Source organism: Mytilus edulis, chromosome 10 (assembly GCF_963676685.1).
Source record: "Mytilus edulis chromosome 10, xbMytEdul2.2, whole genome shotgun sequence".
NCBI lineage: Eukaryota > Metazoa > Mollusca > Bivalvia > Mytilida > Mytilidae > Mytilus > Mytilus edulis.
In genome coordinates this window covers 67797211-67869299 of record NC_092353.1, presented here as the reverse complement: position 1 = coordinate 67869299, position 72089 = coordinate 67797211, and the positions used below count along the sequence as shown (strand labels likewise).

General features: G+C 31.1%; 3 protein-coding genes and 3 long non-coding RNA genes across 9 annotated transcripts in view; 4 read left to right on the top strand and 2 right to left on the bottom strand.

Annotated features, from left to right (window-relative positions):
* The window catches only part of LOC139492528 (uncharacterized), a 3454-nt gene extending 297 nt beyond the window's left edge, over positions 1-3157 (top strand). The window contains exons 2-3 of the long non-coding RNA XR_011656880.1: positions 2261-2367; positions 3011-3157. This is a non-coding gene — a long non-coding RNA (uncharacterized lncRNA). The remainder of the gene's footprint in view (positions 1-2260; positions 2368-3010) is intronic.
* Positions 3158-10868: 7711 nt separating this feature from the next.
* Positions 10869-12457, top strand: LOC139492527 (uncharacterized). Its single transcript, XR_011656879.1, has 3 exons — positions 10869-11129; positions 11251-11310; positions 12305-12457. It is a non-coding gene; the product is annotated as an uncharacterized lncRNA (long non-coding RNA).
* Positions 12458-12830: 373 nt separating this feature from the next.
* On the top strand, positions 12831-15961 carry LOC139492526 (uncharacterized). The gene is made up of 3 exons (XR_011656878.1): positions 12831-12939; positions 13162-13247; positions 14981-15961. It is a non-coding gene; the product is annotated as an uncharacterized lncRNA (long non-coding RNA).
* An 8935-nt stretch (positions 15962-24896) lies between these two features.
* On the top strand, positions 24897-41408 carry LOC139491737 (uncharacterized). Of its 4 annotated transcripts, none has more exons than XM_071279566.1 (4): positions 24897-25135; positions 31706-31802; positions 34408-34535; positions 35637-41408. In XM_071279566.1, the coding sequence occupies exons 2-4, from the start codon at positions 31760-31762 to the stop codon at positions 36030-36032; spliced, it is 567 nt and encodes a 188-aa protein (XP_071135667.1). In that variant the 5' UTR covers positions 24897-25135; positions 31706-31759; the 3' UTR covers positions 36033-41408. The 4 variants fall into 4 exon arrangements, with proteins under 4 accessions (XP_071135667.1, XP_071135668.1, XP_071135670.1 ...); XM_071279567.1 differs by lacking the exon at positions 34408-34535 and adding an exon at positions 34256-34383; XM_071279569.1 differs by having other exon boundaries at positions 24903-24995.
* A 4028-nt stretch (positions 41409-45436) lies between these two features.
* Positions 45437-53274, bottom strand: LOC139492927 (uncharacterized). Its single transcript, XM_071281076.1, has 6 exons — positions 53220-53274; positions 51770-51784; positions 49500-49751; positions 48814-49050; positions 47125-47172; positions 45437-46480 (listed from the first exon to the last, which is right to left on the bottom strand). The coding sequence occupies exons 1-6, from the start codon at positions 53272-53274 to the stop codon at positions 45753-45755; spliced, it is 1335 nt and encodes a 444-aa protein (XP_071137177.1). The 3' UTR covers positions 45437-45752.
* Positions 53275-62490: 9216 nt separating this feature from the next.
* On the bottom strand, positions 62491-71632 carry LOC139491735 (uncharacterized). The gene is made up of 7 exons (XM_071279564.1): positions 71507-71632; positions 69509-69606; positions 68477-68497; positions 66901-67152; positions 65688-65927; positions 64128-64175; positions 62491-63579 (listed from the first exon to the last, which is right to left on the bottom strand). Exons 1-7 carry the CDS (start codon positions 71587-71589, stop codon positions 63026-63028), a joined length of 1296 nt encoding a protein of 431 aa, XP_071135665.1. The 5' UTR covers positions 71590-71632; the 3' UTR covers positions 62491-63025.
* Between the last annotated feature and the right edge of the window lie 457 nt (positions 71633-72089).

Here is a 72089-nt window from a genome sequence, read left to right as displayed (position 1 = left end):
AGGTTGGGATTAGTTTTGAGGGTAATTATCGTTGTTCTTTTGTAATAAGGAGTCGACAAGGAACCAAAACAAGCATCTCCATCCAAGTTACAATTTTAAAAATTAAACCATTATAAGTCAATGTGTCTTCAACACGGAGCCTAGGCTCACACCGAAAAGTTATCGTCGTAGCTGTTTATGGGCCAAGAAAGGGAAAAAACAAGCAAACGTATTGATCTTATGAATATTTACCACGTTGTTCTGTTCTTCATAAGGAAGGTTGGTGGTCATTTTAATTGTCATAGTACAAATCGGGTAGAAGTTAGGGCTAACAAGGGGGCTGAAAATTAAAACGTTATAGGTCAATGTACAGTCTTCAACACGGAGCCTAGGCTCACACCGAAAAGTTATCGTCGTAGCTGTTTAGTGGCCAAGAAAGGGAAAAACAAGCAAACGTATTGATCTTATGAATATTTACCACGTTGTTCTGTTCTTCATAAGGAAGGTTGGTGGTCATTTTAATGGTCATAGTACAAATCGGGTAGAAATTAGGGCTAAAAAGGGGGCTGAAAAACTAGGATTGTTTGGTTTCTGAAAAAAAATGAGAATAAGTTGATGAATGGATATTTAGGTGTTCTACCATACAGGGAAGGTTAGGATTTACTTTAGGGGTTATGACCTTAACGGGTTAGGAAAAAAGGGACCATAAACAATATTGTTATAATGCTTTGTATAAACAGCTAAGTTTCAATGGGGTTTAATTCAAGGTCTAAAATTGGTCAGGTTATTTAATATGCTAAATCTCATCGTGTATTTAAAATTTGGATTTTGGGCCCTGTTTTGAAATAATCCATAATAAGATCTTATTGTTGTACTTATGTAAAAACAGACATTACAATATCACTTAAAAACTCCTTTTTACGGATAAAACATTGCTATTTTTGCCATTATGTTTTGTTATAAAAATGTATCCTAGAAAAGTTCATTTGCACGAGAACTCTTTTCAAAAGTTTCGGCATATTTTCAACATGTATATACCCAGAACGTTTTAGAGTGAACTTATACTAAAATTCTTTACTTTACCTTCCTTCACATAGGCTCTTCCTTAGAATTTAATTTGGCCGCTATGCATGTGTATTTATACTGTTAATATTCATAAGTTATGTCTCTATGAGATGCAACATAGAGATCATATTTGAGAACCACTAGGTAAACAAAACAAATTATCTATGAATATTATATTTCTCCCCAAGAGAGGCGTGGTTTGTGAAAAGGCTATCTTTACAAAATGCAAACTTAAGGTTTCAAAATTAAGCTTTGTTTGATTAAATAAAAAATAAATTATTGATGTTCTTTGATATGCTGAATCTTTAAGTTTTGATTTTTTGCCCTGTTATCAAATTGGTCCACAATGAGGTTAAAAAGGGTTTATAATAAAATTTTGCCTGATTTCATCAAAATTGAAATTTGTGTGGTTCTGTTATATGCCTAATCTTACCGTTTATTTAAATTCTGGAAATTGGAATATTTGATCTGAATATGTCCAATTTGCAAAAAATCAGTTATTTGTCCAAATTCTATCAAACCTAAGATATGTCAATTATTTTATCACAATCCAAATTTAGAGCTGTATCAAGCTTGAATTTAGTGTTCATACTTGTCCAAACTGTTTCCATCTCTGCCGTATCAGTAAGTTGCGTACCGTGGAGCATTTTATTTTCAGATGTACAACGACGTGTGACACATGTAGAGCAGGATATGAATACCCGTCCGGGGCATCTAGGATCACATCCAGTTTTACGGTGGGCTTTGTGTTGCTCAGTCTTTAATGTTTTGAGTATTCGTTTGTCTTTTTGGATTTTGTGAATTATGTTCTCGGTTGTAGTGGTGTAATAAGTATTGAATGACCGACCCCTTGGTATCATTCGTATCGTATTCAAAACATTGAAAACATAGTCATGTTTTCTATAATGTGTCTCCAGACAGTCTAGAACTAGGAAAAAGAGAGAAATCTATAGCTTTTACTACACTATCGAAAAATATATCTTTCTTATTAGAAAAAGGGATTAAGAAGGCTAAATTTGCAGAAGACATATACATGTATACATATAGGATATGAATTATAATGAATCAACAAAAAATACAGTTAACTTCATTCTTAGAGTTATGGCGTTTCATGTTCTATCCACTAGGATATTCAATAAATAATTTTCAAATGTAAAAATCAATTATTTTATATTTACCGGTGTTACATGAAGTCAAGAATTTAAGTTCATTTCAGATAACAAATGGCCTATATCAGAAAGCTGCTATACAGTAGCATACAAGGTTCAGATAAAGTCTAGTCATTTTAGAATGTGTTCTAATACGAGTGAATCCACGATGGAGGTAATTGATGTTATACCATTTAAATATGTAAAAATATGACTGTGCATCATTTGATTGCAAATTCAAGCTGCCTTTTCGTTTCGTTATATTTGTCGGCAGATTAAAGTCGTCTTTGAAATAAATGTTGCATATCCAACTGGTATTATCTTCTTGAAAATTTGTCTAATTTAATCTAATGATAATTCGCCGTTTCAGAATCTAATGCATTCTGGGTAATATTTTCAAAAGCGTACACCAAAACGTTGTGATTAGTTTAAAACGTTATAAACAATGAAAATTGAGCCAATGACGTAACGTTATTTTTATTTTGGTGAACGATGAGATTACCCATAGTCCTTTAGATCTGAAAAGGCAAATTGCTTGATCTAAACGATTACTTTATAATAAATAGAATGTCGGAAGCAATTTAATTATAAATGCATACTAGTATTTAACATGTTCAAGACTCGCGTTATAAACGATTCACAATTTGAGGAAGGTTTGCTTTCACTTAAACCAAAGTTTTTGTTATTTTGTTTTTTTAATTCTTAGTTAAGACATTTATATCAACTTGTGTGAAACACTAAAATAGGTATTGATAGGAAACAGAAAATACAGATAAAAATAAAGACAATTAGTATCATAAAGCAATTTCTCCTTTCAGTTCGTCCATTCTCTGAAAGATGTCATTTCCCTATATGATGGTTTGGCAACATCGTTTACGACACAATTGATCCGTCATGTGTTGAAACCAGGCAAAAATGATATTTTCAGAAGTATTTCTGTGGAACACGAATTGAATATGCTTGTAAATAAGGTATGTTTGTCAATAATAATTCTTCACATTACAACATTAGGGTAATTGTAACCCATGGTTATTGGTTAGTATCAAACTGAAGTCATAATTGAATTGAGAGTTGATTTCTCATCAAGGCGAAATAAGCAAATTTGAAAGCCAAATACAAAAGTGTTTGGCTACATCAAGAAAGACTTTTAGCTTAGTGTACTTTCTATATAAAATCGGGGGTTTACGGGCCTTTCTTTTTCGTTACATTACACTGAAATATACGAAGTCTTCGATATTCCGTGCATGTACTTTCCCCAAATTAGACTTATCACCGGGTTTTTACTTGCATCATTGACACGACGGATACCACACGAGCAGAATGATATTTTTACCCTTCCGGATCACCTGATATTACTTCAGTTTGTGGTTGGGATCGTTTTGCTCAGTCTTTAGTTTTCCTTATTGAGTTTTGTATACTGATGTCTTATGATTCTTTTCTTTTTAGCTATGGAGTTATCAGTTTATTTTCAGCTATGAGTTTGAACATCTCTTCGGAATCCCTCGCCTCTCTTTACGTAAAAAAGGCAATCAAGAAAACGTTTTGAACTAACCAAATTGAAAACAAATACTTTTATTAATTTTTTGTGTAGAATGCTAGAAGTTCGCATAAATCATAGAGATACTTTCTAAATTGCTCACTGTTAAAAGTAAAATGACTAACATTACTGTGCAAATGTCCATTAACCAACAGGACTAATTCATTCAATAAGCTCCAGTAACGTTTTGTAAATAAACTCATCATAGGTACCAGGAGTGAAATTTTGTATTTGCACCAGCCGCTCGATTCGTCTACAAAAGACTCATAAGTGACGCCCGAATAAAAAAAAAGTCAAAAGTCAAAAATACGAACGAAGTTAGAGAGCATTGAGGACCAAACAATTCCTAAAAGATTTGCATAAACATTTTTTTAACAGAAGATAGAACTTAGAACCCATAAAACTTCACTATTGTTTTGCATTGAAATTTTATGGAGATATGCTCACAGGTGGTCACCTGTCCTTATTGCCTGAATATTTGTATATTAAAGGGTGATACATGTACACACAGTACATATATATATGGTTATAAGTTCATCGTATGGTAAAATATTGATTGTGAATTGGTTGCATGCCAACATAACCAAATGGAGTAAATTTTGGTCATCATTAATGCAAAAGTAGTATACCAGTGTTCAAATGTCATAAATCGATTGAGAGAAAACAAATCCGGGTTACAAACTTAAACTCAATGCTCTTTCAATTCGTACTAATTCGACCTTTTCAGGTTTTTTTTATTCGAGCATCAATAATTAATCCAATGTAGACGAAATGCGCTTCTTTGCAGCAGTTTTTTGGGGGGCAATTTTCATATTAAAGATGATTGGCTTTATTTTTCTAGTCATTAAAAAAGCGTATGTAAATCACATCGCAAACAGGCTTGAATTATTTTCTTTTCCGAAAAATTCAGACTTAAAAAAAACCGTAAAACTTTCACAAAAGTATGAGTAAAATTATTCTCATTTCTGCAATACATGTCTTAAAGGGGGAAAAGGATACAAATTGAACAATCTCAATCCAAGAAAGAAAGAAAAATCAGATAACATAATGAACATGACAAACAAAACAAAAAGATCAAAGAGACATACCGCAATCTACAGATAAAAAAAAATCAATTTCGACAAAAGCATATTTTTGCTGTATTTAGCTCGTATATGACGTTTCGAACGTGAAATTCATCCTATGTATTATGGAAATTCTTTGTTTTCCGGATCATGACAAAATTCAATGTGCTTTCTAAACAAAGAAAAGCAAAATAATCGTTTTTCGCTAATGACGGTATTTTAGGAACATGCAAACAAACCCTTCATCTTAAACTATGGAAAACAAATATAGAAAAATTGTAGTGTTGTCAAGGGTTAATCGGTTAACTGGTTAACCCTTGACAAAACTACAGTAACCGTCGGAAGGATCGAATACCGAATACCAAAAACGCTAACCGGTTAACCGGACGATTTTTTTTCAATTTTAGTAGATCCGAAATAAATGTGTATTGAAATCATTAACAGTTTTGCTCTTTTTAGAAATTATCGTCGTGGTAATTAGTTTCAATTTGACAGATCAATTATCCAGTATATTGATTGCTATATGTAATTAGAAAAACATAAAATAATTAGAATTTTACAACTTGTCTATTAGCTCGGGGCAAGATCTAAAGTAAACATAATTAGTATACATTTTTTTTTAAAAGTAACTTGCAATCAGTATTTCAATATAGATTATAATACAATAGGAAATTTAATTTTAAGTCGGGTACATGAAAATTGCAAACATAAGCTCTATAGAGCATTTGCCGACATATTTCCAATTTTTCACGATTTCCTTCATTATTGTATTTTTCATCTTAAATATTGCGTACACCTACATCTGAATGTGCAGCCTCCACTACGTACAAGGCTTTTTCATACTTTAAACGAAATGCCAACTTAAAAATTGTGAAATGCAAATCAACGTGAATATAGCAAATGTATAATACTTGATGTTTCGAGTTTTCAGACATTTTCAATTCAACGAGATAAAGAAGGTTTTTTTTTTATTTTTCAATCTGAAGTTATTACAAACGCCATAGTAGTTACGGAGTATTGGATTATTAAAAGTCAACCTTCGCCAGGACTCCTCACAGACAAGCCTTATAATACCAAAGGACAAACTTAAATTATCGTATTGTAAACACGTACATTTAGAGGGTGCAACAGAAAAGGCCGTCAAACATTAACTTAAACTACCGGTTAACCGGTTAATCGGTCGAACGATTTTTGGATAACCGGTTAGGCGAAACTGTACAAATTGACAACACTAAAAAAGGGTGTTGTGTGAGACAACTCTCCAACCAAGTCATAACGTGTACAAAATAAGCAATTATAAATCATAGTACGGCTTTTAACACGAAGCCCTGGATCACATCGACCAGTAAGCTATAAAGGGTTCCAAAATGATAAGTGTAAAACAATTCAAACAGGAAAAAACAACAGTCTAATCTATATAAAAAACAAGAAACGAGAAACACTTATGAACCATCTTAACATACATTTATTTTTTAAGGGGAACATACAAATTGAATGTAGATACATTTTGCTTTAAAAGATTTTTTTTAATTTGGAAGGATAGTTAAAAGTATTGCAATTTTCTTTAAATATTGCACAAGTTATAACGTCTTGATTTTTGCAATCTTTGATCTTAGTTTCACGGATATTGCACCAAGTTGCTTCATTGTTCTAGAAAACCAAACCATAGCAGCAGATTTTATGCATTCGAATGATATTTCATAGAAGCGTGTTTAAGTATATTCATTAACTAAAAGTTCCTTAACTAAAAGTCTTTTTGAAAAATTTGATCTTTTCATTTTTCATTTAGCAAAAATAACAAATACTACAGTTTAGATTTATTATATGCATTAAATTGTACACTAATTAGTCTAATATATTAATTTTTTTAAATAACCTCATATGATGACCTTTTCATTACATTTTAGAACGACTTTAATGCTACGAAGAGTACAGCCATAATAAAAGCAGTTGATATGGTTTTGGAAAAAAAATCATTCAGTCGTATCTTTCTTATTCGAGAACCTTCAGGCACCAGAAAAACGGAAATCCCCATTGCTATCATTAAGGAAATATTCAAGGTCTGTGAAAAAGCTATAAGTTAAAAAAAAAATATTTACACACATATATATACTGTCTTGTCAAACAGGCAAGAGTAAAGGCATCGCGTAGAAAACTGTTTATACATGTATTAAACAACAATGTTCTCAAATTTACAGATGTTACTTTAGGTACTATCGTAGATGCTATCAAGTGGAAATATTGTTTATGGATAACCTTTGAAGAATTCGTTGTGTAAACAATGGTTTTCGAATGAAATTGTTTCCCTAAGATAAAAGAAAATGTGTCATTAGATCTTTTTTTTATCAAGATTTCATTTGTGGTAGATCTGCATATTATAAGAACAATACAGAACAAAGGTATAACGTAAGAGCTATAGCGAAGTGACATTGACGACGAACCACAAAAAAGATCAGCTTTGTCATTTTCAGATATATCTCTTTAAATGTCGGTGTAAATGCATAGGAACTCCTCTTCCAGGATATAATTATTTTTTTTAGTAAAAGTGACAAAGTTTTGGCCGTAAAAGGAGTTCCTATGAGAAATGACATTGTCTACATTTAGAAAATTGAAACCTTAAAACACATCAACGTTAATACTAGAATGTAATTGTTTTTCAAAAGGAACCTCGGACAAAATTTTTACATTTCAGTTTTAAGCATATTATAATTTTCAAAATTTCATATTTTTGAATTTCTTTAGATAAGTTGAGTAAATAACTAGTTGTCTAACTAATTAACAACAAATAGTTATTAAACTCAGTCTATAATTATTCTATTTCCACTTTCTTTTATATTTAAGCGAAGCGTTGGCAATTGCCGCATTGCTCTGAGTGCTCCAACACACGTAGCCATTGAAAGTTTAATGAAAAGGTTAATTATGGAAAGACAGAAAATGGAATTGAAAAGTAAGTACGGTAAAACATAAGACTTTGTATTTTCGATTAGATACAATGTTTCAGTACATTTTAAATGATTCACAAGAACGAAGTTCTCAATGTTGTGTATTGTTTAAATGAAGTTCTTTATAAAGTCTGATGAATATCAATTATGTGGTCATTTTTATAAATTTCCTGTATACAAAACTTTGAATTTTTCGAAAAACTAAGGATTTTCTTATAATATAGGCAACAGTAGTATACCGCTGTTCAAAACTCATAAATCCATGGACAAAATACTAAATCGGGGTAAAAAACTAAAACTGAGGCATAGATTACCTTAGCCGTATTTGGCACAACTTTTTGGAAGTTTGGTTCCTCAATGCTCGTCAACTTTGTACTTGTTTTGCTTTATAAATATTTTGATATGTGCGTCAATGATGAGTCTTATGTAGACAAAATGCAAGTCTGGCGTACTAAATTATAATCCTGGTACTTTTGATAACTATTCATTAACAATGTTTACGAATTATAACTCTGGTACCTTTGATAACTATTTACACCACTGGGTCGATGCCATTACTGGTGGACGTTTCGTCCTTGAGGTTATCACCAGACCAGTAGCAGTCAGCACTTCGATGTTGATAAGAATATCAATATTTTGGTCATTTTTATCAATTTTTTGTTTACAAAACTTTGAATTTTTCGAATAAAAAAAGCCGTATTTCGCACAACTTTTTTGAAATTCGGATCCTCAATGCTCTTCAATTTTGTACTTGTTTAGCTTTATAACTGTTTTGAGATGAGCGTACTGATGAGTCTCATGATAACTATTTATGAGTTAGAATTGTTATCTTCTAATAAAATTCTCTAAGTCACTTATCAAAAGTCGATGTTGCTTCTATTGTGCCATTCTTGTGATTACGAGAATGGGGGGGAGGGTCATATCTGCCAAAAAAACATGGAACCCATATTTTTATTTTATATCGGCACTGTCTTTCAAAAACAGTTCAGGTTGCTTTATCGCATACTTTATTGTTATTCACCAATATTTCTATAAAACAAACGATAGAAAAAATAAAGAACTGCGTCCTATTATTATACTGCTAACTCTTGTAATGACTGCGGTAATAACACATTTGATGTTTATAGTGAATAATGAATTTGAAAAAACACATAAATTTGAACATTAAAATCGCTAAAAATGTAATAAAGATAATTAGATGTAACTTAATAAAGTACCTGGATTGAGTTCAATACCGTAGCAGCTACGTAACGGATTCGTAGCTGCTATTAATATCTATGTAACAACTAGTCTATAGCTACACGTTCAATAGTCAAAATCTACGTAGCATTACGTAGCTGCTACGATATTGAACTCAACCTGACCATCTGTTGGTTTTCTCTATTTATTTACTATGTATTTAACGCATTACCATTGCAGATTTTTACAACACGAGAATATAACATAAACAAGCAATATTAGTTTTTGCATTTTTTCTTATTTACTTAAAATAATGATTATGTGATTCATGTTGATATGATATCTGACTTAAGAATCCGGTTTAGTACTCATTGGAGTGGATGAAAACTACCATCAGGATGTTTGGAAATACTCCCACACGACTCATGTTCGAAACGGTTAGTTTATTAATGATAGATAACTTTTTTCCATTCGACAGCTACACTTAATTCACAAGGACAATTAAAATGTCATATTGCAATAGTTTAGTTAAAACATATTTATTTATTGTTGATTGGTAAACAAGTTATAACAATTTATAGTTATCCCTTTCCACTTTGCTGGTGCGAGTGCTGCCTTGTAGCGACATTAGCCTGCTCATCTTCGAAATCTACAAGGTCTTCCTTTACATGCAAAATATATTGATTATATCGGACTATCATCGTTTCTCCTTTGTAGTCCGATGCGCTTACTACTACACCACGACTCTTCTATATTGTAATGATACAAGTGCACACCAAAGGAAATAATAGATAAGAGATGTATTGAAATTTCCGGAAATCATCTACAACGGAATTAGAAAACACTGGCATGTAGGGTCTTATTGAAATACAATTGACATATATCTGATCCGGTGTTGGAACTTTTTTCAGGAAATCAATGCAGAAAATCCCGTTTTATGACACTCAAATTATTCAATTTATTGCAATAGTTTCTAGTCGTACATAAATCAACGGGAAAATATAAAATCATATATCAATTTAAAGACTCATAATAGCGAACAAATAATGACCTTTTATAGCCGACGATGCAAATTTAGATTTGCTCATTGTTCACGGGCGTACGGTGACCTACCGTTGTGAATTTCTGTGTCATTCGGTCTCTTGTTGAGAGCTGTCTTATTGGCAATCACCTCGCATCTTCTTTTTATATAAATAGTACAACAGTATGCAACAGAAATATACCTTTGCTCGAAACTGGTTTTCAATATATCATTTGAGAGAAAAATTTGAGGGCATACAAACGAAACGACATCGTATACGCTGGCAAGGCTTGTCATATGGAACCAAAAGGAAACAATTATTCTTGTTTCCTTAGTTCTAGCATTGTCAAAATTTAACATCAAACTACAAGGTTAATTGAGAAACAACACACATGCATGTTTTAATGACACTGGTTTGATAGTTCATGATTTTGTAGAGATTTTTAATAGATTCTATAGAGTGGATGGCTCATATTCGCCATGGACACATTTTCGCCGTTTTGCTATTTTTTATCTAAAATTTGTGTGCCTTTACCCAGTACCTGCCTAAATAGATGGTAAAGGCTGTTTGTAATGTTCAAACGGTTGATATTCCTCTTTATCTCATTTCCAAGGTTATTCGCACATATAAAGAAATACGCAGGTGTTTTTAAACAATTTTTGGCTATTATGTAAGATTTATATGGCAATCATGCGCAGTCTTAAAGTAAATATTTGTGAGAAAAATCGTATAGAAATGATCTCTCAAGCTTATTCGTGAAATTACAAACATTAGTTTTTATAATATACCAGGATAATGAGGATGGTCATATCATACATTGCGGCGAAAATGTGTCCCCCATGGTACACGAACAACTTGATTTCCTCTTGAGTTTGAGTTCATTTTTAGAACAATTAACCAATGTTTTGAAGATTACTTTATCAAACATTTTTTTCATATAGTAAAATTTCTGAAACCTACATAAAAAGTTCCAAATATGCGAATGTAGGTCGGATGTAATTGGAAATGAACGAATTATGCGGCGAATATTGGTCACTCACTCTACTATCATTCTAGTAAAATCAATGCTTCACATTTTAGAAAGAGAAATGCATAAGAGAACAACTGCTACTTCTAGTGTTTTGGTTGAAATTAAGCGTTTGAATGAAATGATTTCGAGTATGGAAGAAAGAGATCATAGTACAGAATCCAATGTAAGTATGAATGGTTATGAAGAGACGTTTAAAGACTATTGTACAATTTTATTTCATTTTTGGTGTTTTGTATCTATTTGAAGGGAATTTAAACTAAAATGATATAATTCTTACATTTCAGGAGAAGGTTGCAAATAAAATTGATGCACTTATAAAGACACGAAATGACTTGACTAGTCAGGTGAATAATTTTTTTTTTAAATCAATAATAACAAATATTAGTACGATTTCATTTGACTACAATCGTAACAAAATCATCGTTTTCATCAAAAACTATAATAATAGTGGAATTGTGTAAGTGTTTTCGCTCGGAGTGTAAAAGAACGTGGTCTAGTTTCTCTGCTTCGGCACAACAAAAGCTTAAAACTTATTTACGCTAATTTTGTGCCAGCACGTGACATTTAGGTTTTGAATCAAAGAAGGCCGTTCGGAGTACGAATAATTGGTCTAGGTCAGGGTTGAATAATTATGTGATTGCTTTACCTTATGTGCTTGCCATTGATAAATTTACTTTCTTTTAAATTTATATCGATCTTTTCAAAAGCAGATAAATCAATAACAATGTATCATGTTCCGTATCGTATACAGATATAATGCATATAATCGTTAGCAAAGACTGAATCTAAATAGATGTATGGTGAAATATTTCAGAACAATTAATAAATATAAAACAATATATAAATTTTGACTTTTATTACACTTACATTGTCATATGAACGCTCATTTGATAATAAGTTAAAAAAAAACTCAAGGAAGACATACATTGTATATGCAGCTCATTAAAACATTTTGCTATCAAATTTTGTATAAGAAGATGTATTATTTAGGTAATAGAACTGAATGAATGAACTGCAACACAACAATGCAAAATAGCAAAAGATGTCTAGTGTCTTCTATATTAAACGTATGGCAATAAATGTGCCACGAAAATTATCCATTTCTAAAAAAGAAACCAAAAAAATAACATAAACCATCAAGTATCAAATGTTCATATAATGTTTTAAAGAATAAAAAAACAAAACATGATCATATAAAGTATGAAAATAACCGACTCAGTTCCTGACTTTTAAAAGAGATTCATGTAAATGTTGCAAAATTCAAACTAAACTCAACTATTTGATTTCGCGATAGGTAAAATATTTCAACATTACACTTATTAGTTTTCTATATTTTAGATAAGCGAGGAAAGACTTGAAAAAGATGTATTGTTACGAGGAAATGTGATATGTGGAACTTTCAGTTCTTTTGGAGAAAGACAGTTGTATCTGAATGTGTTGTCGTCCGAAAAAAACAATCGTAGGAAATCGATTTTTACCTGTATGATCATGGATGAGGTAAATTTGGAAGATAATTTCACATCAAAATAACAACCACACTACACATCAGTTACACAAACTTCATTGTACCTAATTGTTACTGTTCTTTTAACTTTCTTGAGAATGATACGAATTATATAGCAATTTAGGAATGATCTTTATTTTTTGTCTCTGTGTTTAATTTGTCTTTGATTACAAAGTTTACAAGATCTCGACGTAACATACTAAATATATCTACATTAAACTTTTAAAACCCATAGAAACAATTCAAATATACCAGCTTTGACTTTTTTGCCTTCTCTAAAAAAAGTTCCAATTCTTTTGTTTAATTTCGACGTTTGGCGAAAAATACTTTAACTTTATTATGCAAATGTTTAACTTTTTAGGCCGAACAAGCAACAGAATTGGAAACACTTTCCATTTTACAATACGGACCAAGTAATCTTATTATGGCAGGCGATCCAGACCAACTTACATCAACTGTCAAATCCCAGGTATTTGAATCGGATATTTAACAAACAAGTGTAGTAAATTGATAAAAAAAATATTTTTTTTAGTTTTTAAGTGTACATTCACTTACAGTCAATGATCTAGTTATAGGGTCATAAGGTTTTAATCATAACTTTAAAAACAAAGATTTGCATGTTTCAGAATTTTTTTTTTAGTTAATATCAAATTACCAGTGACATGAGTTATTTCTTGTCTATCATTTGCAGATATCTAGAGACAAAGGTTTTTGCCAGTCCATGTACACGCGATTTTGTAAACAACTACCAAGATGTCAAGAAGAGGAAAACTCTATGTTAGTATTAAATTTCCAGTACAGGAATCACCAAGAAATTTAAAAGTTTCCAGATGTATTGTTCTGTGGTCGATAATAAGATACACACATGTATACAATGTAAATTCATTGTGTAGTATCCTGTTTGGTTAATATCAGTCTATAGAAAGTTTGAATCGAGAAAACGGTTTTGTGAATGGAGTAGCGATATGTTCTTTTATGAAATTGCAAATATACAGGCACCCCATGCCCTGAATATTTAAACGCGACAAACAGGAGACTAATATGTATTACTATATGTCAATAAAATCAGAAATCGATAATTGCCTGTGTTTCAAGTGTGTTTAAAGAAAACATTGACTTGCATCAGTTAAACAAAAAACAGGCACTGAGGTTAAGCTGATGACCGTAACTGCATTCACGGTCATCCCAAGATGTAAATATCCCGTAAAAGTAACACGCAACAAATTTTCTTTTGTTTAAAATGTGGTAAATTTTAGTTAAAAGAATAGTCTTAGTAAAATCATAAAATTCTTATACTAAAACTTTATAAATCTTTTCAGCTTTCGTTATATGGTAGATTTGATTTTAAAACTAAATGATAAGTATCATTTGGACAAATAACACACAAAGCAATAATTTTATTTTTCGTGTTGAAGATAGCCTGTATGATGAGGTATCTTAATTTGGGTAACCTAAGAAACCACAAAAATTAGAAAAACGTGACCACGGAAGCTTACAACGACAATTATGATTGGAAAGTATAATGAGTTTCCAATAGTTTGTATATAAATATATCCATGTGTTATCCGTTAACTTAAACTCGTTGATTAGACGTCTTTTTCTATACTGGGCACCCTACTAATTGTGCATCCTTCGCTGTCGAAAATTCAGGTCTAACTGATAATCCCGTGCTTATTTAAGAAAGTAGGCGTAGCTTTGTGTGTAAGGCCCGAAAAAGGGTTACTTAGCTGATTCTTCAAAATTATTATAAACTAAACATACAAAAATATTTGAAATTACAATTTTAATGATTACAGTTCTTCTATACAAGCATGCAAAACAAACATTGACCAACTTGCTTGCTATGTTTGCTTGGTTGTTTGCAAACAATAGGTAGGCGGAGTTTCTGTCTGTTTCTATATATAATGGGATTTGATTGGACAATAAGAATTGACATGAAATCAATTTTATGTTTATTGTTCAATCATATTCCAGTACATAGCGAAGAGACTGAAATGGACTACCTACCTTTTGTTTACAAACACCCAAACAAATACAGCACGCAAGTTAATCAATTGTTTGTTTTGCATTCTTTAATAGAAGAACTGTAAAAGGTGCTATAGGTTAAAACAGATATTTCATATTTTTGGATAGTTTGGCGGTGTTTCGAAAAGTGTACCATAGCTTTTGTTGAAACCCCCTTCGGTCTCGTGCGGTTAAAGCCGGGCTTTCAACAAAAAGCTATTGTATAATTTACGAAACACTACAAAACTATCCAAAAGATATGAAGTATCTATAACTTATCACCTTTCATATCATGTACAAGGATATATAACTTGCTGAATAGGCCTTTTGAAGTGCATAACAAGTGATGCGAGCAAAGTTTTTAAAAATAAATCTGGTGGATAAATAGCCATTGTGTAACTTTTTTTTTTAAAGTTGACATACCTATGACACTTATTTATGAAAGAATGCAGTGTTGTCTTTATATTGATCTATATGTGGTATACTAAGTATTTTTGCGGTTTCAGGAAAACGAAGAATGGCTGAAATTGGTAGCAGATGCCAAAAACAGAAACGTTTTCGCATAGTAAAAGAAAAATATGTTTCAAATGATATTTTTCGTGCATGCGTAATTGAAAAAGCCAGACTAGGACAATGACTTTGTTTCATTTCTTTATTATGATTCTTAAAGTGAACAAATATAATTTTGAAACTGCGAATGTATATTATAATAAGATTGACTGACTTTTTGAAATGGTCCTTGTGTGAACTAAAATCAGTGGAAATTGACACTTCAACTGATTTATCAAATTAATCTATAGTATAAATAAGCACGCACAAATTTACTAATGGAATGGTCACCGGTACTTAAACAAAGACATATTTTTATACAAGTATGTCATACAATAAATCGTCCTCAGTTTTACAATTTGATCGTTTTCTTTCTCAACCGACATTAAGATCCTCGAGCATAGACATAGATTTGTTTTATAAAATTAATCAATTAAAAGAGACAAAAAAGGCAGAAACAAAAAATCTTAAAACCAAGTTTTGAACCAGTTCAGGTTTGAATGAAGTAGCAAACCAAATCACATGTTACTATTTTGTTTACGATCGCTTTAAGCATGAACTTTATTCCAACTTGATAATGGTGCGTGGTCAATGGTAATAATATGCATTGTACATATAGTGCTATGTTTGCATAACTCACTGATTTGACAATTATACTTTATCAATTATAGCATTTGTGTGCACATAACGCATTTACAATTGGGATTTGGTTTCTTATCAAGTTTTTTTTTTTCAAGTCGGTTTCTGTGGGTTGAAGGAGGAGGGAATAAAGGCAAGATTGAAATCCTTTTGACATATCAAAAAAATATATAATATCTTCCACATTTTTCTATACCTTTTAATGTCCTCTTAGGCAAAGACAAGCAAAATGTTTTGATTGGCCAGTTACATTTGGTTATTACATAATTGTAGTTGATTATTGAAACAGAAAGAGGTTCGAATATTTGTTTTGATAAAAAAAAACATAGTTCTGCTTTTTCTATTTTCCTACCGTCGTTCCCCATCATCACCTAGTATTGCAACTTTAATAAACAGTTTATATTCTCATTTCTATATCTATATTTATACTCTTGATTGTATAATGATATTGTAGAACTAGTATATCTTTCTATATTAGCTTTAATATGACTTTATTTCATTGTTGTTTTTTAGCTAACAACCTTTATGTTGATTCCTATAATATGCTTCTCGTTATTGGCATGAATGGTTGACCATGGAAGTATATTGAAAATATAATACTGCCGTGATTTGACCGTATTATAGGCCGAGGGTTTACGTTTCAAAATTGGTGTGTTACCAATTTTATTGATTTGTTATTTACTAACGTTGATTAAGTACATCTTAAAGTTATCATTTAATCGTCGCTGTGTTTCCAAAATATAGTAGATTACTATTTTTTCAACAACAAAAATTTTCACTAACAGGATTGAAGATTTGTTTGAAATTTAACGTTTGCTCCCAAAGTATCGAATATTAAAATCCATAGAATATTTTAATAGTTTGTCAAAATGTAGTTTATATCATGCTTTTCTATAAAAATAGTAATAAAAAGAATGGGTCATGGGGCTTATTCTCACGCTTCATGTTGTGAAAAATTGACAGATTTTGTATAGATGATGCACGGAAAACTCAATTTTCTGCCATAAAACGAAAACTACACCATAGAACTTTGAGATAAATTACCTACTACTCTCTAAATTTGCATATTTTATTAAAGATCTAGACCGATTGTAATCTGTTATTATTTCAAAATTCAAGATGGAGTAAAATAATAAGACACCCTATCTACCTTAATTTCACAGAAATCAAGAAATGTACAAGTTTTTGATTCCCAAGGCTATTATACAATAAATTTCAACTTTACTTCACTTTGGAAGCAAACGTTACAAACAAATGGGATTGACAATTTTGTCACATATCTTATTTCAGCTGTTTTGATTTGTCTCAATGTATCATGGTATTTTGGAAAATTAGAGATTTACTCTCGCAGAGCTGGTTGTTGTGAAAAAGTAGTTATGTCAAAAACAAAAGTAACATACGACATTTTGGAAGCCCAGTGACGATATATTTAGTGTATATAGTGTACAGTTTTTAATATTTTCTTACTTTAATAAGTAACTGATTACATTATCATCTTGTGTGTTCATTATTTATATAAACGTATGATTTTTTGCCCTAAAATGACTTATTTTATTTCATTTTATTTTTTTATTTTTGCCTATAATCTTGAAAACTATAATGATTACTATTTTTTCAACAACAAAAAATCTCACTACCAGGATTGAAGATTTGATTGAAATTTAACGTGTGCTCCCAAAGTATCGAATATGAACTTGAACATTTTTGTAAAATATGAGTAAAATTAAACATTTCAGGATAACATAAAAACTGACCTTAAGGTAGATAGGGTGTCTTGATTAAAATCCATAGAATGTTTTAATAATTTGTCAAAATGTAGTTTATATCATGCTTTTCTATAAAAATAGTAATAAAAAGAATGGGTCATGGGGCTTATTCTCACGCTTCATGTTGTGAAAAATTGACAGATTTTGTATAGATGATGCACGGAAAACTCAATTTTCTGCCATAAAACGAAAACTACACCATAGAACTTTGAGATAAATTACCTACTACTCTCTAAATTTGCATATTTTATTAAAGATCTAGACCGATTGTCATCTGTTATTATTTCAAAATTCAAGATGGAGTAAAATAATAAGACACCCTATCTACCTTAATTTCAGAGAAATCAAGAAATGTACAAGTTTTTGATTCCCAAGGCTATTATACAATAAATTTTAACTTTACTTCACTTTGGAAGCAAACGTTACAAACAAATGGGATTGACAATTTTGTCACATATCTTATTTCAGCTGTTTTGATTTGTCTCAATGTATCATGGTATTTTGGAAAATTAGAGATTTACTCCCGCAGAGCTGGTTGTTGTGAAAAAGTAGTTATGTCAAAAAAAAAGTAACATACGACATTTTGGAAGCCCAGTGACGATATATTTAGTGTATATAGTGTACAGTTTTTTAATATTTTCTTACTTTAATAAATAACTGATTACATTATCATCTTGTGTGTTCATTATTTATATAAACGTATGATTTTTTGCCCTAAAATGACTTATTTTATTTCATTTTACTTTTTTATTTTTGCCTATTATCTTGAAAACTATAATGAATAGAGAACCTTTAAATTGCAAAAATGATCAGCACCATTTTTTATAAAGTTCGAATCCAGTTAGTTCATTGTCGTACCCGAGTATTATTATTGTAAAATAAAAGATGATGATTGTAAAAGTACATGTTGAAAATACAAAATAATTGATTTGAATGCATGTTTAAACGCAATTTCATTGAAATATAGCTTTTTAATACATAAAAACAAGATTAACGTCCAAAAACAGTGTAATCAAAGCAGCTGATTCCATAATGTTGATTACTGAATGCGATTCATTTTAACTACTTTAAGTTAGTGATAATGCAATTATTTCTGATATGGAATTTTTGGAAGCTCGATGAATTTTCATTGCTGTTTTATATGATAGATCAATATGAAACAACAACAAATGGTCATTTAATGACTTCAATATTAATGATTTTTACAATTTGAAATGCAAGCCAGTCGTAGATGCTAAATGGTTGCTAATTATTCATATTTATATAACCAATAATAAGATAAGTATTTCAATAAAAACAGCAAATTATGTTCTCGGTGTTTTACTAGCGAACGATACAGAATATGACGAACACACGCAACGAACGTACAGAAAAAAAAACGACGAACCGTACACAACGCAAAACGCCCGGAATCAACCATACACTGGTTATACCCGTGCATATTCAACTTATGCCTAGTTCACACGTACATTTTATTCGAATTGAATTCAAATAGAATGCGAATCGAATTCGCTAATCGCATTCGCAAACTCTTCTATTTTAATTCGAATTGATTCGAATAAGCTAAATTTCATTATCCAATTCGCATTAGAAATGCGTTTTTGTTCATACGAATTTTAAAAGTTAGCTAAATAAAGCAAACATATTACAAAGAGAACGAATGGTATACAATGCCGAAACTCTGAGGGAGGTTAATTTTTCAATTAAACGTCTGGAAATAAAATAAAACAACGGCTTTCTCATTCGCATTATGTAATTTAAACAACAACTAAATCATAAAATACACGTACGCATTGAGTGTTATAGCCAACCAAAAATTCTTTATTTGTAGTTTAATCAAGCTAAAGTTACTCTGATACTCAGAGTTTGCTTCGCGATGTTTACAAGTAATTCACAGACCTGTCTATTTAAAATAGTCACAGGGTATTCTTGTTATATAAGTCACAGGTAGTAAGGTCGTCTTATAGAGAAGTGTTTAGTTCAGTGATTTTGGCATTGTTTAGATAAGTTGGTCATGGATTAGTAAGGTTACTTTCCAGAACGATTGCCTCAGTTTTTTCTTCAAATTAGCAAATAAGAGGCAAATAACATGCTTGAATCTATATTGTAAGTCAAAAGATCTAAATTGAAGTTGTTGTTTTAAGAAATTAACGCAGGATAACCAAAATATTGAAATTGATATGGTAAGGTTAAGCGATTGCCATGGTTCAGTATGGTGTCTAAAAATTCGTCATGGTCTAGATCCAAAGTAATCAATATTTGTTTCACTTTAATAGTGATAGATATAGGAAGATGTGGTGTGAGTGCCAATGAGACAACTCTCCATACAAATAACAATTTAAAAAGTAAACCATTATAGGTTAAAGTACGGCCTTCAACACGGAGCCTTAGCTCACACCGAACAACAAGCTATAAAGGGCCCCAAAATTACTAGTGTAAAACCATTCAAACGGGAAAACCAACGGTCTAATCTATATAAACAAAACGAGAAACGAGAAACACGTATATATTACATAAACAAACGACAACTACTGTACATCAGATTCCTGACTTAGGACAGGTGCAAACATTTGCAGCGGGATTAAACGTTTTAATGGATCCAAACCTTCTCCCTTTTTCTGAAACAATAGCATAACATCACAACAAAGAAAAACATAGTTTGTTTGAAGGCGCATGTAAATTTACTACTTGACTAAGAAGAAGAAAAACCTCTTAAACTGAGTTTTACTGTGTGTGCGTTTGTTTTTCTACATTTGCTAGGGGTATAGGGGGAGGGTTGAGATAAAAAAAAAAAAAAAAAACATGTTTAACCCCGCCGCAATTTTGCACCTGTCCCAAGTCAGGAGCCTCTGGCCTTTGTAAATCTGGTATTGGATTTTGAATTTTAGTTTATTGTGTATAATTCGTTCATTAGCACTGAATTAGTATGCAATTTTATTTAGGGGCCAGCTGAAGGACGCCTCCGGTTGCGGGAGTTTCTCGCTTTATTGAAGAGCCATTGGTGGCCTTCGGCTGATGTCTGTTCTATGGTTGGGTTGTTGTCGCTTTGACACATTCCCCATTTCCTTTCTCAATTTTATTTTTAACCAAATTTGGTCGGCGTAATCGGCAAACTGTGCATTTATACATTTTATATTTTTGGTGTGTTTCTAAGATATAATTTATATAGCCACTGCTCTTTTTAACTGACATACGATATAATAAATTACATGAACAGAACTCCTTCCTGCATATGTTCATGGATCTGTCGGGGATAATTATCGTGAGAGGCGTCACTAGTCAAATGATTTAAAAAAAAAACTTCTACATAGAGTTGCAAAACGCAGTTCAGCAAGTAATAAAAAAAAGATCTTTGTTTTACACTTTTCTAGCAAACTATACATCTGTTGCTTTTATTTGATCCAGATCATGTCTATGATTAATAAAAGCCGATTTAGTTCACGTACATTTAAACTGTGTACGGTGTTTTTGACCCGGCTAGACGAGAAATCACAGAGAATTAGATGACTGAAGATGAATATTGGCAGAAGAATTCCAATCTAAATAAAAAAATAAGGAAAACAATTTTTGTCTTGGATTCATGATTTTTTTATTGGGTTGGAACTTCCAGTAAATGCAATTACTTACAGATCTTTTTTTTTTTTTGTGTCTTTGGTGTTCTTTATGTGACTTGTTTATTTAACGGGAGGTTTGGGAGCCCGCAAATATCTAAACCAAGCCATATGTTGTATGTGCCTGTCTAAAGTGCATTCGATTCAGTGTTGATTTCTATGGTGATTTTTTACGAAAATTTGCATACAAGCTATGATTGATAATTCACGTATGCAATTCAAATATGTAATAAAAAAATATATACCTTCATGTGCTACTTTAAGAGATGAATTAGGTAGAAATTTTACTTAAAATTTCTTTTTTTGAATAGCAAGCCTAACTTTTTTGTTTCAAAAGATAAACACAAACTAAGCGGATTTTTTTTTTTTAAATCAAAAAATTTTCTTTACATTAGTATGCTCTAATTTTGTAGAACAATTCTTTGGAAATAATAATTTTTATCAAGGTTTCAAGGTTTTAGGAAAAAGCAGCATTTTTGTTTTTAATATCTATCTTATTTTAAAAAAAAATCTTACAGAAGTTTACAAGAAGTATTACACAAATAGTAATTTCAACTTAACTGTCAAAATATGAGTCCGATCTTTATTTTTTCTTTATCCGGAAATCTTCTCGGGGATACAATTAGAATAATACGTCCAATAGGTCACAATCTAGTATGATGTTGTTTGGAAAATAAAAGTGTCAATCCAACTGCTGAAAATATTAATGGGGGTCGGTCATTAATGTCTATCGATGTATATGTCTATGTCTGAAAGTTTAACTTTAGTGTCTGTATAGATATAGTTGTCAAGGAAATATCTAGAACACTGTAGAAAAGAAAGTAATAAAAAGCTGTAGAACGGAAGTTTCTAGAACAATGATTATGTAAGAAGTTTAAATAGCGCATCTTTTATTATGATCATTCTGGAATCGTTATGTAAGTCAAATTGAAAGTTCCAATCATTTCATCCGCATCTATGATTGTTTCCAGTGATTTCTAAACTGCACAGTTATAAAATTATTTTTTAAACAACTATCAGGCAAAACGAAACAAATTAGGCCAACATAAATAAATATATTCATTACAATATCATAACAAAATACCATCTCCCATATTAAAATACATCATGCAGAAATGAACCTTATGTGTTCCTCTCCTAGCTATACAAAATCAAAGATGTGGAACATAATTTGTTATAATCACTTGGTAATCAATGCAATTAATGTCTCCTCCATGACAGTCTTCATAATTAAAGGTTAATATTAAATAACTAACACTGCTAATGTTTAGTGTTTGGATCAGGTTGACTGTCACTATGCAACACAGTTTAATATAGAATCATATAGGGAAAAACAGATATCTCCTTTTGTCAAAACACACTGTCAAACATCCAAACATACTATACACACTGATCTGTGTCCACACTTTTGTATATTTAAAAAAATATATATTATAATAAGGTTATGAATTTTTTTAAACCATTACATCGTAATTTTATATAGAATTAAACATGTAAACAATCTAGTTATAAATGAACAGATGTAATTGTAAATGGAAGTGACACCTTTGAACTTGAAATCATATTTCGGACTAACTTGTAAAACTTGTTCCACAATACTCTTATATATATAGTTATTCCTACTTATGATTGGTTCCATGCTACACTATTGCCTCCGCCCAAAAGAAAATGGTTTATTTGGTCATAATGATTTCATGCTTCCGATATCATGCAAGCTATCCAAAGATATTACCTTTACATACACACTCAGTCAAGTCCATGTGATGTAATAATGTTATTTCCATTGTTCTGGGATAAAAGTCCAAACTTTATTAGAACTACCTTTCTTAAGATTAACCTCGGTGAATATGTCAGCGTAATTTCCGTGTATTGATTCCAAATAACTGTTATTATCATATACTTAGACTAAATAACATATGATTTTTACCGTATGATAATAGCATTAAATTAAAGTATTTTCCATATTTTTCGAATTGGTGCTTAGCGGGCTGATATGAAAAGTTTATCACATGCTTCGATTGTTATCACATGCCTTTCCGTAACGTTATCACATGGCATTCCGGTGATAATCGGCAAATTCTGGAAAATACACCTCAATGCTACGTTTTCAGTAAAAAACATTACAAAGTAGTGTACAAAACAATTATTTGAATACTGGAAAGTATATTGTGTAAAATAATTAAATTTAATTTAAAAAAACAAATATAAAAAAATTATTAAATAAATGCATTTTAGTTTTTCTGAAACATAATTTAGAAAGTTACTTTCAAACAATGTTCATTATGTATATTGTTGAATTATTTTTTGTCGATTCGTCCTTATTAAAATGTGGTTTTTTTTTCTCTGTTGAGGCATATGATAGAAAGATTTCATATTGAATGTATCAAATTGTGGGTCCGACGTCCGTGAACTTTTTACTCTTTCAACTTCTTTTCGGGAACCAGGTAGAAGGATCAATATATGCATCTGTTATTTTTCTCTACTGTTGAAGCATATGATAAAAAGATCATAACATGTCATTTTTCATATCGCATGTATTATCAGCCCTCGGTCAATATCAGCCCTCGAGCCATGCGGCTCTTGGGCTGATATTGAACCTAGGGCTGATAATACATGCGATATAAAAAATGCCATGTAATAATCTGATAATATTGGATATAAGTACAGTATGAAAGCGTCGATCTTGATAGACCCGACCGTGCAAAAACTTTCATTTGTTGTTGATCTTGATATATGAAACGTGCCTGAATTCTCCAGTACTTTTTAAAAAATTGCAAAAATATCCAGCTATATTCATGTGAAAATTTAAAAAAAAAAGACGAATAAGAGTGAAAAAAGACGTTTTTGTAATTGAAACACACGATGGAATAGATCATCAGTAAACGCAAAATGAGGATAAGAAGAAAGCAAGTGTGTTGAAAATGTTTCTGGTTCAAAACAACTACAAGCTGCAATCATACCTGGTACAAAACACTAGCACGGAAATTCCTTTGATATAAAGTACAGTACTAGTTTCCTTTTTCCATTTTTCACTTAAATCAACTTTGCAAGTTTTAGCTCACTGAAAAAAAATTGACTCGCGCGCGGTATCAACTTGAACCACTCATTCTTCTGGATTATTTGAATATCTACATTATACATGTATAGTCCTGACTGACTAGTGGAAAGTAGTACAAAATATTATATATATATATATTTATGTTGTGTACAAGTTATCATTTTGTACAAATTATAATTTGTACAGAAAAATACATATATAAGCAATACCGTCTCTACTATTCAGAAGGATCATCTTTGGACCTGATTAATAATGGTATAATGATGATACCCTTTTTATCCAATGTTTGGCAGTGGCGGATCCAGAAATGTTCATAAGTTGGGGCCCACTGACTGCCTAAGAGGGGACTCTCTTCCGCCAAGCTTCAGTGATTCCCTATATAACTAACCAAAATTTTCCCATAAAAGGGGGGGCGGGCCCCTTGGCCACTCCCCTAAATCCGCCTCTGTTTAGGATAAAAGCATTTAAACTATAGAACAGCTTTACATATCATGGAAGATAAGGTGTGATTGAGCCCCTGTATTTAAAACAATTCCCAAGTTACACCGTATGGTGGTGCGCCGGAAAGAGGCAGAATCTACAGAATATGTGACAGGTAACAGGAAGAACATTGACCCAGTTATAATTTTACAATAATTGTGTAGTACACTACTCTGAGGTACATCAGGAACATATGTTCCGGGGTCTACTGTTAGAATACTTTTCCCAGAGTAGACAGAGTACACATACACATTACACGTCAGTACCGAAGACAGCACAACATAAAACGGATATTTTTTCCATCTCCGTCAATGGTTTCTAAACGAAACAATGGAAATCGCTTCTCTCCCCATCTCTCATTAAGCCCTGAAATTAGGAAGCAGACAAGACACAACAAAAGAAGCAGGGCTCGTACAATGTATTTTCAACTGTATTATTACTTTCCTGATTAAACACTGACATACCCTTTTCCAGAAGAAGTATAAAGTTGAATTGATGGGTCTTCGAAGCCGAAATTCGGCGATTCACTGAAATACTCATTCAGACATTTGTCAGAAGGTATGACTATGAGTTTCACTTATAAATTATTGGCGTGTCATATGTCTTTCGTTTGTCATATATATGTTTTAGTATCAACCACATTTCGTCGGTTTCGACTGCATACACGTACATTGTGGCGTGTTTTTCTGTTTCTATATTTAGAACAACAACACCACTACAACTTGACAAATTTAAACATATTCAATGTCGCTTTTTAAAAACGTTGGAACAAATTTAATAAAACTGACCTATTTAGCCATTTTTCTTTAAAGTCAAAAATATACATCACTAGAATAATTTGTGGGAAAAAAACCTGAAGGGTTAAAATGAAGTCTAAATATGTTTTTCGCCTGACACTGGATTTTCAAGATATGTGACTGTCATGTGTTTTTTTGGCCATTTTTATTACAAACCAGTGAGTTAAAATCAACAGAGTTATTGTATAAAATGTTTGTTTAAAATCCATTTATTCAATATTCTATTGACAATTCTTTTTATACATCCTTGATACATTGTACATGAAGATGAAAACAGTTTTAACTTTTTATTTTTAATCCTAAATTTTGAAAACTGCATTTTATTTATGAAAATAAATGTATTTTGTACAAACCAGGTGCCTATCTGAAATTAATCAAAATTTAACAATTTCAGCACATGAAACACCTATCTAAAACTATTTACTAGTATTTTTTAGCACTGAAAAGTATTAAATAACTTTTTTATGATTCAAGCGATCACCAGAACCACGACTTTAGAAAATATTAATTTCCGGATTTTATAGTCATTACTTGTCTGTGTACTGATTCAATTTTTATTTCATACGAAAACATATGACACCATTTTTTTAACATACAAAAATCGTAGAGTAATCGGAGACAGTAAAAAATTGTAATAAGCCTTGACAACTAGATCTATAAGTAAAATCAATCTACAGGACATGCTTTTTAAATTTTAGTAAATACCTGAATATAAACTTAACAGTGAAAAATGTAAGCAGTGAAAATTGTTATAAGAGCAAAACCACATCACACGATGATAATATAAACATGCAGAAATTGAGAATGCTCATAATTATGCGTATTGACTATTGTATTGCAAATGTATTGTAAAGGGTTGTTTGTTTTTATGTAAGAAGAAAAGAAATATTTAGTTTTTATAAACATTACAATTTGTGTCCAGTGGAAAATACATTTAACAGGTCAGGAATAACCACCAATGGGTGTATTATACCTCAATTGACGTATAATCCACCAATTGACATATAATGGTATAGATCAATTGATGTATTATTCTTTGATATTGAGGTGTATCATAAGCCAAAGATCAAGACTAAATGATTACCATGTACTTCTTAAGGGCATACGATACAGTTTTGATCCTGTATTTACAAGTTCGTGAAAATTTGGATATAGGCTATTTTTTACCTGATTAAATCAAATATGTAATAAAAAATATACCTTCATGTGCTACTTTTTGAGTAAACTGAGGTCGAAATTTTGTATATTTGCTCAAAATTCAGATTTGTGGCCGTAATTTCTTTTTCGAAAGAAAGACATAACTTTTTTGTTATAAAAGATAAACACAAATTGTTTTTTTGTTAAATAATCGGTAATTTCTGTATTTTATAAGTATTCTAAAACATTGTGCATTTTTTATTCAGAAATAACTCATATTTATCAAATGTTCATGAATTGAAGAAAATACGTCATTTTATGCTGCATGTTTATCAAAATTAAAAAAAATCCTCTATTTACAGTTTTATAAAATTTGGGTCACATAATCTCCCTGCAAAATGAAACAAATTGCTGTTTTGAAAAATAGGGGTCCATGAACTCGTTTTCAAATTAAATCAGTTTGAATGATAAAAATCAGTCGAAAAATGCATCTTTTCCCGATATGTCACAGTTTGACGTCGCGAAAATAACATTTTACGTTAGCAACGTCATTACCTCCCCTGTAACTGTATCGTATGCCCTTAAAGTATCAAAACACCCTTTACCTAATGCTAAATCCCAAATATGGTTATATCATCAGGTCACATGATTACCGTATAATGTCGAAAAGTTTACCGTAACATGTAAAGAAAGTTTACTGTAACATGTACATTAGCCATGTTAGCTAAATATAGATAACTGTAACCATGGAAAATCCCACTGAAAGGATAATTGAACCTTTTTAGATATCAACAAGATACATATTTATCCACTGGATAACTTTGATCCGCCGGTTCACTCTGAACCGCCGGTTAAATCTCAACCACTGGTTAACTCAACCGCCGGTTAAACAAACCGCCAGTTAAATCTGAACTGCTGGATAACTCAACCGCCGATTAACTCAACCGCCGATTAACTCAACCGCCGGTTACCATATCTATATAAATAGGGTGCAAACATTAATCCATCATTCTGCCTCTGATGAAGGTCCTTTTCGGACCGAAACCGGTCAGGCTATAAAACATCACCAGGCGCTGTTAATTATGTGTATTGGTATATATACTATATATTTATGCTTTTACATTTTTCTCACTGATACACATAGTTTATATGGCTTCTACTAACGAAAGCTTCATTTGGAGCTAATGTGTTTAGAGACTACTTATGTCAGTACACCTTTCCTATATTATTGCCATTTTTCACTGACATAGGAGCTCTAAGCGTAAGCCTAGCGATTACCTGAAATTGATGTATATACATGTATGTAATACCTACATTACAAACTTAAGGTGTTGAAAACTTTTTAACACTGAGGATTAATATTCGTCTTCCTTTGATCTTAAAAGAAGTACTAAAGGCTTAAATGAAGCATTCTCAATAAGACCCCCCCCCCCCCCCCCCCCTAACCAGACTTGATGTTTTGGCGTATCACAAGCTAAAACGTCAAGACTGCATGACTACCATGAAATACTATTATTAAACTTGATATTTAGGTGTATCATAAGCCAAAGATCAAGACTGCATGGCAACCATGAATTACTATTTCAGGACTTGATATTCAGGTGTATCATAAGCCTGAGATCAAAATCACATGACTACCATGACATAATATTCCAAGACTTGATATTTAGGTGTATCATAAGCCAAAGATCAAGACTAAATGATTACCATGTACTTCTTAAAGTATCAAAACACCCTTTACCTAATGCTAAATCCCAAATATGGTTATATCATCAGGTCACATGATTACCGTATAATGTCGAAAAGTTTACCGTAACATGTAAAGAAAGTTTACTGTAACATGTACATTAGCTAAATATAGATAACTGTAACCATGGAAAATCCCACTGAAAGGATAATTGAACCTTTTTAGATATCAACAAGATACATATTTATCCACTGGATAACTTTGATCCGCCGGTTCACTCTGAACCGCCGGTTAAATCTCAACCACTGGTTAAATCTCAACCACTGGTTAACTCAACCGCCGGTTAAACAAACCGCCAGTTAAATCTGAACTGCTGGATAACTCAACCGCCGGTTAACTCAACCGCCGGTTACCATAATTATCTATATAAATAGGGTGCAAACATTAATCCATCATTCTGCCTCTGATGAAGGTCCTTTTCGGACCGAAACCGGTCAGGCTATAAAACATCACCAGGCGCTGTTAATTATGTGTATTGGTATATATACTATATATTGATGTATAATTCTTTGTTTTTCAAATTCTAATTTAGTATAGTGACATAACATATTGCATTTAATCAATAATTGTATTTGCAGTTTCTTCTATTGTTATCTTGTCAATTCTTGATTGGCAAATTATAACGACTAATCACCTGTTAATGGACATCAATACTCTCTGCAGTCATGTGATTATGAGTACAACTCCACAGGTGAATGAAGCTCTTTGTTAATACTTGATTTTCATTATTAAAAGTCAATTACCGTCAATAGTACAGATTTTTCAACAAAAGAATTGTTGTACACATGCATTTTCAAGAGATGCAGCTGCCTTTGACAAAACTGAAACTTTAGGAGGACTCAACATTGGTCATAAAATAGGTTGTAAGTTGCAAAATGATGCTCCTATCTCACACTAGCAGTTTATTACAAAAAAACTTGCATTGTACGTCAATTGGTCTATACCAATATACCTCAATTGGTGGATTATATGTCAATGGAGGTATAATCCACCAATTGGTGGTTATTTCTGACCTGTTTAACTTGAAGCTGGGACTTCCCCATACCTGGAACACAGGGGTTTGTTACAATTTGCCAGGTTCACTATCCATATGAACCCCAAAAAATCACATGATTTTTCGGGGTTTGTATTGATTGTAAATTCAGCAAATTGTAACAAACCCCTGTGCCTGGAAGTTTGAACTTTAATAACTATGTCCATTACAGGTTCCTTTACCCCTGATACACCTTTTGCTCTAGAACCCTTCACCCTAATACCTGGTCACCCTGGGTATGCTCTAACTGATTTGTACTTTAGTATTGTACTATTGTTGTATAATGTCAGTCAGGGGTAGTACTTGTACAAGTAATTTTTGTTTACTTGAAGAAGTAAATATTATTATACTTATACATGTTATATACAAGTGTATTTTATTTACTTGTATAGGTAAAATAAATGGGCTTAGTTAAATGTATGTCCCATAGACATTCAGATTTTTTTTACTTATACAAGTGAAAAATTCATCCTATCTTCATGATCTTCCAGGTGTCTTCTTTTCTTGAATTCTGAGGACTTCTTTCATTGAAAAGGGGCAATTTTTGAAGGTTTGTATTTGCGCAATCAGTTTCTTTGTTGAATAGTAATTAATGAGATGAAACATTGAACTTTAATTAAAAAAAAATGACGAGCTAACCTAAGGAAAATTGTTAAAGGCATGTTTTTACATCTCAAACTTGAAAATTTTTGTGGGATTGTTGGCAGGTATGCATACAGGCAATTGTCTCAGAAAAAAACTCCAATTTACCTTAATATAACACATGTTAAGGTATATAGGATGGTTTTTTCTGAGACAAGTAACCAGTGAGGCCAAAATAAAAAGATTGTATGTTTGCCCAAACGCGACCGACCCAAAATAAACCCGCCGACTCAAATTCTTTTTTTGACGTTTTTTGGAAGAATTTTTTTTTTTTCGTATTTATTTTGGGTCCGCTCCGTCATCGTACAAAACTTAATGTTTGTCGTCTTTGCGTTTGAAAGTAACTGTGAATTATAAGATTAAAAGAAAGCGTATAAGAGACTCAGTTAATCGATATTGATGTTCTCTGTTTTTATCTTCTGATTTACCGAACGTAAAGAAGTAAAATATGTGAAGTGGCACAGTTTTTTTACGCTGTAGTTGTTTGTACTACCAAACCCTTACCTATATGCTCAATGTTAATTTCATCGTGTTATTGAATATCTGATAAGAATATTCAGGTAGATTTGTTCAAAACCATGTGCAATCGAATATTTTCAATGTTATTCTGACAGGAAATGGATCCGGAAGTTGCGAATTTAAAATCTTGCAAGATTTTGTTTTTACTGAATAAAAAGTAATTATTTCTTGATAAATTGTTGTCTTTAATTATAATCTTCCTTTATCATATAAATTAGGTGCCCTATTATTCAAATAGTTCAAATTTACAAGTCTCATTACACAGTCAGTACGTTGCTGTTTGGGAGAATTTGATAAAACTGTAATTGCTCACAGAATCAGAAATATAATCTTAACTGATTGTAACTCCTTCTGAATAATTTATTGCAATATAAATATAAATCCCTTTTGACAAGAGAAATCTTTTTGTCAGAAATATTTTTTCACATGTGCAAAAGTAAAAACATGTTATGGACGCCATATTGGATTTTTATACAATTTGTTTAGGAAGCCTCTAGAACCATGACCTAGAAATAAAGTCTTCAGAAAACGTTAACTTTGTGCAATTATATTTTATCAATAATGATTATTTTCAAAAATTTAAACTTGATTATTTAAAGAAATAAAATTGTAACAAATACGTTTTTAGTTTGGAGATTCTACAGAACATGCTTTGATCTATTTATAGCCAAATTAGTTAACCTGTGTGATAATGTAAAATATAAATTTGTTTTCAAAACATAAAAAAGACACAAACTAAGGATGGTAGATAATAATTCATATAAATATTTTTGGACATTTAATCTATTTTAATAGAAATAGGACTTAAAAACTGCAAACAAATTTAATCATTACATAATCAGCTGATCTTTTTTTTTACACAAACATCGTGTTGATGGAACTGTTGAAAATCACTTCACAAATCCAACAGCCCTTTCACACAGTTAGCAATTGTCAGGGTTATAAACATCTCAGGATACAAATCATATAGTAGACTAATTCATTTATAGAGGTTTTAAATTCATGGCTTTTGGTTGTCTCTACAAAGGTTTGACAGAGAAAAAAAAGATATACTGTTTTAAGATCTTTTAATATTTTCATGCAAATTCGGATAAAAAAAAAAAAAGAATTTGCCTACCTACCTACCCACACCCAGTCATCATGGGTCGGGTTTGGGCAAACTGAAATATTTTTAATTGTGGCCTGAACTGACATATGTTATTTCAACACAATTCATAACATTTACAAATTGCATATATATTGTCTAATTTTAGGATGTTAAGATGATGATACTAACCAGATTTTAGTCTAACATTGTGACTGAACCAATGAATGGGACTACCAATACTACAGATACAGACACAAGTGATGGTATAATGAAAAATTTGAATATTATATAGCATACATATGCACAGTCATAATTACAGTATTTTATTAAAGATGTTTATTATGTTTATCCATTATAATCCATAACGGTGACCATTATTCTCACTAACACTATTGTATGTGTAGGCACATGATGAATGATTGAATGTGAATACTGAATGATGTTTGTGCATCATAGGGCTGCACTATATTCAGACATTTCACAATTTAGATCAGGGGTTGCAATGATGCTTGTCCTCTTGCTATTTGGTCCCTTCTTGATGATCAAAATTAGTTTTAGTCTTTTATTATTCATCAGTACATGTATACATGGTATATAAACCTTTCAAAAGAACTATTTGAACCATTGGAATCATTTTAAACTGTGCATGCTTATGACTGCTTACAACTGCTGTTGATTTTTGTTGATACCAATTGCAACTTAAAGAAGGGAGGACATAAAAAAGAAGATGTGGTATGATTGCTGATGAGACCAAGTGACACAAGAGACCAAGTGACACAGAAATTTACAACTATAGGTCACTGTACAGCCTTCAACAAAGAGCAACATCCATATGGAATTGTCAGCATTTAAAAGGCCCTGAAATGACAATGTAAAACGTTTCAAACGAGAAAACTAACAACCTAATTTATGTACAAAAATATAAATGAAAAACGAATGTGTAACACATAAACAAATGACAAACCACTGAATTACAGGCTCCTGAATTGTGACAGGCACATACATACAGAATCATTAGAATGTGGTGGGTAAAACATGTTAGCAGGATCTGAACCCTTCCCAAACATGGGACACTGGTGTTACAGTACAACAAATCTATAGTTTGTATTCTTTTAGATCATTTGTAGATAAAGATTGCATGAAATGCAATCAAAACCTTATGGGACTGACTTGATATCTAAATTTTCCAAGGCTTATAATTATCACTACCTTTTTTCATTCAAAATATATTGCATTGATCAAAACATTCTATACATCCTATCCATGAACATTTCAAGAATTTTATGGATGTAATATATGCTCAGATATTAAAGACACATAAATATTGATACACTTGTCAAGAAAATTACATAACTTTTGAAAGATGCAGGAATCTAATACCTGTTTTAAAAGTAGAATGATGTCATTGTTAACATCATACTAAAGGAAATTGGAATTATCTTCCTTTGTCTAGAAATGCTGTTAAATCAACTACAACCAATTTAACAATTGATTTTACTTCCCACTGATTAATTTAAGCAATATCTACCTCTTAGTGCTTTCAGTCACTTTGATTGGATATTTTTGTTGAGTAGCAAAGTTCACATAAAAGTTAAGTTTCTGAAAAACTTCCATTGGAAAACTTTCTTTTACCTTATCTTGTGACTTTAAGATTGGACTCCTTATCATTTTACTCATAAATGGAAGCTCATTTAGTCCCTTGGTGCAATAAAAAACGTATGTGTATGCCATGTATGCTAACAAGATCTATTTTGTTCATTTAGACAGTTAAATTTTAATTTGATTTAAATCTTGCATGTAATATACCATATATAGTTCTATTTGAAAATTTTTTGGTCATATATTGGTATGACGTTGTCATCCTCATCGTCCCAAGACATTTGGTTTTCGCACTATAATTTTAGTATAAGTAAAAAGAAATCTATGAAATTTTAACACAAGGTTTATGACCATAAAAGGAAGGTTGGGAGTGATTTTGGGAGTTTTGGTCCCAGCAGTTAAGGAATTAGGTGTCAAAAAGGGCCCAAATAAGCATTTTTCTTGGTTTTTACACAATAACTTTAGTATAAGTAAACAGAATTCTATGAAATTTTAACATAAGGTTTATGACCACAAAAGGAAGGTTGGGAATGAATTTGGGAGTTTTGGTCCCAACAGTTTAGGAATTAGGAGCCAAAAGGGTCCAAAATTAAACTTTGTTTGATTTCATCAAAAAATTAATTATTATGGTTCTTTGATATGCCTAATCTTTCAGTGTATTTAGATTTTTAATTTTTGGTCCTGTTTTCAAATTGGTCCACATTGAGGTCTAAAGCGTGTAAAATTGAACATTATTTGATTTCATCAAAAATTGAATTCTTGGGGTTCTATGATATGCTTAATCCAACCATGTATTTAGATATTGGATATTGGACCATAAAAGGTAAATGTCCGATTTAAAATTTTTAAGTTTTTAAGTTTAAGTTCATTCTGTGTCAGAAGCCTATGTTGTGTCAACTATTTAATCACAATCCAAATTCAGAATTCAGAGCTGTATAAAGCTTAAATGTTGTGTCCATACTTGCCCCAACTGTTCAGGGTTCGACCTCTGCGTTTATAGTATAAATTTGTGCCCTGCAGAGCATCTGTTTGTTTGATGAATCTTTGTTTCTGCTGTCTTAACAAGTTTTGCTTTTTTTATTTTCCTATTCAATTTTTGTTTCCACTTTGTTTCAAGGTTTAACTGGTGGCAGTCTGTTCCTAGTTGTTCTCTCTGCTACCTCTGCCTGGTGTGTGTTCATCATGTGTATTGTTTGTTGTTCAGAATACCGTGGCTACCAAAGAAGAGGAAGAGGTCGTAATTACGTAAGTTTTATTTTCTACTTCCAGGCTTGGATGCTGTTCAAACATTCGTAATTATATTTTTTGCCACATCCGCTTGGTTTGGCTTCCTCTTCTTCTTAATTTGCTCCATTGAATACTCAAAGTACAAGGACAGAGGAGACAAAACACAGAATGTAAGTTTCTGATTAACATTCCAGTTACCATGGTTACTAATTATCTTTAATCAAATTATGCCCATTAGTCACTTCTGTATAACATTATTAACCTAGATAATATAATATAAATCAGTAGTTGTAATCACATGTAACTCATATTAGGCTGAAGGCTTTGACATCAACAACCCTGACTTACTTAATCACCACACTAATGCATACTTTGCCCTTGAACCTCCAATCAAATAGGCTCATAAAGCTGCCATACTGTCAGGTAGACTAAAAACTCTGTACCAGCAACAACATTGCAGTCGAAGCAAGATGAAAGCAAAAGACAGACAGATCCATATCTGAAGTTTGGTTTTTAAACGATAGAGCTTTATGATACCAAATAACACCTATGAGACATAATGGCTGAGGGCCTGCACTTTTATACATGTACATAAAAAAAAAAATTATTTTCTCCACTTGTACATGGTAACATTGAACACTGAATGTTATCTGTCAGAATCATTCCCTCTGTATGGCTCTAACATTATCAATCTTACCTGAGTGTGATCTTTAAAAGCTTTGAAAACATCTTACTTGAGTTTGCTTGAAAATGACCCTGTGACTTAAGGCAAAATCTAAATGTGACCTTGTGATCATGACCTACTTGAGCCACAGGTGTCTGGCTAAGATTTGTTTTTTTAATATACTTTTATAAATATAGATTCCTCTTTGGTTGGATATTAAAAAGGAGAACTGACTCAATTAAATACTGTAGTACTATGATATGATATGATCAAAATCAAACTTCTCAGATTTTTTTTTTCTACACCATAATATAACACAAGGTAATTTACTCGCATTTTGTGAAAATGTCACCCTGTCGCATAATTTTGTTATATATATGCCAATTTCTAGGTTGTCAACCCCACTAAAACTTGTTATGCCGTTTTGGGGTTTGAGCATTCCTGATAAAGTTAAATGAAAAATAAATCTTTTTGATGCATCTTATTGATAAAGTTTTGACCTGCCAGAATATATTGATTTAGAATGAATACAAATTATTTTGGTTTGCTTGGTTTGCAAATTTATTATGTTTTCTAGTATGGAGTAAAGCTGTTCTTTATTTTACAGAACGCCAGAAGAAATGCTGCGCCAGTTGAAGCAAAATCATATACAGAAAGAAAAGAAGAATTATCAATGGGAGTGGCAGCATTGTCTAACATCCAACAAGAACTGTCAACAATTTCCCCTTCAGATGAAGTGACAGACTCATCAATAGAAAGAAAAGACGACAAGGCAGACATTTTTCATGATCAAGATGACTTCCATGAGAATAATTGTACTCTGGATTTTCCCACTCCTAAAAATAGAAAAACAATACTTCCTCCTATAAATGTTGGGACCATTATAAATGTGGAGAGTAGATGTCATTCAGATACTAATTCACCCTCCAAGGAAACGCTGCTGGAAATTTCTCCCAAAAAACACAAAAACTCACAGATGACACCAGTTATTGTTCATTCTTAAAGCTTAGTCTGTGATATATTCAAGTCATAGATTTAGGCAATATTATTTTTATAGTGATATTTTTACACAAATTAGTGATTTATTTTGCTTTGATAAGTTATTGCTCTTTTATATTAAGTACTTCTTAAGGGGGCACGGGGGTCTAAATATATTTTTTTTATTTAATATAACATTTCACTAATTTTTTCTATAAATGAACTTTATCTTATTATACCTGATAGAAAAATAAAATAAAAAAGAGGGGTCACTGATCATTTACTCTCACAATCTGCCTTTGAAAGAAGCATACATTTTTGTAAAGGTACTTTTTTTCTGTTGACCTAATAGGAGAAAAATAGGTAATATCAATATAAAAAAAGAACCCAACTACAGAAATCACTTAAATTTTACAATTATTTAGTTTATGTATTGCTTATTTGAAAACAATAATAAAAAATATAGGTCACCGATGAGTAGAAAAAGATATTTCAATTCTAGTGCCAAAAAATAGCATTTTTGCACCAAAGGAAGATAATTTGGAGCTTTTTCAATGAGATAAACATTTTAAAAGTCATCTGGGGCCAAACCGAATCGATTTTTTGGTTTTTTTTTGTATCATATCATAAAGTATTAACTAATAGTGTAATTAATAAAATTTGTTATTATGTTTTGCTGAAATTTTTGTACCCGCGAGCCTCCTTAAGATATGTTACCTCCCTTTGATTACTGCTACTCAGAATGTTGTGTGCATCATCTTTTGTTCCTACTTTAGATATAAAATTTCTATGAATTTGAAGAAAGATATTATTTCAAACTATTTTGTATAATCAAATGTTTGGTGCATGTTCTTGCAATAATCAAAATACAATGGACATTGTTTAATTTTTTTTTATATATGTTGTTAAAGAGGCACTAGCTGATAAATTCATGTTCACAGATTTGACTCAACTTCTCATATTAGATTTACAACAATTGGCTCAATAGTATGTAGCTTCTTTTTGTGTGTATTATAGTCTAGAAGCCATCTAATTAACTATCAAGATGACCCACGAAAACAACCAACGGTCACATAACACAATATAAACATAAACTTAAATTTTTAAATTTTTAAAAATAAATATATTACAATACCAAATTTCTATTAACAGTTTCAGCTGAGATCCACTGGATGTTACAATATCTTATTATCAAAGACGCTTAACAAACTAAATATCTAAATAGTGAAAAGTAAATTATTGTTTTGTATTCAAAAAATAGATGTATGTCCTGATGAAATCCTCTATAAAAACTAGGAATTGTTGCTGCAAAAAGAACAAGAACCCTGAATATAACTCTGCTCCAATTAATGAATATTTATATTTTGAACTTTATTTGGAACCCTTAGTTATGTTTTTTTGACAAATACTTATATTTTTTTATAAATTATCAATGAAAAATTATGTAAGAAAAATAACCTTGAAAACTGCTTGTGAAAATTTGCTCAAGAAAGAATGGTGTAACTGTGAAGAGAATTTGTTTTTTCACTTTCAACTATCATTATGCATGCTTTTTTAACACAAAAGTTCACTCATCTGTGACTCAAGAAAAAGTAAAGTTAAGCAGACAATTTTTAAATGATATTTACTATGTAAATCTTTCTAAAAAGTTAAAATCAAAACACAAAGTATCTGTGATAATTCTAAAAATGACAAAAAAACATTGAATTACATTTTTAAAAATAGTATGTTTTGCTATATACATGTATTTGTTTTAGAATATTAACCATATAAAATTAATTTTCTAGTTGTGGATAACTAGAATAATGAGTTGTGGTATGATTGTTGATGAGACAACTATCCACCAGAGACCAAATGATGTTAATGTTAATGTTAGCAAGTATATGTGTTGTCAATTCGCAATAACTTATTTCCCAATCCACTATATATATATGTGTTGTCAATTTGTTTGACCAACATTTTATGATTGATATTTACATGAAAAACCCATGTTTCCAGAGTAAATAATAATACCTTTATATTTATTTCATCAATTATTGTACTTTCATAATCATAAATTAGCAACCTCCTTAGAACATGATTACAATGTTATATGTCTGGCTAAATTATTACACTAACTGAGAGAAGAACTTGTACAAATTATTTAAATCTATATCATTGTATATTAGAGACCTACTGCAAAACCATAAAATTTCTTTAACTTACCATTATACATGTTATAGCACCAAAAGTATTTACACCAAAATTGTATGTATTTGAATTTTTATTATTCTACCATTAAGAGTATAACTTGATTGGTAACTGTTGGTTGTAAGAAGCTGGAATTTTCATACATGTAGATCATATGTTTGGTTTGTAGAGGGAAATTGAAAGTCTGCATTTAATACACTCATGACAATATTTTTTGAAAAAAAGACAAAATGGAATGTTATTTCAGATTGTATTGATAGATGGAGAGAATAAGGTACTGACCCTTAATATGGTAATTTTCCATCAATAATGCACAATGCATTTCATTTTTGTTTTGGTTAATTTAGACTTAAAGAAAAACTATATAAATGGCTGTACAAAATATTTTTTGAAATTATCACTTTTTTTTTTTTTTTTAGTTTTACAGTAAGTGCAACGTTAAGTGTTTAAATACTGTTTGATGTGCACTTGACTGATCAGTGAATCAGTTCTTCACCAATTAATGATTTAATTTTACAAATTGTATTAAATGTAGTCACACTTGACGATTGATTTGTTTTATTTACATATTTTTATATATCTACATATATTAGTCTGTCCCTCATTTTACCTCCCTTGTTGTTTAGATGATTGTTAGTTATTTTTGTTAGATCAATAATGTTTTATGTTGTTGTGTTGCTGCCTCATATCTCCTTTTATTAATGTTCATTTGTTATTGATTGATAAGGTTAAGTGTAAGTTTTCCTTCTGATTTGTGCTTGTTTTGATTTCTAAAGATGAGGATTTGCAATTGATAAATACCAATTTTTTATTGTTGATTTGTTTAAGGTGGCGCCTAACACTACAGGGAGATAACTCTGTAAAATCAACTAAACGTTTTAATTACATTGTGTTTGTTGAGGGAATATTAAGCTTCTCAATGATCAAAATTGGTGTTTGCCAATCTGCTATATAACCAGTGTAATTTTTCTGATAAAATGGTTGGTTCAAAATTTTTGAAATTTATATGTTTTGGTTAAATGGTCAAAGTAAATACTTTGTCAAAATTTTATGAAAATTAAACTAGCCAAATTAATTTTAGTGAAAATGTTGGGTACCACCTTAATTGGAAAAAATATTAGATGATTCATGCAGTCAGACCTTTAGCAAACATCTAAATTCTTGTATTGTAATAATCTAGACTTGTTATTTCTGAATATAAGAAAACATGCTATCAAATATAGAGTATGTTTTGAATTAATCCATTTATTCATTTATTAGACGACTAACTATATAGCTACCTGCCAAAATCTAAAACATGCTTTTTTATCCTACCTATTAGTAAATCTTTCATACTTATCTTTATTATATTGAAAAAGAAAAAGGGTCACTAAAATTTCTATTTAAGAATTCTGCCTAATAAACATTCTTTTAGATATGTGACCTAATTTTGACTATTTTATTTATTGTGTCTGTTTAGTTAATGCATCTATGTAAATATAACAGAATTTGATGAGACTGTCATCAAAGTGAGAGGGTTAGCGCTATAAAACCAGTTTTAATCCACCATTTTCTACATTTGAAAATGCCTGTATTAAGTCAGGAATATGACAGTTCTTGTCCATTTGTTTTTGATGCATTTTGTTATTTGATTTTGCCATGTGATTATGGACTTTCCGAATTGATTTTCCTTGAAGTTCAATTATTTTGTGATTTTACTTTCTAATATGAAATCCTTTGTTAGCTTTGCCTTGTACACACATATCATACTAACACTTGAATCTGAGTGATTCACATCATTGAAACCAAGATTTTGAACCAATTCCAAACCATTGATTCTTAGCCCATAAAAGTTGTTAGCTTATTTCTGACAAAGTTTGGAACTTAGAGTAATATTTCACCTTGTATGTTCTTAAACTTCATTCCTTCTTTTTCAAAACATATAGAAGTCTTCTTTTATCCATTAAATAAATATACAATGGCCTTTATTATTGTTATGAATAATGTTTTTGATTTTTTTTCAGTATTAAATGTTGGAGATTTCATTTTGAAGTGCTTTTAATTTATTATTAACTTAACCCTTTCTTTTTAAAGTTTTGTTAAGCTTTTTATTTTTGTTTTTATTTTTCTTGTATACATGTTTTGTATGATAGAAGTATGAAAAGTCACCTTGAACTGTAGGATAAACCTGTCAAAATATTTCTTCCAATTTTGAGAATAGACTAGGCTTGAATATATTAGTTTGTATTTTTTTTATATTGTATCTCACATATTTGCATAATATGGCATTCATAAGAAATATTTGAAAATCTTTACTTGTAATATTGAAATATGAGCTTTAAAAAGACAAATTGAAGTTTTTAACGACTGGCTATACAGCCCTTGCACGGTCGGTTAAGACAGCCAATTAAGTGCAACATGTCTTATATACATGGGGCCTCTGTGGTCGAATGGTCTAAGTAGTTACTACTGTAATCACTTACCCTTCAACAATGAAGTAGTGAGTTTGAACCCTGATGGTGCAGGTGTACTTGACTCCAACCTTAAATGACTAGGACTGTCAGTTTTCCTAGTGTTTTTCTAAGGCTTCCTCCACCAAATAAAAACTGGCTGCCACCAAGTAGCCCAAAAAAGCGGTGCTTAAAAGTGACGTTAAAACACAAAAAAATCAAAAATCAAAATCTTATTTGCCAAAAAGTTAATATACCATCTTTTGCATACAAAAAATGGCATGGCAAATATTTTAATAAAAGCTAAATTTCAGATATCTTTGTATTGAGTAAAATATCTCTTTCATACAAAAAAGAATGTGACAAATATTTTGTTAAAGCTTAAATTATCAGATTATCTCTATATTGACTTCTTATGTCATAATTGAGACAGAATAAATTACATTCCTTCAACTGAATGACCAGTACAAAACCATTTTTTTTCAATAATGTTATATATCAATAAGCATATACCCTTTGTTTACAAAACTGATACATATGTTTGCTAGAAAAAACAACATATAAGCAATAGGAAAGCTTTTCTATTTGTTTGTAATGTATATATCTTCATGAATAATTAATGTGTTTAACTTTTCTGCTGCACTGTCTTGTTATGAAAATTGTACTAGTCAGTATTGTCAAGGTTAATGATATTATATTTTAATTATAAAACACATGGTTATCGCTTCTTGATATAGTTATTATATAAACAGCTTTATTGAATAAAGTAAAGTATATGTTCATTATTTGTCTGCATAAATGTATATTTATATTAATATAAGATGATGAGGTATGAGTGCCAATGAGACAACTCTCCATCCAAGTCACAATTTGTAAAAGGAACCCTTTATAGGTTAAGGTACGTTTTGTATGGCATCATATGGTTCAGTTATGTTTCTGCAAATGGATGATATATTTCAAGAAGATACATTGTTTATGTCTTGATTATCCAAGTCTGTTCAATACCAAAGCTAATCAATGCAAAAAACCTTTAGTGATCTTTAGTTGGAATGAACTTTTAGGAGGATTGTTGTAATCAAACAGGTATTGTGCAGCTTAACTCTTTAATCAGTTATTTTGTCAGGTAGAATTATGAAGTTTCAACAGCCAATATTGGCCTGCCCTAAACAATGGATTTTAATTATCTTGGAACTGAACAAAACTTGACCTAAATATCGATACCGTATGTTGTTTATACTTTCTTTTTCATTGGTCAGGTCTATTTGAAGGTGAGGTGACATACTGATTGCAATTCGTCAGCTGTGGAGTCGTGAACTTTACAAAACCTGATATTTTAGAGGGTAGATGACATGGAGGGTTCATACCTTGTATACTGATGCATTATAGGGTGAAGTTTCTAGCCATATGTCCATTGTTCTTGACCTCATTTTCATTTCTAAGGGTCTGCTTAAAACATGTATAGATTTTGTATCGCATTGATGAATTTTTAAAGCGAGACTAACCATGCTTTCCAATCAGCTTTGGTGTCATCAACAATGTATTAACTTGTGAGTAGGTTCAAGTTTGGTGTGAAGCAATGGTCAATAGTATTTTGTATTCAATAGTAATAGCATTATCACACCAAATTTTCATGGAAATTCTTTACCTCAGTCATGGTTTAGAAATTTTGAAACTTTTTTTAGTTATAAAGAAAAAAACAGAATATAGGATGTCCATCCATCACACAAAATCAGTACATGGACAACAAAACACACAGAAATTACAAGGAAACCGCTCTTTTATGACTGCTCTTTGTCGCAAAGTCACGGTGAGGCTCTCAACGCAGAGTTAAAAAAAACATCACCTCACTGTAAGTTTAAGACGGCTCAATTGCACAGGTTTCAGGAGATTTTTTTCTAAATGATTCGGATGGACTTTGTTCGATGTATCATCGCCAAAAAGGACCTGGTAAAAAAAAGAACATACTAGAAATTGGTACATATTGGAATCAAACTAGTTCGTACGCATATATGTAATCTAAAAACTATGTAGAATATGTTTTAGTTATTGAGGTATTAAATGAAAGATAAAGGTCTTGTAATCCTGATGGAAAACGTATTGACTGACAATTTTGAATAATGTATTTATAAGTAAATGCATTCGAAAATTGAATGCATTTTTTGCCTGATTGCCTGTTTCCCAGTTTTCAAGATATGAAGTACATGGTTTGTTGAATCTGAAATTCTAGTAAAACCATTATATTACGGTATATTAATCCCGTCTCCATAAAATGTTTGGAAGTGAAAATCGCCCATAAATTTTCAACATTGTCTTTGTACAATCCGTACTTAGCCTGATTTTAATAGAATTACTTGTATGTTAATCTGTTTCTGTTCACTGAATTCTGCATACTTTGTTGGATAGTTTTTATACCACCGCAAAAATTGAAAATGTTTTGGTCGTATATTGGTATGACGTTGGCGTCGTCGTCCGAAGACATTTGGTTTTTGCACGGTAACTTTAGTAATGGTAAATAGAAATCTATGAAATTTAAACACAAGGTATATGACCATGAAACGAAGGTTGGTATTTATTTTGGGAGTTTAGGAATTAGGGGCCAAAAAGGGCCAAAATAAGCATTTTCTTGGTTTTCGCACTATAACTTTAGTATATGTAAACAGAAATCTATGAAATTTTAACATAAGGTTTATGACCACAAAAGGAAGGTTGGGATTGATTTTTGGAGTTTTGGTCCCAACAGTTAAGAATAGTTATCAAATGTACCAGGATTATAATTTAGTACGCCAGACGCGCATATCGTCTACATAAGACTCATCAGTGACGCTCATATCAAAGTAGTTATAAAGCTAAACAATATAAAAGTTGAAGAGCATAGAGGATCCAAAATTCCAAAAAGTTGTGCCAATACGGCTAAGGTAATCTATTTCTGGGACAATAACAGGCCAAAAAAAGGTCCATAATAAGTATTTTACTTGGTTTTTGCACAATAACTTTAATATAAGTAAATATAAATCTATGAAATTTTAACCCAAGGTTTATAACCACAATGGGATTGATTTAGGGAGTTTTGATCCCAACAGTTTAGGAATTAGGGGCCAAAAGTATTCAAAATTAAACTTTGTTTGGTTTCATCAAAAATTGAACTATTGGGGTTCTTTGATATGCTGAATCTAACCATGTATTTAATTTTCATTTTTAATTTCAATTTTAATTTTAATCTTAATTTTTGGTCCGGTTTTCAAATTGGTCTACATTAAGGTCCAAAGGGTCCAAAACTAAACTTAGTTTGATTTACACAAATTGAATATATGAGGTTCTTCGATATGCTGAATCTAACCATGTATTTAGATTGATAATATTCGGGCCCGGTTATCGAATTGGTCCACAGTGAGGTCTTAAGTGTCCAAAATTGAATTTTATTTGATTTCATCAAAAATTGAATTCTTGGGGTCCTTTGATATGCTCAATCTAACCATGTATTTAGATTTTGGATATTGGAATACCACAAAGGGATGGTAAGAAGTGTCTTTGGGAGTTATGGCTCAAACCGTTAATGAATACGGTGCAAAAAAGAGGGAAAAAGGGTTTCCATTTTTTCCATTTTATTTTTTTATGATGAGAATTAATATTCAACAGCATAGTGAATTGCTCAAAGGCAAACAATTTTTTCAAGTTCATAAGACCACATTCTGTATCTGCTATACTGTGTCAACTATTTAATCACAATAAAAATTTAGAGCTTGAATGTTGTGTCCATACTTGCCCCAACCGTTCAAGGTTCAACCTTTGCGGTCGTATAAAGCGGCGCCCTGCGGATCATCTGGTTCTCATTGGAAATCGACCTAAATTTAAACTTTCCTTTATAATAAATAGTTTTCTTTATACTAAAATAATAGTTCTTTTGAAAAAATAGATAAAGTTTGAAATGGCTTTACTTGCACCTATACTATGGTCTTGAAGTATAAATTCTGCGCACTAACCTTGTTTAACATCAGTAATATCATAGTATTCTTTTTGTCTTTAATAATATTTCTTTTATTGTTAAGTCTGGGTTTTTTTTGTGATATCCATTTGACGTGACTCTGAACTATGTATCCCGTCATACTTTTAACGACACACTTATTTTATATCTATCTATTTGCCGCCAAACGTTCGATTCTACGTCAGAGTTTATGTTAATCTAACCATGTGTCTGTCAGAGTAAAGATTCGGTCCCAGTACTTAAAAATCCTTTATGGGGAGGATTTTCATAGATAAACTAATAAAATCGAATATTAGAAAGGCAAAACGAGTTTGATAAATTTGAAGTATGCCTTTTCGTGCTTCTTTGTTACATATGTTTTTATTTTTGTTTGAGGACTGCTGTACCCCTATTTTTGATATTTTGACCTATTGTGTCTGTTTGTTTTGTTCAAGTATCGTTGTCATAATAATGGAATTTGATTCGACTGTTATACAAGTGAGAGGTTTAGCTAGCTATAAAACCAGGCTCAATCTACTATTTTCTACATAAGAAAATGCCTTTACCAAGTCAGGAATATGACAATTGTCATCCATTCGTTTGATGTGTAAGAGCTTTCTGCTTCTGCCATTTTATTAGGGACTTTCCTTTTTGAATTTTCCTCGGAGTTCAGTATTTTTTGTGATTTTACATTTTTCTATATATTATTATTGATATGGGATATCCATCCATGACACAAAATGAGTACATACACATCAAATTACACAGAAAGAGTAAAGAAACAGCGCTTATTTTACTGTTCATCTTTTTTTATATGTTAAATCAAATATAATTAGTTATCAAAAGTACCAGGATTATAATTTAGCAAATGTGAAATTAAATGACAAGTTTACTTCTATGGCATTGATTTAAATGCATTTTTAATCGATGATACTTCTTTCAAACATGTCCCTGTCTTTCAATGATAGGACGTTCTTGGTGACTATCAAACTAATTGATGTGAATCTCGTTCTTTAAATGAGAATTTTTACAAGTCTTTTTATAGATTTGTAAGTTATTTCACTATTTTTTCCTAACATTTAATGACATTAATTTAGACCACAACAATTTACCGATGTTAGAACATAGTTCTTAAAGCTACTTAATTGTAGGACGTTTAGAACGGTCAGACATCTGTTTGTATGCTATTCGAGTTTATTTGAAAATGCACATGATCTGACTGCATGTTCACATGTGCTGTCAGGTGTAGATCTCTTTCTAGGAATCGTTGCACTGAAGTGTTATTCTGAACCTCTTGGGAAACAGTATTTACAGGTATTTCTGCATTGCATTCTCTTGAATAATCTACATTTGTCTGTGTTAGAGAAGATCTTGGAGAAGGTTCTAATTGAGTAATTTCTGTAATGACATTATCAGGGAACTCAATTAAACTTTGAACTGATTCATATGACGGCGGAAATGTAGCTGGGCTGTAGTCTGGTAGCTTGTCAAAAGCAGCTATTTCATATGGCGGCGGATCATCGTTATATATTGTGAAAACGGGATTGTCATGCGTCTCTCTTTGACTCGTAATCAAATCTGGGTCTCCAACAATAGAAAGACGACTTGTACTGCTATCCTGGTGATGCTCTTGATTTTGAGGCTGGTTGTGCCTTGAGCTGTTAACCTGCTGATGCTCTGGATTGTGAGGCTGATTGTGCCTTGAGCTGTTAACTTGCTGACGCTCTGGATTGTTCAGCTGATGTTGCCCTGAGCTGTCAAGCTGACGACAACCTGTATTGTAAAGCTGATGACGTCGTTGACTGTTAAGCTGACGGCGCTTTGTATACAGACGGTATATTCCAAGCGCCATCATTATCAGTATGATAAATAATGCTCCTACTATAGCACTACCTGAAATATGTCAGTCACAAAAAATTATATAATTAGTACATGTATGTACTAATAACAGCGAACAGTAACCTATACAAAATTTAAACTGCTAGTTTTAAAGTGAACTTAATGTGAATTTCGTCTCTCAAATATTTTCAGAATTAGTAACTGTAGTGAATTCGGTCAATGCTGAAAAAGGATTAAAATGCTTTAAAAGGAGTGGATTGCCTCCTCGACTTAATAAACGACAAAACAGCTATAGGAATAGTGGTAATACACGTATAATTCATCTTTTATTTGAGCATGTATGAACACGGTAAGTAAATGCAAACATTTGGAAATAAATATATATATATAAAAGTTTGGAGGTGGTACAATGTAAATGGTCATTATCATAATTTTAATTTTGATTATACTAAGCATGTAAGTATAAGACATTGAAATTAGTGCTTCTCATTGCTTCAAACTTTTTCGTTAATCCCTATAGATATTCTTTTCTCATGGCTGACACTCTAAATTTGTATTTTTTTTATAACAAAACGATAATATTTTTTAATATACAGCTGTAATGAACTTTTATCACAGAGAAAATATTTTAAACACGAAAAAGTGATAATCAATTTATCCTTGCATTTGAATAGTTCAGCAATACAAAGTTCACTTACTTATAACAATCGATGGGTCAGTATTCTTTTCATATTTTTGGGAATAAGCTGAAAAAATAATAAATTACTACACAGTGGTTGGAATTAATGTCTTTTATATGTAAACTTAAATTGCATTTGCACTGCATCGACTTAAATGCAATGATTACCTCTCATGACCATAAGATTTTTTCCTGGTTTGACCATTTGTAACTTTGTATTAGCACAGGTTGTAAAAGAATTCATCATAGATTCCAGGATTAATATTTTATATGCCAGACGCGTGTTTCATATGATCAAAAGAATCAGCAGTAATGTAACGATAGAATCAAAAAAGTAAATAAGACCAAATAAAGTATAAAGTATACTCGTCATATCGAGTGTTTAGTACATTAATTTTGTCATGATTTGGTGCGTTTAGACATAATTCGGATTGAAAAGTTTCGAATCAATTCATCTACATAATCATTGATAATTCAAAGTGTCTTAACTTAATGTAATTTGTATTTTGTGTCAACACACTAGAACACTTATCACCAATGCACCTTCTTAAGTCTTTTCTAACCGGTGTCACTACAAAAACAAGTTACCTATGAGGAAGGTGCTTCGAAAATTTAATCCTTGTTATGGTAACGTTAGTGGTATAAATCTGAATAATTCTATATTTTGCGTTCATGAAATGCGTTATTAGCTATATTTGGCACTACTTTTTGGAATTATGAGCGTCACTGATGAGTCTTATGAAGACGAAACGCGCGTCTGGCGTACTAAATTATAATCCTGGTACCTTTGATACTATTATTCATTCGTGTTGCTTGGCATTGTAGTAATTACATTTCTTAAAGTTACCATCACAGCTTTAGGATATTTTTTTTTATGACTAGTTTTTGTAAAATTATGTGCTGTTGCCGATCTTCTTATAACCGAATATTTGACAACCGGGCAAAAAAGATATTACCAATGATGTCCTTTCGTTGTATATGATTTAGCCGTATGTTATGTGGGTAAATAATGAATACAAAAATATGGTTAATGTCACTCGTCTACTACTTATAGAAAATTAATTATCACTACATGAAATGCACAGTATTGTTGACTGGTATGCGGGTAAAAAACTTTGTGCCAAATTTCTGGAATTGATCATTTTCTATAATGCGTATTTGTTTCTCATTGTTTAGTTTGTATTTATGATTGTTTTTACCTATTCTATTATTATAATGAAATATATACCTTTCCCGGACTGATTTCATATTCGTCAATGTTTGTGTATGCATTCTATTTAAGTTCACTGAGTGAGTTAAAAAAAAAAAAAAGAATGGTTGACATCTAAACTCATCATAGATACCAAGATACGTATTTAGTACCCCAGTCGCGCTTTTGATCAGTGACACTCGACAAAAAAGGTTATAAGGTAAAATAAAGTATGTTCATGTGCCAGTGATGAACTTTACAAGTGATTATCTTTTGTCCTATATATATATTTTTCGTGCTACTTGAATTCGGTGATCTGCGACAGCTCCTATTAAATTCGTTCTCAGCGTGTGCAAGATTTCATGATATTTAGAGTTGAATATATTCACGCTTATTTATTGTAAATAATATATAAGTCTCTAGTAATTTGATATAGCATTTTTTATTGTATTGACACTTTCTTCTGCATTTCTTTTGTTCATATCAGAAACCCTAAAACATAATTCTAGCTTTACCTACTTGTACTGTAAACATTGACCTCGAACCTGCAGGTCGCTGAGTTACCGGAATAATCAGTAGCATTATAGACCAGTGAATATAGTCCAGGTGGGAACTTTGTATTGTAATAGCGGTCTGGTGTGGATAGCGATTTTATACCGACATTGTCCCGTATTTCTGCAGTCTTCCACACAATGTTGTCATTTTCATTTCTAGTTTGACGTTCCGGGCAGTAAATAAAAACAGGCGGAGAAACATCTGTTAAAACACAGTATGAAAATTACAATAACACAGGTTAAAAGCTTTCATTGGAGTCTGAAAATCGTAACAAATAAGTCTTTAAATCCTTCATACATCTGAATATTGATATTAGTAGCAAAAATTGTTAAAAAGAGATGTGCGTTGATATCGAATGCACGTTAGACAAGTAAACATATCTCAAGACGACCATAGACATTAAATTAATTATTACTAGTGTATTCTGTAATTGTAACAGTTTTGAAAAATTATTAAGAAACCAAGTAAGAAATATGACCGTTGAAGTGATGTTTTGTGAAAAACTGCATTAGCCGTTTCTTTAATTAATCAAATACATTTCATTTAGTGAATAAAACGGAAAATAATCAATAAGCTACTATACTAATACATTATTTCTCAGAATTATTAGTACATTTGTTATACGATATTTATAGAAATCATTTGCATACCAATGACTAATACTGTGAACCGGCATTCAGCCTCATTTCCAAACTCATCAATCGCTGTCATACGAACAATTTCCTCTTGTGGCCCTGAACACTTGCATCGACTAAAGTTAGCTTTTGACAAAGTTGTTTCTAGTTGATCTCCTTTCCAATCAATTACCGTAAGTGGGAGGTACAGTTCCGCATGGTTGATTGATGGCTTTATATAAATATTCACCTTATGACCTTCTCTTGGACAATCTAGAAATTGTGGTTCTGAAACGTGTTGATATATGTTTGTTATATGAAAGAATTATAAGGACACAAAGATATTGCCTGTGCTAGTAACTTGACAATTTACTGTTAATCGAGTATACCGTATATAGATTAAATTGAAACCTTGATGGGCGAGTGGCCTAAGTAGTTCAGCTTATGTATCACTATACAAATAAGGAGATGTGTTAAAATTTCTAAAGTTGAAATGAACAAATGGAGTGAATTTAAGCAATTATAGGCACTCGTACGGCCTGAAACAATGAGACAACCCCATATCATCTAGACGGGTCTATTGAAGGTAAGATAATTTAGAAACCTAATGGTCTAATTTACGTTATGGTTTAATCTATATTTCAGTTTAAAAAGGTAAGCAAAAACACTGTTATCTATTCCTTCCCTTTATTATAACATGTATAAGGTCATTCATTCATCTTATGCATTTTACAGGTATTATACATTAGGTTTATCCTTTTGCCGTATCATGATTCTATTGTGTGCATGTGCCATTAGACGTCGTGTAAACAGCAAATCCAACAATTTATTGCGTGCGAAAAATGTCAAAACGATAACGTAGCTGTGAATGTCGCAGGTATTCTTGACAAAGCAACATCCATTATTGCAATTAAAGAAAAACAGCTTCGAGTATTACAAATAAAAAGTAAACAGATATCATCTTTTTAAATTACATTATTACTATCTTTTTAAATTACAATATTAGGACTGCATTTATGAAAACAAATCACAGACTTTTCAGAAAAGCAACTTTATGAAAACTCTATCAAACAACAAGGAAAGGTTCGTCTAGCTCCGGTTGTCTACTCTAGTTCGTTCATATATGTATATATATATATACATCCATCATTTTCGTCATTAGTAAATGACTGTACCAAGTCGGAATAAATGACTTTTCGTTTTGAATTTTTCTTAGATTTTCCTTTATTGATGTACATCTATTTGAATATAAATTATATTTCATTTACCAGACAACAGATTTTAGAAATGCCATATGTAGAAAAGAAATTGCTTGATCTTCCGGGGTAAAACAAATTTTGTCGGAGTGATGTTGCATCCTCCAATCTCATTCTTTCTATGATGAGTTTCGATTCGTTGAATTCGATGTGGCAAAGAAAGATTTGTATGTATTCATCGGTTATTCTTTTCATTGGGTATGAATTTTGTATTCAATGATTAGAAATAAATTATGTTTATTTTTATCTCTTGTAATTGTCTTGTTTTATGGAATTGATTAACAGTTTCGTTGAATAAATGTTGACAGCATGATGTGCATATGTGCGACAGTGATGAAACTTTGAGCAAATGCAGGAAGCTCGTCAAGTTATTTTTTAAGATACATGTATTTCTTTATAATTTTCTTTTTTATATTTGGATGACACATACCAATGATCTAATCTAATTGTCCTTTTGACATATGACCCAAATTCTCTTTGATTCATGTATAATTCTATATAAAATTAGAAAATTACAAATCTTTTAGGTAACAAACACCTGATTGATAGGAGTCAATAAGGCAACTATAACTATACTGAAACAGCGCGTCAATTTTGGACAACATATGTTTAACTACGCGGAATAACTTCATCTGATAAAACATTTTTTGAAATAATGACGATTGAAAGGAATTGTATTAGAGACAGTTCATTGCCTGACATGAATAAAAACGCTTTGACATACGTTTGTCAGTAACATTAAGATCATAGTGTTCAAGGAAAAGCACTCAGTTCCACTCTGATGCTTCAGAGACTTCATACACGGAGTACACTCGACTCGAGTTTTATATTTCATTACAGTTCTTCTCCGATTTTAGCATGAGCACGTGCCGTAATCTTCAACCCTAGGCTGTTGCTTTCTAATTGACGTGATATGCACATTCGCATTTAGTAATACAAAAAACTTCATGAGCCATCTTTAGTAGACTTTTTATTTTGAATCTTTTTTAACTGACTTAATGTTTAGATATCCTGAAAAATGATTTTTACAAGAATAAAAGCTCTACTCACTTATGTACTTTTTACCTGAAAAGAAATACATTTAATATGTTAAAGTAAAGGAGTAGGTCCGGTAAGACCCCTTTTTGGCCCCAAAATATAGCAGTTTTACAAAATTGTTAAAATGTAAACTTACAGTTATTTATTAGAAATTATAATGCTTGTGCTACATAAATATAGTCTGTTTTTGACAATATAATGTACATATATCGTGTACTAGCATCATTAAGTCATGTTAGTCATGTTAAATTACTGAAATCTTCACAATTTTAGCATTTTAGCTAAATTTCAGATGGTTTCCGTCTGAAATGAAAGTGACCGCATTTGTGTTCATTCTTAATATTAAAATGTGAATTGTAATTGATGATAATATATTACATATATAAAGATTGAGGTGAAACACGGATGTGGCCAAAAACCATCTGAAAAGTGACATTTTTGGTATATTTGATAGATTTTTCATATTTGAGCTTGATTCGAAGCGTGTTAAATGACTTAATCAGTTACAATATTTTACATAAACTTATTGAATCAACTGAAATAGACAATTAAGTGTTTAAATAGTTATCAAAGGTACCAGGATTATAATTTAGTACGCCAGACGCGCGTTTCGTCTTCATAAGACTCATCAGTGACGCTCATATCAAAATAGCTATAAACCAAACAAATACAAAGATGAAGAGCATTGAGGATCCAAAATTCCAAAAAGTTGTGCCAAATACGGCTAAGGTAACCTATGCCTGGGATAAGAAAATCCTTAGTTTTACGAAAAATTCAGAGTTTAAAGTGTCCAAAATCTTTCGTCAGATGAACCTGAAATTTGATGCGAAAATCAGCCCTTACCGGACCTACTCTTTAGTCTACACTGTTGAAATACATTTATTGTACAACTTTGAAATTATGTTGGACTATCATATTCATAAATGATGAAATTGTTGAAATAAGCAAATCGAATTTTGTAATATTATGTGTTTGGGTTGCTCACTTAGTTTGTCACTATAACTGAATAGTAGGCAACTGTCAGAAAAGCTTGCTCTAAAACCAGGCTTTTCCAACCAATTTTTCGGAAAATGAGTATACCAAGTCTACGATGGTTGTTTAAATATTTATTATATTGGTTAAGCCGATCGTGTGTCATTTATACAGTTGATAATATTTTTTGTTATTTAGTATTGTTATATAAAAGTGAAGAATTAAAATACAGAGGTTTTAATAATAACAATATAATTATTTGCACGATGTAAGTTGCATTCTCCGTAACCCAATTTCTATATCGCTGATCAACATATCGAGAAATCATTAGATTGATAACATTCCGCTTTCTTAGTTCTCTATGTGCTTTGTCAGCTTTTGACCAGAAAATTGTGACATATTCAAGAATTATTCCGTTCATTTAGATTATTTCAGACTTTGTGTCTTCATTAGCTCCAGACACTGATCAGCATTGGAAACAGGGGACTACAGAATAAAATATCTATAAGATCTTTAGAATCGGTTTCCTCGGATTTTTCCCCCATTTTAAGTTTTTATGACCAATTATAAAGCCTGTCCTGTAATGTGTGGTCTTCTCAATATTTTATTTGTAATCATAAGAAAATAATACAAAAATGAAAAACTTACACATGTTGTTCTTGTCAAGAATATAACCATTGCAGCAAACTGATTTACAGTTGAATGCAGAACAACGATGGCGATCAAATTCACATTTATCTCTTTAAAAAAAAAGTCAAGAATTATTAAAATTGAGAATGTAAATGGGGAATGTGCCAAAGAGACAACAACCCGACCATAGAAAAAAACAAAAGCAGAAGGTCACCAACAGGTTTTCAATGTAGCGAGAAATTCCCGCACCCGGAGGCGTCCTTCAGCTGGCCCCTAAACAAATATATACTAGTTCAGTGATAATGAACGCAATACTAATTTCCAAATTGTACACAAGAAACTAAAATTAGAATAATACAAGACTAACAAAGGCCAGAGGCTCCTGACTTGGGACAGGCGCAAAAATGCGGCGGGGTTAAACATGTTTGTGAGATCTCAACCCTCCCCCTATACCTCTAGCAAATGTAGAAAAGTAAACGCATAACAATACGCACATTAAAATTCAGTTCAAGAGAAGTCCGAGTCTGATGTCAGAAGATGTAACCAAAGAAAATAAACAAAATGACAATAATACATAAATAACAACAGACTACTAGCAGTTAACTGACATGCCAGCTCCACACTTCAATTAAACTGACTGAAAGATTATGATTTCATCATATGAACATCAGGCCCATCCTTCCCGTTAGGGGTTTAGTAACATACCATCATAACATATATGAGAAGAACCCGTGTCATGCCAACAACTGTTTTTAGTATAAATGTGTTTAATTCCGATGCAAAGACCCTATAAGTGAATCAATATTAACGCCAAAATATGCAATCTTTAATGACTTGACAACAGAATCGTAACTATATCCCTTCTTAATAAGTCTATTCAAAGGCTTTGTTAGTTTTTGAGGTGAATACTGATACCTTTGTGCTTTATAAAGAATATTTCAATAAAAGATTGGATGTGAAATACCTGAACGTATAAGAGGTCTGCATGTTGAGCTATATTTACGAATGATGTCCTTATACCGATGATAGAATTTAGTAAATGTTTTGACTAGTTTGTGATATCGAAAACCCTGGTGTAATAATTTTTCAGTAATACATAAGTTTCTCTCGTTAAAATGTAAAACATACTTCAAACTCTTTGATACCTTTATTCCACTAAGTTTATAATCAAATGTCTAAACCTTGATCCAGTAGTTGAAATAATAAAATGTTATTGTTGACAACAGATAGAACTGCATTCAGAGTATGTATATTGTACGGGAGCTGTACCATGCATTAACAATGCACTGATTATTAGTAATTATTACTTTATATTTTTTAAAAGGGCATTAGGTTCATATTCATTATCACTGATTTGACTCAAATGCTCACATTTCATTTATAATGTGTTTTAAAGTTTCAGCAGTCTGATATGAATAATTGATAATGCATGGCATAGGCGCGATATTAACATTGCGTGTGTATTTTAGTCTAGACGCCATCTTATCAACCATCAAGATGAAATCTGAAGACTGCCGACAGTCACATAACCCGATTTAAATATGAACATCAATATAAATGTAAGTAGATAGACCTCGTGCAATTGAACTGTTTTAGGTCTGTTAGATCTTATTTTATAGTTTAAACAATAAATTAATCGTTTTGTGAGGAACGAAATAGTCAACGAAAGGGTTCACCTCTTGTTTCACTTTTGATGTTGACAATTTTTCCTATTCATGGCTGAACACGAATATATCATGCGTAACCAACATCTTACTAATGGGTTGAACTGATGACTTTTTGATGCATTTGCATGCGTATAATTCATCTATGTTATTTTAGCTTTTTTTGACAAGATTGAACTATAGTGGTTGCTAAAGCCTAATTATTAATTCATTATTTTCGTTTTATTAATGACTGAACAACACAAAAAACAAAAGTAACTTTTTATATATCATAGCACATAAGTCTTCAAATGACAATATAAAAATTGCTTAAGGAATAAATAAAATAAATGTTTACAGGAAAGAATGTATAATGCCGAATTTTTCTATTGGAAAAGTGTGTTGATCATAAAAGTAACTTTGATTATAAAGGTTGTAAATTTTTGAGAAATTAAATTTGACTTTTATATTTGTTTTAAATGGCTCTTGTGTTATCTTCTATTCATATTTTGAAAATATCGAATTTCCATTATATTTTGCGGTTTGTTATTTATTTTTGTAGATTAATTGCAATCCAGGCCTTTGTCTTTGTTTTTTCTCAAAATTTTTCGTTTTCTTCTTTTTTCCCAATTATGGACGAAACACACACAGAGTAATTGTTTATCATGTTTAACCTTGTCTTGGTGTCGTGTAACATAATCGCAATATCTTCATTTACAAAAAAAAATGTCTTTCTTTGGTACGCTTTTGTGTCCTTATGTTTAAAAAAGGTCATCAATAAAAACCTTCACAGAGCAAATGTTTAACATGTTGTCTCGGTGTCGTGCTACATAAACACACAATTCAATAGAGTAATCAAAGGTACATTGTACCAAGCTTATAATTTGATACGCCAGGGAAGCTCAGATCAAAATAGTTAAAAAGCCAAGCAAGTATAAAGTTGAAGAGCATTAAGGAGCAAAAGTTCCCAAAAGTTGTGCCAAGGTAGTCTATACCTGGAGTAAATTAAAATCCTGATCATTTTGAATAATTCATACTTTTGCAAACTGTAAATTTATACAAATGACCATATACTTGATATTTATGTTCAAACCGTTGTGCTGACAACATGAGTCGTTACCCGCGGGACGAACGTCCACCAGCAGTGGCATAAAAACAGTATTTCGTTAACAAAAAAATTTGCAGTTTTGTGTCCCTATGTCTAAAAAACAATCACAATGACTTCGAATGTTTACAACACAATCAACAAAATTCGTAAGGCAAAATACCATAGAATATATGTCCAAACAATACCTTATCATATAAAAATTAAGTAAACAATACAAATGAAATATTGTTTTATAAAACATAAAATCTAATTTTAATTGAAAAATAATCTTAAAGAAAAAGTTTGATGAATTAACCAATGCACCATTTCTTAAAATGCTGTCATGTTAATACATACAAAAATTGGAAATTCCACTGAAGCCGGTGCTAGTGGTATCATTTCCAGGCCAATAAAGGATAATGATAGCCTTTTTAGAATTTTAACCACTTTCTTAATTCATTTATTTGGTTTTGATGTTATATTTGTTATTCTCATAGGATTTTGTCTAATGCTTAGTCCGTTTCTGTGTGTGTTACATTTTGATGTTATGTCGTTGTTCTCCTCTTATATTTAATGCGTTTCCCTCAGTTTTAGTTTGTTACCCCGATTTTGTATTTTTTCTATCGATTTATGAGTTTTGAACATCGGTATACTACTGTTGTCTTTATTTGTAGGACGACTCAATGAAAGAATCGTATGAAAGTATCGATGAAATACAGAAACTTAATTAGGAAGTCAATAAAAGTATGAAACAAATAGTTTGTTTTAAAAAGTAGCATAATCATTAAATATTGTCACATTTAAAACATTAATTGCAATAATGTAGGATATAATAGATAAATTTCTAAAACTAAGTAAATAAAAGCAACACTATTGTTCCGGTGTTCAAAAGTCATAAATCGATTGAGAACAAATAATCCGGGTTACAAACTAAAACCGAGGGAAACTTATCAAGTATAAGGGGAAAACAAATGATCAAATGGAAGTGCAACAAAAACAAACGCCATCACACATAGAAACAAAGTATTTGATAACAACTGCCATATTCCTGACTTTTTCTTGTCTTTACTGCATAACCAATTGTTACAAAATATTAACATGAAAACTAATGAGATAAGCAATATCAAAAACAAAACATGCATACAATATATATCAAAAACATGCATAACATTTATTAAATAATAAATATGATTTAATAGTATGGACCGCGATTCCTTAATTCTGAACAATATCAAAAAATTACAAATTACACTTTGACGGTATAAGTAATACAAAAACAAAACATGCATACAATATGACAAAAAAAAAAACATACATCATATTTCCTTAATTCATATTTCATTATTTTCATTGATATCAATATACTAGTAAACAATAGATACTCAAAAAAGCGATAACGGTTGTTTTGTACTTAAATCATCTCGTATTGAGAAAAAGAACATAACTAAACATGACTGAAAAAGCCACTTGTACGGACAAGGGGACTTCAAATTCTTCTACTTTATACAATCTGCTTTGTGAGGTAGTGTTATACTGAATGAATCTTAATGTACCATAAAGATTAACCAAACAACAGGACGATTTTTAAGAGAGAGGTGAACCTTAGAAATGTTAAAGGCATGGAACAGTTGCAATTTTTACAATCGTCCATCGTAGGTAAACGAACAAGGAAGTAAATATAGAACGATCCATTATGTAAGCTTAATGTTAATATTTATAACTTACCCTGCGACTGTTTTATAAAACTGCAAGAATACAAGTATAGTAAAGCTGACAAGCACCCTATTAAATGAAGTAGTCCTCATCTTTTACATTCGGAATGCAAATAATATGGAAACATGATGTTGAAGATAATACTCTTGTTTAAGGTCAGGACGATCGATTTTCAGCGATTTTTGTGTGCATTTATTCTACAAATCAAATATTGGAAAGATAAGAGATCTCAAGTGGATTCAAGTGACATTAAGATTTATTTTAGAGCAGTAAAACGATTTTATGTGTTGTTTGTACACATGTCTTAGTAAATTCATTTAAAGAAAAGTAAAAGTAAGCATCTTAACGGGAATAAAATTGTAAAACTCCGTAAAAATACGATTTATAATTGATAAAGGCGCAAGTTTACTATTATGAGGATCATTTCGGTTCCAAGAGTTTTGATTTCAATTGAGTACACTGAACATTAGACTGAATTCGGGTTGACAAGCAGAAACTTAAGAGTATAAGACAATAAAAAAAAAAGTTTCTTGAAAAAAAAACCACTGACATGTCAAATTTATTCATATAACGTCACCAATTTAAGCCTAAATTGCAAACTAAATTTCAATGATGATTTTTAACAAATATCATAAACAAATTCATATAAATTGCAAACTTTATTTATTTGCTATCTGTTCGAGTCAACTTCCAGAATCAAATACACCGAGGTTGACATCCTCAATATCTTAGACTTTTTTAGTTAAGGTCTAAATATTTAAAGATACAGTTCATATTCCAATTCGTACTACATTGTAAACCCCTTTCTGGCTGACCTGGATTTTTTTTAAACATATCAGGCAGAATTCATACTATAATACCTTTATAGAATAAAAAAGAAAGAACAAGTCTAGCCAAGTTCTTTAATTTCACCTTCTGATATATTTACGTCACCCCTAAATCTTTATTTAATAGAGTCATTTCATTTCATATATATTTCTTTGAACTAGTATTAGTAATAGTACTGAAACAAGAAGGTCTACTTCATATGTGTTATTCGATATTGCAACAAAATTAATAACTTCAAACTAAAGGATTTTAACACAAATTGTCAACATCCAATTTCTGAGAATTTACCCTCTGCCGTATTGTTTGATGCTTATATACCTCAACTGATACTTCACACTCGTGCATATCCACACTATACGGACTTCATAATCAGGGACGTGATCCTTCGACAAAAACTGCGTCAACAAAATTATTAGGGGAAACGACTCTGCATAAGTTATGCGGTCACCATCATATGTTTGGTAGATCGATACGTTATGTATGTGTCTTAACTCACTGGTGACATGTTTTCAAATTCTAAGATCTTTAAATACCAAAATAGTCGTCTTATCTGTAATTTTATCGATTTTGTCTTATTCTCAGATGAGACTTTTTGACTGAGAGTGGGTTCGGGTCGCGATTGGTGCATTAATATTGTCGATCATTTTGGAGTTTAATGCGATCCTTCAGCTTTTATAAGTTACCTTGAATTTTCTTCTTAATCGAGTTATGAACGTTGGTAAAGTACTATTGCCTTATCTTATAACTCAACAAATCACTGGCATTTATTTAACTTGAAAATATTGTAAATTGAAAACGATTGTTTCAAACTTCATCAAATTTCTTTTTTTTTAAACCAGCGAAGATCAACATGCGTAACTTAATATTGTGTATTCAGAAATTAAGAACGACACCACTAGACAAAGTGACGAAATCGACAATTCTGCAACACTTGTTTCGTAGGTTCGTGCACATGAACTAATTCTAATTCTAGACCAATAAAGTGTTTGGTAAGAACGTCTTGTCACGACCAATTGACAAAGACCCATAATGCTTTGGCTATGTTTTTATTCTTCTCTTTTATTTGTGATGATGTAATATGCCTATAGAATGGCTGCATGCTATTATCTTTTTCTTTGTTGGCATGGTTGTTTGCTTTTATAGTGATTAAGATTATAACACATATTGACTGCTTTTCATATTTATTGACATATTTACCCAGTATGTTTGTTTGTGTTGCTTACACATTGTTGTCAATATAATTAAATTGTATGCGACTGTAATACAAGTGCGAGGTTTAGCTTGCTATAAAATCAGGTTTAATCCACCATTTTCTACACAGGGAAATTACTGTATCTGGTCCAGAACATGAGTTGTTTTATCCATTGTAGTTCATCTGTTTAGTTCACGCATCATTGTAAATATAACGGAATGTAATGAGACTGTCATAAAAGTGAGAGGGTTAGCGCTTTAAAACCAGGTTTAATCCACCATTTTCTACATTTGAAAATGCCTGTACCAAGTTAGTAATATGACAGTTCTTGTCCATTCGTTTTTGATGTGTTTTGTCTTTTTTGCCATGTGATTATGGACTTTCCGATTACATTTTCCTCTGAGTTCAGTATTTTTGTGATATTATTTTTTTTATGTGTTTGCGCTTTTGATCTTGCCATTTGTTACGTGACTTTCCGTTTTAAATATTTATTTGAGCACGTCTGTCATACACTTATCCAGGAATTACTCTTAACCCGGAAATTTACCTTTATCCAACTACCCTTAACCAGGGAAGAAACATATTCTGTGATATTTTTTCAACAAAGCAAAATTTGTTAAGTATTTCTTTTTAATTAGATTTACAGTTAATTAATAAGTATTTATCATGTTTATTGGTATAGAGTATTTCGATTATTTTGAATAATGCACTAATATTTAAGTAATTCTTCTTTGCAAAGGGAGAATATATTAAAAATTTAATTTCATGGAATGGGAGACAACTGCAACTTATTACTCTTAAACGGAAACGCGTTTACTCTTATCCAGAAAATGTAATGTTATATTATTGACTTATTGTTAACACAGGAGGGCATTTCCAATATTTAATCAACTTAAAATAAATAGAGATAAATGAACAGTCAAATCAAAAGTAATTTTATTTTCTCAATAGACTTGTAGCTTAAAAGTCGAAGTATTTTTTTTGTCATTTTCATCTATAATGAGACAATCATTTGAGTTCTTCTTTTTTTTGGGGAAGGGGGGGGGGGGGGGTGCAAAAAGATTTAGAAAAATATACCCTTGCCTGGCTAAAACAAACATAGTGCAGGAAACAGTTGTGGTCAAAAGTGGAAATCTTTTTTCGGCCAACAAATGTAAGCCTGCATAACTTTATTATCGACTCCTAGGAGTCGATATTAAGAATTGAACGATGCACAGTTAGTGCGTGAATTTTTCTTGCTACCTGATTGGAAGATATTACGAGACGTGTATAATCAAAGTTTATTGATTGGTTAGGACAATCCAAACCTAGTAAATGTCTTTCAATCCCGTAGAGTATCGGATTTGTCCTCTTTATTTTAGCAATTAGATTTTGCCTGGTCAATAATCATGCATATTCATGATATTGGTACACAAGTAACTTTTATCTATAAATAGTCGAATCTTCTGGAGTTTCGTAAACAACAACGTTAAACGATATATACTACTGCATAACGTGTGACCTCACGTGTGTGGTAAAATTTGTTGATTGATGCACGTGGCTATTCTAGTAAATGACTTAATCTACAAAGCGAGAGCACTTTCCATTTTCATCAGCTAAGAGTCGACTAGCCCTTTTTGAAAGGCTAATGCTTGTGATAGATTACAATGAATAGCCAATCTGCAAATATGACCACTTAATTTGAACTTTAGAAGATGGCTGTCTCAATTGGCATTCATACGCACGTCTTTGTTTTTGTTATTTTACTTTTTATATCAAAATGTAACTTACCGGTGTAACTGGAGAAGCCGCATATCGAATTTGTCACAGCACCTGAATTAACGCGTTTTTTTTTTGTGAAATTCTTGTGGTTCATTATTAAGCCTGATGTGTCATGGCAAAGGACTGTCGGTTGTGTTTTTAAAAAAAAATGGCAAGGTTATGGGATTCTAGGTTTATTTTCGAATCGTTGTTTTTTTATTACCCCCTGTGTATCTTCTCACTTTTTATTCTTAGTCTAATATAATGTAGCTTTCAGATTAAATGGTGATGATATTTTGTTCAATCAAATCTTTGTAAAGTTTATATCAATACAAATCGATTGTCTCAAAACCGTGGTAAATAAAGGAGAGAGTACCAAGGGCAACAAAGACTAACAAGTCGACAAAATACAGACAAAATATTGACCAGACATAAAAAAAAAAGCAACATACACACATCAGTTCTACATATTAAAATACCGGAAACAGGTCAGGAAAATGACAGTTGTTTTCCATTCGTTTGATGTGTTTTAGCTTGTGTGTGTTTTTTCATTCGATAAAGAGCCTTCATTTTGAATTTTTTTTGCAGTATGCATTTTTATCAATTAAATTTTTACAGAACTAAACACTAAAAACTAAAGCATCACTAACGTGACATCGACAAAAATTAAGAGTAAACTTATTCGGAAGGTGTAGCAGTTCCTGTTTTATTAGTGACACACATTTATCATAAATCTATATCATGTTGTCGTCTGTTTTCATATCGTTCCGTTGTTGTCCACAACACAAATACCATCTTTGTCATTTTTGTAAAAATTTAGATAAGAATTATGCAAACATTTCTGAATATGTACACCAATTGAATATATATTTGCGAAATAAAATACAATAGTGGATAATAAATAAACATGATTTGTATTAAAATACTGATAAACGTTTTTTGAGATAATAAATCTATTCATTCAAGGTAGTACCTAACACTACAGAGAGATAACTCTGTAAAATCTGCTAAACATTTTAATCACGTTGTATTATTTAGGGAATATTAAGCTTCTCAATTTTTCAATGATTAAAATAGGTGATTGTCAAACTGCTATATATCCAATGAAATTTTTCCGAGAAGGTGTGCAGTTCAAGTTTTTTGAAATTCTAATCTTTTCGTCAAAGGGTCAAAGTAAATATTTTGTCAAAATTTTATAAAAATTGAACGAGCAAAATCAATTTTTGGTACCACCTTCAGGAAAATAACTTTGTTATATTTAAGGTATTATTCTATTGGTGCATTTGATAATGATTGATGTGAAAGATTTTTTATGCACTGTTTTACATATGTTCAATTAAATGAGATTCTTAAACATTTTCTTGTATGATTTATATTAACCAATAAAAATAAGGTGAATTGTGCCCGTTTTATTCAAACTTTGATCTGCGTAAAAAATGTGAGAAGCGACAATTTAAATGCTATTAGATATCAGTTTCTATGCTATTTGTGTTTATCTGGAGATTCATCTGATCCAACATAATGTTTTCGTGTACTTCCGGATGCTGTTCTCTCTGTAGTGTGTGTTGCACTGAAGTGTTATTTTCGTTCGTTTTGGAAACAATATTGACATGGTTTGCACTATTACTTTCATGTGAAGAGTCTACAATTATCAGCGATTTAGAAGTTCCCTCAGCTTGTTCCTCATTAGAACATTCCGTAAACAAACATACAATATTATCTTCACAAGCATTGTTCTGCATTGAACTTTGAACTTCTTCATACGACGGCGGAAATGTAGGTGGGGTGTAGTCTGGTAGCTTATCATGAGTAGCAATGTCATATGGTGGAGGATCATTGTTGTAAATAGTAAAAACAGGATTGTCATGTGTTTCTCTTTGTGTAGAGGCCGACCTTCGTACTTGATTATTAGATCGCCCGCCTGTATTGTTTAGCTGGCGACGTTTTTTACGAAGACGGTACATTGCTAGGGCCATCGCTATCAATATAATAAATAATACTCCTACAATTGCACTACCTGAAATACGAGAAAATATTACGAATTAATGCAGGACTGAGTGGATTATTAAATTACATAATGTACTCTAAAGAAACTATCGGGGAAAAACAGCATAAGAATTTGATATACTTCAAAATCTAGACGGAGGAACATCTGTAAAGTTAGTAACTATTTGATTCATAAGAAAACTTCTCCAAAATTGAAATATCCATTAGTCATGGCAACAAACAATAAGAAATAAAACAAATTGGTTGCGACTCTTTTTATATAACGTATTATAACTTTCATGTTTACTATGTACAAGAAAGGTTATTGGTTTCTTATCACGCAATGCAAATTCTTATCTTTAATTTGCATATCTAACATGCATGTCTCAATAAATCAATTCGTATATGCATTTCTTATAATATTAATAGATTTTCCAATCATTTTTTTTTTTAATTTACTTTCAATAATTTTGCTAAAATATATTAGAAGAATAACTACATTGCTGTTTCAATACGCAAATGAAAAGTTCATAAATACATACAGTCTCAATTATTAAAAAAAAAATCCATTTCACTTACTTATAACCATGGATGGATCGGTATTCTTTGTATACTTTACATAATAATCTAGAAAAGAGAAACACAATACATTTGTTTTATACTATTTATATAATAATCACCGGTTTTGTAGTTACTCAACCTTCCAGGGTACACGAGATCGTCGACACTTTTGGTGGGGTTTGTCATTTGCAGTCTTTAGTTTTTCTATGTTGTGTTGTCTGTTCTGTTGTTTGTTTGTTTGTCTTTGTCTTTTTTAGCCATGGCGTTGTCAGTTTATTTTCAAATGAGCTTGAATGTCCCTTTGTCAATTAGTACGAACTTCGCCGTGATCATCTTTATTTTTAACATGCTTATGTTTAGTCTTTCTGTATCAGGTTTGTAAAAAATGAGGAAGAAGATACCAAGAAGACAACATCATGACCAAAAATGATGGACGACAAAAAAAAACAAAGTCAACAAAATTTTCCATAGAAAGCCAGAGACTGAGCAATACAAACCAAACCAAAACCTTGATAGCAGGTGGTCATGAGGGATAAGCTTATCCGCTATAACTAAACTCCTATTAAGTTATCGTTCAGTAAAAACGAATTGAACCGATCACTGTGAACAAAAACGTGTTTATTATATGAATTCCATTTGAAATGCTGAGCAAAAAACGTCTGGTTTGCGAAATACATTAACTTTTTGAAATAGTATTACCCTTATTTTTTTAAGGTACATTTGTCATGATTTGGGGTCAAAAATAGTTTTAATTGGATACAAATTCTCTTATCTTTTTTACTGATTCATATTGAAAGTTTCATATTAATTTGAAATCTTCAATTATGACATTCCATGTTAGGGTTATTTATAGATTGATAGATATTCATTTATTGTGAAGTACAACTTGGTACACATACATGAAATACAATATACTAGTATTACAGTTTTAAACATATGCAGCAAACAAACAAGTATATTTGTACCAACCAGCCTTTAGAAGCTTATGATGCACTGTTATTCATGTACAAAAAGTTATATGAATTAATTTTTAAATCATATTAATCCATATAAGATACTATGTAGTTCAAATATATATCTGTATATTAAAGAATGTTTCTAAAAGAGCAGCAATTATTAAACACTATCAATTTTCCCCTTTTCAAAATTGCAAACCATCTTTATGCAGTGCAATAATCTTATCGAAATGTCATTGCGTTGTCGACTTAGTCAAGATCAGATAATCAATAACAGAATGGGATAGTTGATATAGAAAAGGTAGATCACTGATTATCGAAACTGACTTCACAAAGATTGGTTACTTGTGGATGAAAAACTGACGGGTGCAAATAGTGGAATAGATACTAATTGCTATAACGAGGCAATTAAGTTTTGATAGTGATGTTGTTAAGAGTTGAGGGGGGAGCATGTTGCGTTGATTTTATGCAGCTCTATGTTATAATCTTTCAAACCCTTATGCAGTGATAGAGAATTAAAATGCTTTGTATTATTAAACACAAAATTGTGAGATAATATTATAATACAAAGACATTGATGCCGGTTTCAGTTAGAGAATTGCACTTTAAATGTTTTACTCACTTGTACTGTAAACAGAGACTTGGAACCTGCACGCTGCTGAGTTACCGGAATAATCAGTGGCATTGTAGATAAGTGTGTACAAACCAGGTAGAAACTTTGTATTGTTATACCGGTCCGGTGTATATAATGTGTCCACTCCTACATTGTCTCGTATTGTTGGAGCTGTCCACACAATGTTGTCGTTTTCATTTACGGTTTGACGTTTAGGAGGACAATATCTTATAACGGGTGGAATATCATCTGTGTAAAGCAGAGTAGACATTAAGTCAGCGATTGTTTTCATCATGAAAATAATGATTTCTTATTGAAACATGATTAGGTAAACAATAAATATAGAAAATGTACTGTATATGAAAACAATATATCACATTTTTCTTCATTTATCAACAAATTATATCAAAAAAAGTATCAAATAATCAATCTGGTCAGTAAACATACGCACAATGAGTAATGTGCAATAACTCATTGAAGAATATATTGTAGTCATCTTCAATTCACAATAATTAAACACCGTTCATGTAATCTATAAATCTGATTCTATTCCATTTTGTGTTTTGAGAAATCAAAATATAAAATTCAACACAGAATTCCTGTTAAATTGAGTCTATACGTGGGTTTTTTTTTTTTTATTATTTAGTTTTTGTGATTTCGTCTTTCTGACCTGAAAAAAACATAAACTAAAACGTTTTCCTTTTTCGTTCTTTATTTTTTTTAACAAAACAAGAAACCAATCGAATTCAAATGTACATGAACCGTAACTTAAGTTCCTATCGTTTTCTTAAAAGTAGCTTCCTAACCTATTCTATCACTTTATCAATTTTTCACCAAAAAATACACAATAGGTAACCATATGATTGATGATTTGCTATGTTTTATAATGGTACAAATGTACGAAAAATATATCAATGTCTGAATTTGGAATGTGACATATTATGTGTTAAAATAATTACGAAAAAGGTGCACCCTATTTGAACAAAAAGTTTATTCAATCGAATTTGAATAAATATATTTGATTAATTCATTATTTCTTTCATTTTCAGTTTAGGTGTAACATGCAAGTGCAGTAAGAAAAATATTTTAACGACTACGAAAAAAAAACCTTTCACAATTAATAGCTGTAATGCATTGCGTTAAATGCATAATTATGATTTTTTTTCTCAAAAAGTATAAATCTTGTGATGTTGTAACTTTATCACATGTTTTATTTTCATACCAATAATTGACACAGTAAACAGACATTCAGCCTCGTTTCCGAACTCATCTATAGCTGTTGCTTCAACCTCCTCCTCCTGAGGTCCTGAACACTTGCATCGACTGAAAACAGTTTTTGACAATGTTGTTTGAAGTTTATTTCCTTTCCAATCAGTAACATGAAATGGTTTGTACAGAAATATCAGGTTGATAGAAGGACTAACGTAACGCTTTATAATTTGTCCTTCCCTTGGACAGTCGTGAAACATTGGTCCTGAAACAAGATTTTATATAGACGAAATTGATGAAGCAAACACATTAAATGCAGGGCCTTTTTATTTCCTAACAATAAATAAATACAGATTGACGTTTTTAAATTTTGAAAGTAGCTATATAGGTATATGTAGAATTTACATTTCAGTGTGATGAAAACATTGTCATCATGTAATATATTACTTTTGTAATAACATATATACGTATGTATACAATTATTTATTGTTATAATGTATTTCTTTGACACTAAATGAGGAGACCGTTGTATTGTGTGTCGCTTTTTCGTTTTCCTGATCCGAACAATGGCTCGGTACATTAAAGGTAGAATGCAAACTGCAGTTTATCATTCTCATTAAAGTTTATTTAGTTTTGGTTAGTTTCGGTTAACATAATTTCCGAAACCCCAACACATATATCGATTACAAATATTGCCTAGTTTTTAAGTCTCTTCCAAGTTTTACATATATTAATGTATTAAAGAAGGCGGGAAAATCAATGTCCATGATATATGATTGAAGGTCGTTCTTTGATAAAAATTAACAATTGTTCTGCAAATCACTGAACATTTTACATACTGGAATATTCTTTTAACTAAAAGTTAAAGAATATAAAGACATAATCCTATATCTTCGAGAAAATGAAACAGCCGTCCCGTACTTTGTTCTCTTCGAAATATTTATTTGCCGATCGAAGTGAAGCTAAACAAAACGTGCCATTTAATTTCATATCAAAGTTTATTAAAGTTCAAGAAAAGCAAAAAACGTGTACCAAGTCAATTTATTAGAAATTATTATGCAACGGACGCCTAACACCATTTTCCGGAAATTTCCATTTCACACCTTATGTTAAATAGTTCTTAAGATATATTTTAACAAACATGCAGTTATATATATATTGTTTATGTTGTCTTAACTTTGTTTTTGTTTTAAGGGGGCTCGTGGGTCTAAATAAAAAAAAATTGTTAATGTTAGATTTCGCTATATTTTTCTATAAATGAACTTTATTTTATACTTAATAGGAAAATAAAATAAAAAAAATGGGTCACCGTTCATTTACGCTCACAATCGTCCTTCGAAAGAAGGATACATTTTTGTAAAAGTCCTTTTTTCTGTTGAACTAATAGGGAAAAAAGAGGTAATATCGAAATAAAAAAAGAACTAAATTACAAAAATCGCTAAAATTTTACAGCTTATTTGAAAATAATAATAAAAAAATATAGGTCACCGATGATTTTAAAAAGATATTTCAATTGTAATGCCAAAAAATATATAAATATATATATAAATGTAAAAAATAACCGGTTTACTATTCTCCTGTATACTCACTTGTGTAGTTTTTGGGTATACCTGAAATATATCAATTTAAGATCAAACAAATCAAAAATTGAGCAAATCAAAATTTTCTAAAAAGTAAACTTCGAAAAATAATGACCTCCGAGGAAAATTCAAAACGGAAAGTCCCTAATCAATTGACAAAATCAAAAGCTCAAACACATCAAATGAATGGACAACAACTGTCATATTCCTGACTTAGTCTATGCATTTTTTAAAGTAAAAAAAATAATGAATTGAACCTAGTTTTATCGCTAGCTTAACCTTTCACTTGTATGACAGTCGCGTCTTTGCCGATTAAATAATACCCGGCTTTGAGATATTAGAATATCGCTTTCCTAATGACAACCAGAACGAATTACAAATCTACCAGCAATTAAGTAGTTTACGCCGGACATCACTTTTCGCAGTTGTACTTCATTGGTTTAAGTTGAATTAATAATGTTCATTCGTTACCGATGATAGGGCCGTTGTGTTGGTCTTTCATTTTAAAATGCCGGCACGTATTTTTTGAACTGAAATGACGAAAAAATGCTACTAGGCAACAACTACTTTCTGACAAGGTCATGAAAGAATTTACAGATTTGTAGATATAAAACCAGGCGATAAGTCATCTAACTATGTTCATCTATCCACTGAAGCTATCCGGCTTCATCAACACTTTTACACTTAACATTTTGTCGAGCCAGAGTAGATTGTGCTTTTAATTCCAGATTATTTTTTTTTTAATTTCATACAATTTGAGTTACGCTAAAATTGTATAGCCCATTAAAGTTGGACCTGGCTTAGTTTTTTTTGTCAAATATAAAATTAAAACAGATATAACAAAATTAGGTAAATCTCGTATCATGTTGACATTTCTTTGAGGTTTATTCTACATAATGTAAAGAGGGTAATCAAATTCCAAAACACTGAAAATTTCACATGTTTTAGTCAACATTGTAATAGAAGGAGACCAAACAAAGGGGATGATAAGAAAAGGTTAAACTGACATCACTATTTTTTAACTTGACAAAGTTGACTTACAAACATCGTCCTCGTCACCGTCTAGAGTAAAACCATCACAGCATTCGGATTCACAGTTGAATGGTGGACAACGATTTGGATCTAATTCACATCTATCTCTGAAAATAAGAACACTTATAGGACTGGAAACCCGTTTTCGTCATACCGGGGCATTTTAAAGCTTACAATATAAGATTGGTTTTGCTTATATTTTAATTTATTAAATCTTTCACGTTTGATTTAAAAGATTATTGTCTCATTGGATAGCATACCCCTAAACAAATCTTTAAATTGACCAAACATATGACACAACTCTGTGTCAACACTTTTTTATTTACAAAATAATTAATTTACTGGGAGGCAGGGGGCGGGTTTTTTGGTTTTATATTTTAGTTTAGTTGTCTTCCGCCATCCACTTTTGAACCAAATTGAAAAAGGATTGTTCAGTCAATGTTTTCGTTTAAGTAACCTGTTACAATCAATGAAATTGTGGTAGTGGTTGATAGTTGAGAGTTTTGCCGCACTTTCACTTTCGAGCAATTTTCTACACATAATACTCGGATGTTCTCGATTTATTATAAGCGAAATTATAATTTAACGAATGAAGTATATAATTTATCCACCCTCAATGATGAAATATCTATATTTTGAAATACTGCATAAACATAAGGTTTAATAATAAAACTTCGGTAAAATATATGCATTGTTCTGTCCTCAAAAAATTTTGATTTAAATAAATGACATGGGAGACACACATGTAGTAGAAAAGGATAAAAAATTTCAACTATAAGGATTATTTGTACAAAGTAATGTTCTGTGGGGAATATGTTATTCGTAAATGTTATGAAGAATAATTATAAAGGGTCGTAAATTTTAAAAGTTATATTTCATTTCTATAGTTGTAGTTTATGGCACTTGATTTATCTTTTGTTTACTTTTTGTAAATATCGATTTTGTTTGTGTAACATTATTGTGTAATCCTGCTTCATACATTTTTTCTCAATAATTATTGAAATATGCACCTAGTTATTGAACATCATGCAAGTCTATGAAATTTTTTTTGTAAGACCAATATCTTAATTTTTTGGACAATTTTTCATTTGATTGTCAACGTCGATTATAATTCATACCATGATTTATTTTAAAACACAGTCAATGTTAGGTTAAACTACAATTAACGACGAAATACACATGATACAATTGTATATATATTTAGTTCAAAATTTCACATGCTTATCTGAATACTAGGCTTAGCATACGACTAAAATCACTCATTTTATAAGAATGATACCCAGTTAAATTTTCCGAAAATAGGTTATCAAGTTTGACATGTTTGATAACATCATTGACTCAATGCGTATAATGTATACAAAAAATATATACATGTAAATAGAATGATAGTGATATACATGTATATAAGGTCAACATTGGAATTTCGAAATTAAAACAGGTATCTATAAATCAAATGTGCATCGAAGACCAATTGGTAGCCTTCGGCTGTTATTTGCTCTTTAGTCGGGTTTATCATCTTATTGAAATATTCCCCATTTCCATTTTCAATTTTATTTAATATTAATTTAATATTTTATATGCATTTAAAAGTTATTTGATATTTTGTGTACATTTAATAGTAATTTAGTATTTAGAGTACATTTGATATTAATTTAATGTGCATTTAATAATAAAAACAAAGTTTTATTTTCATAAAGGAAGTTCGTAGAAAAATACAAAAGAATAAAATGCACAAATTATGCATGTGACTTGCTCGGGTAAAAATTGACTTCGACGGATTTGCTGTATTTGTTTAATCCTGTTTGTGTATTTGGATTCTTCAACACTGGTTATAAGTATGACTGAAGAATGAAGAGGTGATATGTTGGAACTTTGATGATTTTACAGGAAAACGAACAAGGAAGTAATTATCTGAAATTACCCGTATGTGTTTAACAGACGACCTAGTGTGGAATATAAAACTGACACTGACCAAGAATTATATAAATAAAAAATCTTAAAACTTACTCTGCACGTGATATATAAAACCGTGATGAAAATACAAGCAGAATAAAGCTGACAAACACTCTGTTTAAGGAAATATTCCACATCTTTCACATTTGGAATACAAAAAATAAAGAAACAGGATATTACAGATAACCTCTTCTTTTAGGTTAAGAAAGTTTGTTATCATTCAATTCGTATGCATATACTAAACAAATCAAATTTCGTAAAGATAACAGATATATCAGGTGTATTAATGTGATGGGAAAGTTATAACCTAAACTGCCTTTTATAGTGTGTTAAACATCCTGATTTTTAATTGTTCTTGTCGGTTGTTTTCTTTTATCTCATGTGAATTAAGTTAATAATTAGACATCTAATCTACTTATACGTAATTATGAAGACGCAGCAATCTGTTGAAAATATATAGATGACGTCATACAAAATAATTTAAAAAAAAACACAATCGAGATAGGAACTTGCACATGCACATAAATTTATAGAAAATAACTGATTTTATCAATAATGGTGTGTACTTCATAATTAACCATACACTATATTCAGATATACAATATCACATTCCATATCTAGTGAACAGCGAAATTTA

Bases quoted from the DNA above. Each gene is read 5' to 3' on its own strand.
- LOC139491737 (XM_071279566.1), top strand. From the start codon at position 31,760: ATGAATGGGACTACCAATACTACAGATACAGACACAAGTGATG. The intron at 31,803-34,407 runs GTATAATGAAAA...TTCTACTTCCAG, and splicing joins AGATACAGACACAAGTGATG to GCTTGGATGCTGTTCAAACA. The intron at 34,536-35,636 runs GTAAGTTTCTGA...TTTATTTTACAG, and splicing joins GAGGAGACAAAACACAGAAT to AACGCCAGAAGAAATGCTGC.
- LOC139492927 (XM_071281076.1), bottom strand. From the start codon at position 53,274: ATGGGGGAAAAATCCGAGGAAACCGATTCTAAAGATCTTATAGATATT. The intron at 47,173-48,813 runs GTAGGTAAAGCT...TTATTTTTTCAG, and splicing joins GGTCAATGTTTACAGTACAA to CTTATTCCCAAAAATATGAA. The intron at 46,481-47,124 runs GTAAGTGAACTT...GACATATTTCAG, and splicing joins TGACCCATCGATTGTTATAA to GTAGTGCTATAGTAGGAGCA.
- LOC139491735 (XM_071279564.1), bottom strand. From the start codon at position 71,589: ATGTGGAATATTTCCTTAAACAGAGTGTTTGTCAGCTTTATTCTGCTT. The intron at 68,498-69,508 runs GTAAGTCAACTT...GATATATTTCAG, and splicing joins CGGTGACGAGGACGATGTTT to GTATACCCAAAAACTACACA. The intron at 65,928-66,900 runs GTATGAAAATAA...TGCTTTACACAG, and splicing joins GTTTACTGTGTCAATTATTG to ATGATATTCCACCCGTTATA.